Source organism: Hyperolius riggenbachi, chromosome 2 (genome assembly GCF_040937935.1).
Source record: "Hyperolius riggenbachi isolate aHypRig1 chromosome 2, aHypRig1.pri, whole genome shotgun sequence".
In the NCBI taxonomy this organism is placed as follows: Eukaryota; Metazoa; Chordata; class Amphibia; order Anura; family Hyperoliidae; genus Hyperolius; species Hyperolius riggenbachi.
Window position 1 is genome coordinate 328,237,715 of NC_090647.1, and position 68,355 is coordinate 328,306,069.

Below are 68,355 nucleotides of genomic sequence, written 5' to 3' on the forward strand. Positions count from 1 at the left end.
AGATTCACGTTATATGCAAAATAGAAACAAAACAAACATAGTGTGGTACTGTATGCACTATGGGATTTTCCAACACCTCTCCAATGTGTAGACCTCCGTCACCTAGCACACCACACCAACTGTGCCTGGACACCCCCCAATATGCCCGCACTCACCCTGTTGCCCTCCTAAATATCCGGAGGTGGGAATGATAGCTTTTGGGGGTAGAGATTGTCCACACTTTCCGGAGTTCAGCAATCCACTTGTTCCATACCCAACACTATGACTAAAAAACACTCTGATAGTGTTAAAACCTTTAAAAACTTTTAATCATTAAAAGTAATGCACTCACAAGCAGTAGGAGTATCAAGCGCATATAGGATACAAGGTGCAGTCCCCGGGCAGCTGCCTCAATCCAATAAATTACGTGAAATTTCCAAAAAAGAAACGCGCTGGATATTTGATATGGAAACCTTAAGTCCTAAAGGATTAAATGTGGATCTTGATATCAACTGCTTTATTAATAATTCATAATTTTGTAAGGTATCTACAGTGTATTCTATCGCTGGAATTCATATATATACAATAATTAACTAACTCAGAGTAGAAATTTGCTGCTATATTGTGTATAGGGATAAGGTTTATTAATAGATAATGTGCAATCAAGCAGTATTCTTAATTGTATAATCATGCAGCATTTTGAATTTAAGCTGACCATGTAAGCATGGATATATGGAAGATCGCGGAAGATCGTATGTGTATGGGAGGGAGACTGGGGGTGTGCGTACAGCATAGGTGGTTTCTTGTATTAGAGTAGGCTATTTCAACTGTTAAGCAACTGTCTCACTCCATAGTTGCTGAGGATCCTTTTTTAAAAGAATTGATCATTCACTTTTTATTATTCTCATTGTATCCTCCTAGACGCAGAGGGAGGGGCGGGTTCCTTTTTTAAACGCTGGTCTAGCGTGTGCCGACAGCCCCTGATGAGTCATCTAATGACGAAATGCATTGGGCGGAGCTTCGGCACACGTGACCAGCAGACAACGTATCCGGAAGTGCACGGAAATACGAGTGGAGGAGCGTGGATCTGATACAGCGCGGATTGAGGGCAGCTGCCCGGGGACTGCACCTTGTATCCTATATGCGCTTGATACTCCTACTGCTTGTGAGTGCATTACTTTTAATGATTAAAAGTTTTAAAGGTTTTACACTATCAGAGTGTTTTTTAGTCATAGTGTTGGGTATGGAACAAGTGGATTGCTGAACTCCGGAAAGTGTGGACAATCTCTACCCCCAAAAGCTATCATTCCCACCTCCGGATATTTAGGAGGGCAACAGGGTGAGTGCGGGCATATTGGGGGGTGTCCAGGCACAGTTGGTGTGGTGTGCTAGGTGACGGAGGTCTACACATTGGAGAGGTGTTGGAAAATCCCATAGTGCATACAGTACCACACTATGTTTGTTTTGTTTCTATTTTGCATATAACGTGAATCTTGGCTGACATTACTTTGGAGGATCCAGGGCACTGGCAGTGTGAACCCTGACCTGGATGGTCTGTGGATAACCTGAACAAGGACAGTGAGACTCCATTTGTATTATAAGTTTTGATTATGAGCGCGGACTTTTTAGAATAATTTGAATTTATTGTAACCACAGCAATATTGAGACGCGAACCACGTTTGCAATTTTATTATTGTTTTATCCTAAGCGCATAAGATTTGTTTTAATTGTTTAATTGTATTGTGTAAATTGTGCTGCTATGGATACCGCTAGTTTGGATATCTTTGATAATACCAGGAGAAGGGCAATTGATTTAGATGAGATCTTTAAGGAGACAGTCTCGGGTTCTGTAGATATTGAAGGTGATCTTAGATCTTTGCACACCACTCTAGGGAGAGAGCAACAAACCTGGTGGGATATTGCAGCATTAAGAAAATATCACAAGGAAGGCATTGTCCCCAAAAAATTAAGATGGGATATGACCCCGGATGATGGAGAGGATACTGAGGAGAATAGTCAGGAATGGGAGGAATATTTTAATAAGAGTGGGTTGGGTTTGATAGAATTATTAATAAAGAGAAAAACCGCACGATTAGAAAGATTAGGCGGTGAAATAGATGTGATGAAGTTGAGGTTAGAGCCACATAAAAATACTGAACACTATATGGTGAGGAGTAAGAAAATACAGGAGCAATTAGCCATCAGTGAGAAGAATATCATTGTGGATAAACAAAGGAAGTTTGCAAGAGATTGTGATGCTTATAAACGCAAACTTGCGTACAAATGGCAACCCATTGTAGAGAAAAGGATTAAAGATAAAAAAGAAAAAGTTAATGCCACCCAGACTAACCCATCGGGTGTGAACCAGGTACAAACACAACCAGTCCCCACACCTCCCGCAGCAATAGTTGTGCAACCCCAGCCAGGGGGAAATGGCCCCAGACCCTCCGGTTCAGCTGAGTATAAACGGGGTGGAGCCAATGGTAGGATGGGAAACAGGGGTCAACCATCTTGGAATGGAAATAGGAAAAATTATCATTTCATGTACCATCCCCCTGTTCAGACCCATAACAGATATCAACCTCTGGCTGATAGGGAATATGATCAGCCATCTTTTTTAGTCCAGCGCCCCAGATATTGGAAGGAAGACTGGAGGGGAGGAGAATATGGGGAAGATCAATACCCAAGCCCAAGAAAAAGAGGTGTAGAAGGGGGTGCAGAGCTGGTAGGAGGGAACAAGCGAAGAAAGCAGTGGTAGGAGCTGGGGTTTTTAATCTCAGTGGTGTTGAATTAAATAGAAAAGAAATGAAATTGTTAGATCATGGATTGAAGTTTGCCCCTCGGAGAAACGTGAATAAATTTGATGTCTTCATAGATGTCCACAAGTATACCAGGCAACTTAATGTGAAGAAATATTTTTTGCAAAAGGAGGGTCCAAATAACAGAGCAAATAATGGGGGGGTGTTTTCACGGTTCAAAAATGCATCCACATTTAATCCTTCAGACCTATCAAATAGGAACACAGTGGAAGTTTTCAAGGAAAGAGTGCTTGATGACTTGAGGAAGATCAGGCCTGGAAAATTTGAAAATGTCCATGATACAGTTGAGGGTTTACTTAAAGAGAAAGAATTGGTGGTACGGTCAGCAGATAAGGGGGGAGGGGTGGTCATAATGAAAAAAGAACAATATTTTAAAGAACTCAATAGATTAATATCAGATGAATTGACCTATGAGAGACTCCCTGGTGACCCCACGATTCTGTATAAAAGAGAATTGTCCCTCCTTTTGGATGAGGGTTTATTGGCAGGATTTTTGACCAAGAGGGAATGTGACTTTTTGGTACCCTCTGCACCAAAAATACCCATCATATACCAATTACCAAAAATTCACAAGAATTCCATAGACCCCCCAGGTCGACCCATTCTAAGCGGGATGGGTTCCATTACCCATCGTTTGGGACAATACGTAGACAGCTTTTTGCAACCCCTAGTAGGACACTTGCCCAGAATACTGTTGGACACTAAACATGTCCTACAGGTTTTGGATTCCTTATGTGTAGAAGGTGACATCATTTTAGCCACAGCAGACGTCGGTTCACTTTACACCAACATACCCCATGAGGAGGGAATAGAGGCGGCTAGAGAATTCCTTTCAAGTAGCAGTGAGGTCCCTACAGGCCAGATTAATTTCGTTATGGATCTTTTAGATTTTTCCTTGAAACGGAATTACTTTTGGCACAACAGTGATTACTACAGACAGATATACGGATGCGCCATGGGGGCGGCGTATGCGCCCTCATTGGCAAATCTGTATATGGCACTATGGGAGGAGGAGGCCATTGCTCTTGGAGGAGATGAGTTAGTGCTGTGGAAAAGGTATATTGATGACCTTCTCATCTTCTGGAGAGGAGATGAGGAGGGTTTTGTGCGCTTTATGGCGGCAATAAACGGTCTTAGGCCCAATATACAATTGACTTCGGAACATAGTAAGGTGAGTATAAATTTCCTTGACTTGGAGATTACAAGAGTGGGAACGGGTTTCAGCACCAAGTGTTATTTTAAACCTACTGACCGTAACGGTTATATAGAGACCTCTAGTTGCCACCACCCCAATTGGCTCAGAGGGGTCCCTAAGGGCCAATTTACACGAGTGAGGAGGAACTGCTCAAGTGTAGTTGATTACTATTCACAGTCTAATGTATTAAAAGAAAGGTTTGTGGAGAAAGGTTACAATATAAATTGGTTAGAGGGGGTACAGCAAGAAATCGCCAATATAGATAGGGACCTTTTGGTCCATTCACAAAAAAAGGCAAGCACGAATGATACCTGTCCCTTTACCTTTTTTTCAGGTTTTTCTGCACAATACAGACAAATAGAACATATTTTTCGGAGACATTGGGACGTTCTGCAGGGGGATCATGTTTTGAAAGATGTCCTACCCCCTAGACCCTCTTTTGTTTATAGGAAGGCTGTGAATTTAAAAGAACAAATAGCTCCTAGTTGTGTACTTCCTCCGAAACCATCCAGATTGGAGGGTTGGCAAACTAAGGGATTCGTTCCCTGTAGAGGGTGCAAGTGCTGTAGGGAGGCTAAAATGGTTAAAATGCAAAAAGTTGTCTCTGGTGCTAACGGCCGTTCCTTTGAAATAAAAAGTTTCATTACTTGTGCTACATCCCATGTTGTGTATGTTATCTGGTGTAAATGCGGCCTCCAATATGTTGGCCGCACCACCAGATCTCTAAAAGAACGGATTGGAGAGCACATCTCTAATATCCGTAAGGGGTTTGAGTTGCACAGCGTTTCATTGCATTTTAAAAAAGTACATCAGTGTGACCCCAGTCAGATGTTCTTCTGTGGGGTGGAGAAACTCCAGCCAGCCTGGAGAGGATCCAATAAATTACGTGAAATTTCCAAAAAAGAAACGCGCTGGATATTTGATATGGAAACCTTAAGTCCTAAAGGATTAAATGTGGATCTTGATATCAACTGCTTTATTAATAATTCATAATTTTGTAAGGTATCTACAGTGTATTCTATCGCTGGAATTCATATATATACAATAATTAACTAACTGAGAGTAGAAATTTGCTGCTATATTGTGTATAGGGATAAGGTTTATTAATAGATAATGTGCAATCAAGCAGTATTCTTAATTGTATAATCATGCAGCATTTTGAATTTAAGCTGACCATGTAAGCATGGATATATGGAAGATCGCGGAAGATCGTATGTGTATGGGAGGGAGACTGGGGTGTGCGTACAGCATAGGTGGTTTCTTGTATTAGAGTAGGCTATTTCAACTGTTAAGCAACTGTCTCACTCCATAGTTGCTGAGGATCCTTTTTTAAAAGAATTGATCATTCACTTTTTATTATTCTCATTGTATCCTCCTAGACGCAGAGGGAGGGGCGGGTTCCTTTTTAAACGCTGGTCTAGCGTGTGCCGACAGCCCCTGATGAGTCATCTAATGACGAAATGCATTGGGCGGAGCTTCGGCACACGTGACCAGCAGACAACGTATCCGGAAGTGCACGGAAATACGAGTGGAGGAGCGTGGATCTGATACAGCGCGGATTGAGGCAGCTGCCCGGGGACTGCACCTTGTATCCTATATGCGCTTGATACTCCTACTGCTTGTGAGTGCATTACTTTTAATGATTAAAAGTTTTAAAGGTTTTACACTATCAGAGTGTTTTTTAGTCATAGTGTTGGGTATGGAACAAGTGGATTGCTGAACTCCGGAAAGTGTGGACAATCTCTACCCCCAAAAGCTATCATTCCCACCTCCGGATATTTAGGAGGGCAACAGGGTGAGTGCGGGCATATTGGGGGGTGTCCAGGCACAGTTGGTGTGGTGTGCTAGGTGACGGAGGTCTACACATTAGAGAGGTGTTGGAAAATCCCATAGTGCATACAGTACCACACTATGTTTGTTTTGTTTCTATTTTGCATATAACGTGAATCTTGGCTGACATTACTTTGGAGGATCCAGGGCACTGGCAGTGTGAACCCTGACCTGGATGGTCTGTGGATAACCTGAACAAGGACAGTGAGACTCCATTTGTATTATAAGTTTTGATTATGAGCGCGGACTTTTTAGAATAATTTGAATTTATTGTAACCACAGCAATATTGAGACGCGAACCACGTTTGCAATTTTATTATTGTTTTATCCTAAGCGCATAAGATTTGTTTTAATATATAAACAAATGTTTATTTTACATACTTAAAGGAACACTATCGATTACCATGTTTTTTTCAATTGATATAGGAATTGTTTGGGAAGTGCTGCTAAGTACGTGTGTATTCATTTCACTTCCAACCTCTTTGTTTACTGTTACCAAAATTCTCTCACACTTTACTGATGCCAAACTGAATGAACCATGAGGGGAGGGGGAATTCCCCTCACACTTCATCTGTTAACCCTGTGTGTAACTCTGTGTGTGAGAGAAAGCTCTCCGCAGCTGCAGCTGCTGTGTCTCTGACTGAAGTGTGTGAAGAGAGCAGAGGAAATGTAACTTGTTATAAACATTTTGTAATTGTCTGTGACACCACAGCTTTTCATAATATTTTTGCTTTCAGAGAAAAATACTCTGTAGTCTGATATGCAACACTGGCTGAGCATTGAAGCAGACACCCCTTCTACAATTGATTTGTCACAATATAGATAAATTCTACACTCAATAAATTAAAGATTTGGCTTCTGATATTTAACATGAAAAGTAGGAAAATGTTTACACAGCTACTTAGACATTATTTGTACTTTGTCATTTTAGAACACTTGGGTATTGATAGTGTTCCTTTAATGCACATGCATGCATTAGTTAATACTTGCTTCAGGGGCATTGTATTGGACAAAATTAAAAATTAGAATTGTTTCCAACTAATCCAACTAAAAGTTAAACTTAAAGCGGACCTAAACACAGGACTTCCTCTGTGCTCTATAAAATAAGCAATGCCGTAATAATCTTTTAACTTTTCTTTGTTACAGTCCACATAACTCCTACTGAGATGCTGCAGAGTGGTTTCTTTCTGGTTTCACAGGAGCACAGAAACCATTAGCCTGTCTTAATGGCACAAACCTCAGCATAGATGAGAGAGATGACAGCTCAAATTACAGTGGCTCACTACTTCCACATAAGGGGGAATTAGACAGGCTGTTATCTCTAAATATAAACAAAGTGGGTTTTCTTGTGTTTTCCTTCTCGTCTGTGGAAGAGTTTAGGTCCTCTTTAACTGTCTACAAAGTACCGTATTTTTCGGACTATAAGATGCACCAGGTTTAAAGGACAAAAACCAGGGGGAAAAAATATACTGAACCTGGTGCATCCATGGTGAATAGACATCTTTTGGATTATGCCCCTTTTGTACCTCATGTCCCCTTGTACCTCTTGTGTCTCCCTGTGTCCTCCTCTGCTCCCCTTGTGTCCCCAACGTGTCCGCCTCTGTCCTCCTTGTGTCCTCTTCTATGCCCCTTTGTGTCCCCATGTCCTCCTCTGAATGGGAACAGTACAGGGAGTCCACGACAATGTAGCGGGTTGGAGGTCCGTATTGGCAGGCTTTCACAAGTCAGGAACTCCCTGCATTTGGACTGTAAGACGCAGCGATTTTTTTCCCTACTTCCCCACTTTATAACACCCCATTTCTTCATAAAAATACATCTACATTTTTGTGTGTATGATAAAAAAGCAATCAATACATGCAAACTGTAGGTCAGGTATGCATAAGTACTTCAGTTCTGCATTATGCAATCCTGAACAGCTGTCATGAATCATGCATTAATCCCCAGTGAGAAAATTTATGTAGAATTTCACACATGGTCAGTGATTTTTGCACATATTAACCACTTCACCACTGAGGGGTTTTACCCCCTGAGCACCAGAGCAATTTTCACCTTTCAGCGCTCCTTCCATTCATTCGTCTATAACTTTATTATTACTTATCGCAATGAAATGAACTATATCTTGTTTTTTTCGCCACCAATTAGGCTTTCTTTAGGTGGGACATTATGCCAAGAATTATTTTTTTCTAAATGTGTTTTAATGGGAAAATAGGAAAAATGTGGGGAAAAAAATAATTATTTTTCAGTTTTCGGCCATTATAGTTTTTAAATAATGCATGCTACTGTAATTAAAACCCATGAAACGTATTTGCCCTTTTGTCCCGGTTATAAAACCATTTAAATTATGTCCCTATCACAATGTTTGGCGCCAATATTTTATTTGGAAATAAAGGTGCATTTTTTTCAGTTTTGCGTCCATCCCTAATTACAAGCCCATAGTTTATAAAGTAACAGTGTTATACCCTCTTGACATAAATATTTAAAAAGTTCAGTCCCTAAGGTAACTATTTATGTATTTTTTTTAATTGTAAATTTTTTAATTTTTTTTTAATTACAAAAAAAAAAAATGGGGAGTGTGGGAGGTAATGAGTTAATTTTATGTGTAAAAGTCATTTATTTGTATGTGAAAAATGTGTAGGGTGTAGTTTACTATTTGGCCACAAGATGGCCACAGTAACTTTTTGTTTTAATGCGACCTCCAAGCTTCCTTCCGGAAGCTTGGAGGAAGAATAAGGAGGCTGGACACGTGAGTTTTTTCTCACAATGATCGCGCTGCCCATAGGAGAGCAGCTGATCATTGCGGGGCTTAGATCAACGAACGGGAATGAATTTTCCCGTTCATTGATCTCTGGGCGAGCGGGCGGCGGCGTGTTTACTAGCGGCGGGCGGCGTGTTTACGAGCGGGAGCGCGGGCAGCGTCGGGAACGCGGAAAGTACGTGTTTCTCCGTCCCTGGTTTTTAAAGGATGGAAAAAGGGGCGGAGAAATACGTACGCGCGGGGGTAAAGTGGTTAAAGAAACAGGACCTAGGTTGTTGTTTTCAATAACTTTAGTGTAAAACTCTTTGAAACTTCTACTAGAATGTGCAGGTGCCAGGGGCAGTAACTCGCCCAATTGCCCGTAAATCAGAACTCTTTTGAAACTCTTCCCTTCTAAAGGCAAAACCATTGTAGCAGGTTACACCTGAAGTGTTGCCACGGCTCTATAACAAAAATGGCCCAAGTGGATTTGCTTGATGAGGGGTGTTGAGGGTGGTTGTTTGTTCTATACAGGGGAGGAACAGGAAGTTGTGCAATAAGTTTTATTGCTTCACTTTGCATAAGCTGTACAGAAAAATGTATCAGGTCAGGACTTAGTGTTGCATTTACTGCAACATACTAAATGGTTACATTAAAATCACAAGTGGAAACAGACCCTATTTTTTCCATTAGATAAGTTTACATGTCCGTTACTGCGCTGCAGAAAACGTACCGAGCGGGTATGTTTTATTGTGGAAATGGGAACTGCGTCTTATTCAGTGTTATGTACTTGACCTAATGAATAGAGCAGTGGTCCTCAAACTCAGGCCCGCAGGCCGAATGCGGCCCCCTGAGGCTTTTTTACCGGCCCCCACACACAAAATGTATTACTTATAGATGCAGTCAGCTACATATTTAAATATTGGTGGTCCACAAATACAATAGCAGTGCTGGCACTACCCATCCACATGAAAGCCAGAAAGCAGTAATTTTGCTGGTTTCCAATCAAATTCCACATCAGGTGACACTGTTGTCCAATTGGACTTCAGTTTCACACCTGAGTATGCTTCACTGGCCTCAATTCACGGAGCATTATCAAACGTTTATCAAACACTTTATCAAACGTTTGATAATTTACCTCATGGGTAAAATCTCATTTTAAATTCACTAAGGTGTTATATACTTATGGAATGTTTTACTGATAAAACGTTCAATAAATCTATAACACCTTAGTGAATTCAAAATGAGATTTTACCCATGAGGTAAATTATCAAACGTTTGATAAAGTGTTTGATAAATGTTTGTTAATGCTCCGTGAATTGAGGCCACTGTCTGGCCCGCAAAGACATCATTTTATGTATACTCCGGCCTCCCAGCAGTCTGAAGTATGTTGACCCGGCCCTCGACCCAAAACGTTTGGGGACCCCTGGAATAGAGTGTGCCTCAATATTGCTGCACATCGGCCTAGCCTGTTGAAAAAAAGTTTGACTCAGAATAGCTGACAATGTACTGGGCCTATTGAGTAACAGGCTGTGCCTCAGGATTGCTTCAAATTGTTCATGGTGTGTTGAATATAGAGTGCCTCTATATACTCGCTGATGCACTTGGACAACTGACTATATCTGACTGTCTATACTGCTTATTAATATCACCACAGTGTTTCGTCTGATATGGAAAATCCATATGTCATATGCCTCCATGGCAGCATACATATGGGTTAAGCCCCACCCCTACCAATTAACAGGACCTTAGCTATAAAAGAAAGTGACCCCTAGCGAGCAGCATTCTCATTTTGTCCTCACCTCCGAACAGGTTCCTTAGTGTTTCATCGCTATTTATTTTTATTTTACTCTTACCTCGCCGACATTCCTGCGGCGTTCCGGCCAGGTTCAGCCTCTCCTGGTCGCAGCCCTGTTGTCATAACTAAATGTTAAATTATTCAGGGACCTTATATCTGGGGTGATGGTGGGAGCTTGACCTAAATGATCTTTTCCCCCCATTATGGCTGCTCTGCATGACTTAAATACGATTGCAGAGCACAGTGTGATCCTTCTCAACTTTTTTTCTTCCTGTCTGCAGTTGCACAGGTTAGTGGTGCATAGTTAAGCTTCTCCTGCTGGGTATTCAGTGCTGCTGAGTGTTCAGTGTGATCCCTCTCACCTGTTTCTCTTCCTCTGTCTGCTGACTACTCAGGCTCCATCATGTGAGGCATACTTCAGTCTCTCCAGGTCCTGCCGCGTCTCCCTGCTTCCCCTGTCTCACAGTGAAAGACTCTGAAGCACATGGCTTAGAGTGCATTCCAGCTTGGAACGCACAGCCATCAGACCAGGAAGTGTTTGTAGTGACTGCTCTGACAGCCTCCTCACAGCTGAGCTCTCCTCCCCTCACACAGGACTCCTGCTGGCTGCAACACTACCTCCTCTCTGCCTTAAAGGTAAAGGCACTGTTATTTGCTGTCCCTCTGATGTAATGCTTCTCAAGCTGCAGGAGGAGGTAAGTTATTCCAAGTATCTTGGTAGCACTATGTACTATATTTTATCATCTGCCATTCTCATTATAAACAGTTATATGAACAGTATTGTGTACTATGTGCAATATAAATGACATAGCATTCCGTGCTTGAAAGTATTATCTGATTTTTTATTTTTCTGCTACGTTTCATGTACCTCTTATCTTACTTATTTCATCGCTTGCGGTCCGTTGGACTGCATTCTGGATCACACTGTGCCAGAAACAGATAATTCTAAGGTCAATAGGTAAGAGTCATACAGGTAAGTGACCCCACTTTTCTACAAAAACAAGAGAGCACACCTTCCATAAATGGGCTGTACTTTTTTATATACAAGCCCAGGAAGAAGAGAACAAAGGAGGGCAAGTTCCCACCACAGTTCTAGGACATTAGTTCTTTATGTCATCATTTGAGATCCTGCTTTAGATCTTTATATCATCACTCAGGATACTGCTCAAGGAGCAGGTAAATAACCTGCCTGGGAACTGGAGGATCAGGTCCCAGTTAAAGGCACCATAGCCCCCCAGATTGATGGGCTTGTGGTGACAGAACCATGCCAGGGAAATCAGTAAAGTAGATCTGTTTCCACCAGATGGGAAAAGAGCCAGAGTTCCATCAGATGCACACATCCAAGATGATAGAGCAGGCTGTCCAGGAATCAATAGACTCATATGTAGGCTCTTTGGTCCCCAAGCATCCTCCCAGCAAGTCAATGAAGATACTGAATATCCTCAATCATCTATGGTTTAGCATGAATCCAATCAGAGTGAGCATGCAGATATCTGGTTTCTATTTCTCCTTTATCCAAACCATCTGTGAAGCCATTCACTGGGAAGAGGAAACCCTTCTCCAGGCTAAAAGAAAGTCTGAAATAATTATCATTCTCCTTTCCTGTCTTGAAAGAGATCAAACAAATAAAGATGAATAGGAAAAGGTAAGGAGAAAGTCCTTCCTGAAAAAGCAGACTTTCCAAACATCATCCTTTTTCTTAAAGAAAATTCTCCAGTCCTAGGGTTCGCTTCCATGGTGAACATGTCAGTCATGTGTCTTGCATGTCATGTAAGGTTAAAAGTCTTGATTACTTTTTAAGATGTCCTAGACCATAAACTTGATATAGATTTAAAGATGGTGTATACCACTACTGGAGGGGCATGTAAACCAGCCCTTCAGTTGCCACGGAAGTGGACAAGGATTCTGATTCTATCCTGGCAGCTTAGAGAACTTTCATATTGTCTCTAAGTTTATTAGGGAAGCGGCTATAGATTTTGTCCAGTCCACTTAACATGCCAGGCTTTTTGCCATGACCAGTGAATTGAGCCTGTTAAAAAAAAAAAAAAAATCTAGTCTGCTGATCCCAGCTTCCAACAAAATGCGTTTAAAATTCTGTTTGATGGAAGAAATCTTTTTAGTAACAAGTTGGATCTGGCAACCAACAGTCACCAGGGCAAGGCTGGTATTATACCAAAGGAGAGAAGACATTGTGGAAGGAAAGACCAGACCATAGGAATTGGCAAACTTCACATGCTAATCTCCATAAGCTCACAAAGCAGTCAGCGCAGAGTCCTATTGACAATTCTGAAGTCCAGATAGTAGATGCAAGACTTCAGCAGTTCCATATTATCTGGACAAATACAATAAAGGACGAGTGGGTCACAGATACAGAGTGGTTCGGGTTTTTTTGGATGTGCAAGTTCACTCCACTCAGTCACTTTGTCTTTACAGAGACCTGCTCTTTTACATTCATGACTCATTGCAGAAAACGGCTGTTATGTTTGTTCCGGAAGAGAAGCGCTTTCAGGAAGTCTACTCTCCTCTCTTCATTGTAAAGAAGTCAGGTGATCTGCATTCAGTACTGGATCTGATTTCTTTCTGAAAACATTCAAGATGGAGTTACAACAAATGAATGGACCAACCATTCCCTTACAGAACTGGATATATTCAATAGACTTGGCAGATACATTCATTATTTCAAACTTCTTTCCACCATGCAGTTAGTAGCATTCTTCTCCAGTAACCATCCTCCTTCTTGACATTATCACAGCCATGACAACCTTTTTTGGTACTAGTGTGTCTGGTGGCTCAGTTGAGAAAGCAAAGTTAGGACTTTATCACTATTTAGACAATCTTTTGTTGCTAGCCTCAGATCCCAAGGCTCTACTGTGTTAGCAACAGATTCTTCTTCAAACACTATCTGTCTTTGGCTGGTTAACAAACAAGGAGGAAAGCCACCTCACTCCTTCTGAGGACCTAATCTTTCCGGGAGCAAGATTCCAATCTATATCCAATGTAACCAGAGAAGAAAATTGCTGCCAAAAGTTCACGAGTGCTTATTATCATTCTATATTCGTTAATCAAGGTGTTATATACACTTCTTCATCTACAATCCAGATGGTCAAATGGGTTCACTGGTACATCTGCCCATTCCAACTAGGGTTTCTCCATCTGTGAAGCCACCAGAGATACTCTCTGTAACGATTGTGGAATTCTCTCCGTGATCAGCGCACAAAACGTGCGCTGACACTGCGGAAATCCTCCACAAGCGTATAATTTGAGGGAACCCAGCAAAAGGTGCAATGCCCCTGTAGAGGGAAATTCCTGTCGGCAGGTGGAGCTGTGGAGTGCAGAGGAACAGCTCCTCTGCCCTGCCACACACGCCAGACAGGAATTGCATGAAGGGAAGAAAAGCAGGGCAAGATAGCCCTGAAAGAGAAAGATCAAAGCGACATAGGGTATGTGTGTTCACCAAACTAGTCGCCACCCTGCGACGATGAACACACAACCAGGAAGATAAAGTGAGAAGGCAATCGCCGGAGATGGCGGTTGCTAACAGCGACACAAGACCGAATAAGCACAGATGAGAAATGTATGTATGTCCACCAATCTAGCCGCCAACCTGCGACGGCGGACACACAACAAAGGAAACTGAGTGAGAACGCAATCGCCTGAGAAGCGATTGCGAATGAGATTGAGCAAAGGGACAGATTGTATGTGTGTGCACCAAACTAGTTGCCAACCCGCGACGGTGCATACACAACAGCAGATATGAAGTAGGAACGCAATCGCGAGAGAGGCGATTGCCAGAGGTGACACAAGGCTACAGCAAGGCAGAGCACGAGAGTAGCAAAGGCACAGCAAATCATACAATGAGAAGATAAGGAAAATAACAAACGCTAACCAAACGCGAACACCGCACTCATTCGCAACAGTGCACGCGTTTATGCGCGGTCTCCGCGTGTTAAGCACAACAGAGACAAGCACGCCTAGCTAACCACCGACAGACATACATGAAACAGAGGACGCGAGCGCTTGCTTAACGGTTACCTCACCGAGCCTCCAGCAAGCGTTCGTAGCAGACAAGACAGATACACGAAAACAGGAATAAGTGAGAGATAGGATCCACAGCACTAGCGCAAGAGGCTAGTGCGATCCAGGAAGACAGATCAGAAGGATCCGCAGCACTAGCGCAAGGCGAGTGCGATCCAGGCAAGACAGATCAGAAGAGATAGCTGGTAGCAACCGCTGCTCCAGCTATACTCCAAGAACAAAGATCAGAACGACTTCCTGTCGACCACCGCTGGGACAGGACAATCGCAACAGCAAACAAAACAGATATGCAATCCTAACTGCACTAGGGAACCTGCCTAGTGCAGTCCCAGGAATTACTCTAAGCTAATCTTCAAACAATGAGCAAGGCTGACACTCCAGGAGTATTTCACAGGACTAACCCTTATGACCAGCACAGGTCTGTGATATCACATGGTATTTATAGTACAAGTCTACAAAGGATGTGGCTAAGCAATCTGCATGACAAATGTATGCAAATTCCTCAGCAGCAAGCTGCAAAACTGACAAAAGGTCTCTCTTCCAGAGACCTGCAGAATGCAGACCTGAACAGTGGTCAAAAAGCTGCCTGCCTGCGCAGGTAGCCGAGCGGATCCTCACACTCTCAAACCATCCTTCTCACTCCCACATTGGGCTCTATTCTCAAAGACTTCCCGCATGCAGTAAAGTGCATGCGGGAAGTTACCGACCAAAACACCGCCACATTGAAATTCTCAAAATGTTCAGCATGTTTTTTCCGCATGCGGAAAAAGTGTGGTAAAAGTGCGGGATTCATGCGGAAAAATTTCCGCAAAAGTCGGTATTTTCCGCAATAAAATATCAATTCTCAAAAATGTTCAGGCACATCATTTCGTCGTTAATTAATGATTTTTTATCACCTACAAATAGTAAGTGATATATTCCGCATCCCATTGACTTTAATGAAGTCTGGAGGCTTAAGGGCTGTGCTTGCTGGACTTTAACTTTTTTTTTTTTAAACACTTTTTCATGGGACCTTTTTACCGCATAATTCCCGCATGAATAATGGCTGTTTCCGCATCTTTTTCCCCGCATGTGGCAAACATGCGGAAAATGTTAGAGAATGCTGAAAAAATGCGGAGTTTACCGCTGGCGGAAATATAGCGGTAAAATTTTGCAGAAAAGTTTGGTCTTTGAGAATAGAGCCCAATGAGAGACTGTCTGCGGCGGTGGCTAAACACAAGCTCAACAACTATTAACCAATCGTTCACCCATAACTCGTAAAGATGCAAGCATGGTTTGACATGTCTACAGGTCGTATTAGCCTAGGAAAATAGTCACAACAAAGCTGATCGATCCCTGCAAATATACTCAAACACAGGGTGGCTTATATGGTGCTTCAGACCTTTAGCCATCACTGGGATGAGACATCAGTCTTTGATATCAAGTAGCAGAGGGACACAAGGAGTTTGTTCCTCATGTTAGATGTCAGCAATATTATCTCCAGTGCAGAGAGCAGCATCATGGCAGTTTATCTCATAGGGCCTCAGAACTCTGCGGCAGGTTTTCTCATTCAAGGGGACTGAGGCAATAGCTTGTGGCCACTCAATAAAAGATATCCAGAGTGATCTGTGACCATTGGGTAGGTGGACCCGATGGCAACCTATATCAACTAAGTGCTAGCTCAAGGAGATTCGCCCCCACATTCAAGAGCTCAGGGTGCTCTGGCAACACCTGAAATTTCTGAATGGTCTTTGTTTTTTTTTCCTCCAACTCCACTTATCTTCAAAATTCTGAGGAGGCTCCTCCTAGAACAAGTGGTACTCCTGGAAGTGGGTCCATTTTGGCCATGCCAGCCATGAGTCCCTCTAATTTGGAGCCTGAAGTTGGAACCTCCTATTCCTTTTCCAGTCAGACCAAACCCCCTGTGCCAGGACTCAATTTATCATCTGTCTCCTCAATCCCTTAATTTAATGGATTGTGGGAGGAAGCTTAGACACCTGGTAAACTCAGAATCATTGATAAACACACTGCTAAAAGCAGGGAAAACTACCACAAAAATGGAAAATATTTTTTCTCAATTGCTCTGGTAAATAATTTTGATCCAATGGCTCCACCAGCACAACATATTCTTAGCTTCCTCCAGATTGGCCTACAAAAACAATTGGCTTGCACTCTCAAAGTGCAGGTTTCTGCTATCTCTGCTTTGACGGTTCACTGCTGGGTCTCTCACCCTCTAATAGTTACCTTACCTGGGGCTTCCTCCAGCCCGTGGCAGGCAGTATGTGTCCTCGACGCCACTCCGGAGGCTCCCGGTCTTCTCCAGTGGCTCACCCAACCTGGCCAGGGCGGCTTCCAGGTCGGGCTCTTGTGCGCTCCAACGTGCGTCTCACACGTAATTGGACATCCTCCAGGTTGTACTGCGCAGGCGCAGTAGTTCTGCACCTGCGCAGTACTGTCCGTAGGACGTCCGATGACATCAGCACGACCGCATGAGACGCACGTTGGAGCGCAAGGAGAAGCCCGACCAGGAAGCTGGCCTGGCCAGGTCAGGTGAGCCACCGAAGAAGACCGGGAGCCTCTGGAGCGGCGTTGAGGGCACGTCCTGCCTACCACGGGCTGAAGAAAGCCCCAGGTAAGTGGATTAGTATTTTTATTTTTTTAACCAACTCCGTGGACCCTCCCTTTAAGAAGAAAATGGTGAGCTCCTGAGAGCAACTGATGGTGAGGTTAGTATGTAATGTTCATTTGAAGCTACATCATCTGTTTATCTTAAATTATTTTGCTCACTTCAGGTTCCCTTTAAAGCATGTGGAAAGTTATGGAGGTGCTGATTACAGAGTGTTCAGTAAGCTTACCCAGAATTCTAGCACTGCAAGGAGAGTACTAACCACTATGTCACCGAGCTGCTGCTCCACAGCATGGAGTCATAGTACGCCATTTTCCTTCTGCTTATGATCTATGAGAAGGCTATACTGAAATATGTAATGTATGGAGTACAGTAATCTATCTAAGATTAGCAATACTGTAATGCCACTGAGAGACTAATGGCAGAGCTACATTATCTGTTAGCTATTTATCTCTTAGTGACAGTTGTTATTAGGCTGTATACAAAGTTCACAAATACTCTAGTAACCTGTACCCCAGATGATTGACATTATCTTTCACATATCAGCAGATAAAGCGAACTGTCATGTCATTGGTCACAAGATAAATATTGTTCGCCAAAATAACTTTTTACTGATTTATTTCATACACTGGAGCCTAGGATTTTCAGTTTACCTGTAAAAATAATGAGAGCCGGCTGACATACCGTAGACAGCAGAACACCCAGGCAGCCATTAGTAAGATACTAAATTAGATGAGAAGAATACAATTAAAGGACACCCGAAGTGACATGTGACATGATGAGATAGACATGGGTATGTACAGTGCCTAGTACACAAAAAACTATGCTGTGTTCCGTTTTTTCTTTCTCTGCCTGAAAGAGTTAAATATCAGGTATGTAAGTGGCTGACTCAGTCCTGACTCAGGCAGGAAGTGACTACAGTGTGACCCTCACTGATAAGAAATTCCCCCTTTTACCTCTTTCTTGCTCTCAGAAGGCATTTTTTGCTAGGAAAGTGTTTTATAGTTGGAATTTCTTATCAGTGAGGGTCACACTGTAGTCACTTCCTGCCTTAGTCAGGACTGAGTCATCCACTTACATACCTGATATTTAACTCTTTCAGGCAGAGAAAGAGAACAAAAGGCATCCAGCATAGTTATTTGTGTGCTAGGCACTGTACATACACATGATCTATCTCATCATGTCACATGTCACTTCGGGTATCCTTTAAGAATGAGTATAGCAATGACAATCAAAAACGGACGGTGGCATTATTTATACCACTAGTGCCACTCTGCCCAATACCATTCATTTGTTTACCATAACCTCTGTCTGCCCCACCAGCTCTGCTCAGCTGCGCTAAATGTGTGCCATTATCTTTGTCTGCCCCACCCACTCTGCTTGGCAATACTTGTGTGCCATTAACACTATCTGCCCCACCTACTCTGCTCGCTCTACTTGCGTGCCATTATCTCTGTCTGCCCCTCCCACTCTGCTCGCTCTACTTGCGTGCCATTATCTATGTCTGCCCCTCCCACTCTGCTCGGCAATACTTGTGTGTCATTAACACTGTCTGCCCCACCTACTCTGCTTGGCACTACTTGTGTGCCATTATCTCTGTCTGCCCCTCCCACTCTGCTCTGCACTACTTTTGTGTCATTATCTCTGTCTACCTCACCCACTCTGCTCCCTCTACTTGCGTGCCATTATCTTTGTCTGCCCCTCCCACTCTGCTCGGCACTACTTGTGTGTCATTATCTCTGTCTGCCCCACCCACTCTGCTCGGCACTACTTGTGTGCCATTATCTGTCTGCCCCTCCCACTCTGCTCGCTCTACTTGTGTGCCATTATCTCTGTCTGCCCCACCCACTCTGCTCGGCACTACTTGTGTGCCATTATCTCTGTCTGCCCCTCCCACTCTGCTCGGCACTACTTGTGTGTCATTATCTCTGTCTGCCCCACCCACTCTGCTCTGCACTACTTGCGTGCCATTATCTCTGTCTGCCCCACCCACTCTGCTCTGCACTACTTGCGTGCCATTATCTCTGTCTGCCCCACCCACTCTGCTCGCTCTACTTGCGTGCCATTATCTCTGTCTGCCCCTCCCACTCTGCTCGCACTACTTGTGTGTCATTATCTCTGTCTGCCCCACCCACTCTGCTCGGCACTACTTGTGTGCCATTATCTCTGTCTGCCCCTCCCACTGTGCTCGCACTACTTGCGTGCCATTATCTCTGTCTGCCCCACCCACTCTGCTCGGCACTACTTGTGTGCCATTATCTCTGTCTGCCCCTCCCACTCTGCTCGGCACTACTTGTGTGTCATTATCTCTGTTTACCTCACCCACTCTGCTCGGCACTACTTGCGTGCCATTTTCCATATGCCTCCATGGCAGCATACAAATGGGTTAAGCCCCACCCCTACCAATTAACAGGACCTTAGCTATAAAAGAAAGTGACCCCTAGCGAGCAGCATTCTCATTTTTGTCCTCACCTCCGAACAGGTTCCTTAGTGTTTCATCGCTATTTATTTTTATTTTACTCTTACCTCGCCGACATTCCTGCGGCGTTCCGGCCAGGTTCAGCCTCTCCTGGTCGCAGCCCTGTTGTCATGACTAAATGTCAAATTATTCAGGGACCTTATATCTGGGGTGATGGTGGGAGCTTGATCTAAATGATCTTTTCCCCCCTTTATGGCTGCTCTGCATGACTTAAATACGATTGCAGAGCACAGTGTGATCCTTCTCACCTTTTTTTCTTCCTGTCTGCTGTCTGCAGTTGCACAGGTTAGTGGTGCATAGTTCAGCTTCTCCTGCTGGGTGTTTGGTGCTGCGGAGTGTTCAGTGTGATCCCTCTCACCTGTATCTCTTGCTCTGTCTGCTGACTGCTCAGGCTCCATTATGTGAGGCATAGTTCAGCCTCTCCTGCTGGGTATTCAGTGCTGCTGAGTGTTCAGTGTGATTCCACTCACCTGTCTCACAGTGAAAGGCTCTGAAGCACATGGTTTAGAGTGCATTCCAGCTTGGAACGCACAGCCATCAGACCAGGAAGTGTTTGCAGTAACTGCTCTCCAATCCCTGCTCTGGACACAGCAGAGATCTCCTCACAGCTGAGCTCTCCTCCCCTCCTCTCACAAGGCTGGATATGCACAGGACTGTGCTGGCTGCAACACTACCTCCCTCTATGTCTGGCTTAAAGGTAAAGGCACTATTATTTGCTGTCCCTCTGATGTAATGCTTCTCAAGCTGCAGTAGGAGGTAAGTTATTCCAAGTATCTTGGTAGCACTATGTACTATATTTTATCATCTGCCATGCTCATTATAAACAGTTATATGAACAGTATTGTGTACTATGTGCAATATAAATGACATAGCATTCCTTGCATGAAAGTATTATCTGATTTCTTATTTTCTGCAACGTTTCATGTACCTCTTATCTTACTCATTTCATCTCTTGCGGTCCGTTGGACTGCATTCTGGATCACACTGTGCCAGAAACAGATAATTCTAAGGTCAATAGGTAAGAGTCATACAGGTAAGTGACCCCGCTTTTCTACAAAAAAAGAGAGCACACCTTCCATAAATGGGCTGTACTTTTTTATATACAAGCCCAGGAAGAAGAGAACAATGGAGGGCAAGTTCCCACCACAGTTCTAGGACATTAGTTCTTTGTCATCATTTAAGATCCTGCTTTAGATCTTTATATCATCACTCAGGATCCTGCTCAAGGAGCAGGTAAATAACCTGCCTGGGAACTGGAGGATCAGGTCCCAGTTAAAGGCACCATAGCCCCCCAGATTGCTGGGTTTGTGGTGACAGAACCATGCCAGGGAAATCAGTAAAGTAGATCTGTTTCCACCAGATGGGAAAAGAGCCAGAGTTCCACCAGATGCACACATCCAAGATGATAAAGCAGGCTGTCCAGGAATCAGTGGACTACTATGAAGGCTCTTTGGTCCCCAAGCATCCTCCCAGCAAATCAATGAAGATACTGAATATCCTCAATTATCTATGGTTTAGCATGAATCCAATGAGAGTGAGCATACAGATATCTGGTTTCTATTTCTCCTTTATCCAAGCCATCTCTGAAGCCATTCACTGGGAAGAGGAAACCCTTCTCCAGGATAAGAAACGTCTGAAATAATTATCATTCTCCTTTCCTGTCTTGAAAGAGATCAAATAAAGATGAATGGGAAAAGGTAAGGAGAAAGTCCTTCCTGAAAAAGCAGACTTTCCAAACATCATCCTTTCTTCAAGAAAATTCTCCAGTCCTAGTGTTCACTTCCATGGTGGACATGTCAGTCATGTGTCTTGCATGCCATGTAAGGTTAAAAGTCTTGATTACTTTTTAAGATGTCCTAGACCATAAACGTGATATAGATTTAACAATGGTGTATACGACGACTGGAGGGGCATGTAAACCAGCCCTGGCTCTATCTTCAGTTGCCACGGAAGTGGACAAGGATTCTGATTCTATCCTGGCAGCTTAGAGAACGTTCATATTGTCTCTAAGTTTATTAGGGAAGCGGCTATAGATTTTGTCCAGTCCACTTAATATGCCAGGCTTTTTGCCATGACAGTGAATTGGTCTGTTAAAAAAAAAAAAAAAATAGTCTGCTGATCCCAGCTTCCAACAAAATGTGTTTAAAATTCTGTTTGATGGAAGAAATCTTTTTAGTAACAAGTTGGATCTGGCAACCAACAGTCACGAAGGCTGGTATTATACCAAAGGAGAGAAGACATTGAGGAAGGAAAGACCAGACCATAGGAATTGGCAAACTTCACATGCTAATCTCCATAAGCTCACAAAGCAGTCAGCGCAGAGTCCTATTGACAATTCTGAAGTCCAGATAGTAGCTCCAAGACTTCAGCAGTTCCATATTATCTGGACAAAAAACAATAAAGGACGAGTGGGCCACAGATACAGAGTGGTTCGGTTTTTCTTGGATGTGCAAGTTCACTCCACCACCCAGTCACTTTGTCTTTAGAGACCTGCTCTTTTACATTCATGACTCATTGCAGAAAACGGCTGTTATGTTGGTTCCAGAAGAGGAGCGCTTTCAGGAAGTCTACTCTCCTCTCTTCATTGTAAAGAAGTCAGGTGATCTGCGTTCAGTACTGGATCTGAAATTCCTAAATCTTCATCTTTCTGAAAACATTCAAGATGGAGTTACAACAAATGACTTGGCAGATACATTCATTATTTCAAACTTCTTTCCACCATGCAGTTGGTAACATTCTTCTCCAGTAACCATCCTCCTTCTTGACATTATCACAGCCATGACAACCTTTTTTGGTACTAGTGTGTCTGGTGGCTCAGTTAAGAAAGCAAAGTTAGGACTTTATCACTATTTAGACAATCTTTTGTTGCTAGCCTCAGATCCCAAGGCTCTACTGTGTTAGCAACAGATTCTTCTTCAAACACTGTCTGTCTTTGGCTGGTTAACAAACAAGGAGGAAAGCCACCTCACTCCTTCTGAGGACCTAATCTTTCCGTGAGCAAGATTCCAATCTATATCCAATGCAGTAACCAGATGAGAAAATTGCTGCCAAAAGTTTGCGAGTGCTGATTATCATACTATATTCATTAATCAAGGTGTTGTATACACCTCCTGGGCACTTCGTCCTCTACAATCCAGATGGTCAAATGGGTTCACTGGCACATCTGCCCATTCCAACTAGGGTTTCTCCATCAATGAAACCACCAGAGTTGCTCTCAGACCATCCTTCTCACTCTCACGATGAGACTGTCTGCGGTGGTGGCTAAACACAAGCTCAACAACTATTAACCAATCATTCACCCATAACTCGTAAACATGCAAGCATGGTTTGACATGTTTACAGGTCGTATTAGCTTAGGTAAAATAGTCACAACAAAGTTGATCGATCCCTGCAAATATACTCAAACACAGGGTGGATTATATGGTGCTTCAGACCTTCAGCCATCACTGGGATGAGACGTCAGTCTTTGATATCAGGTAGCAGAGGGACACAAGGAGTCTGTTCCTCATGTTAGAGGTCAGCAATATTATCTCCAGTGCAGAGAGCAATCTCTGCAGCATCATGGCAGTCTATCTCATAGGGCCTCAGAACTCTGCGGCAGATTTTCTCAATCAAGGGGACTGAGGCAATAGCTTGTGGCCACTCAATAAAATATATCCAGAGTGATCTGTGACCATTGGGTAGGTGGACCTGATGGCAACCTACATCAACTAAATGCCAGCTCGAGGAGATTCGCCCCAACATTCAAGGGCTCAGGGTGCTCTGGCAACACCTGAAATTTCTGAATGGTCTCTGTTCTTTTCCTCCAACTCCACTTATCTTCAAAATTCTGAGACTCCTCCTAGAACAAGTGGTACTCCTGGAGGTGGGTCCATTTTGGCCATGCCAGCCATGAGTCCCTCTAATTTGGAGCCTGAAGTTGGAACCTCCTATTCCTCTTCCAGTCAGACCAAACCCCCTGTCCCAGGAATTTATCATCTGTCTCCCCAATCCCTTGATTTAATGGCTTAAGGATTGTGGGAGGAAGCTTAGAGACCTGGTAAACTCAGAATCATTGATAAACACACTGCTAAAAGCAGGGAAAACTACCACAAACTGGAAAATATTTTTTCTCAATTGCTCTGGTAAATATAGAAAAAATGGTACAGCGCTCAACAGCCTAAAAATCCACATATAACATTGCAACACTCCTCTATATATATATTTTAGTCTGACTCTGCAGCACAGTCTCTAATAATTTTCCCAAACTGGTGCAATATACAGTGCCGGAAAATAGTTCAAGGGATAGTTCCTTCTGTAAACTCCACACGAAATATCTTCATAAAGGTTGCATTAAAACTATGTACGCTCACCAGATCCAATGGCCAACCAATCACGATCGGCAAACACGTTTTGTAACACTCATTCAGTGGATCCCATAGATTCAGCCTCTCTGTGTCTTCAATACTCGATCCATGCAAATGAATGAAATAATCATAGTGTAACTCTGCCTTGATATATTTACTTCTCACACCAAATAAACGATCCTATCACCAGTGAGGTTTATGGTCATTAGCAACACACCCAGTGTGCCTTCACCCGCTTTTCAAACAAGCCTCTCACCTGATGTACATGCTGACCAAGTTATAGACCAGCTTCAGCGCTTTTACCATTGAAATGGTGGTGTGTCATATCAGATGTTATTCTTCCTAGAACTAAATGGGACTGGACATAGTGTAATTCCGTCTTATTTATTGGTAAAAGATTAAAATAGTGCACTCACAGATTTCCAACAACAAATGCGCATATAAAACTCCACTCCCGGATGGTGATAGGATCGTTTATTTGGTGTGAGAAGTAAATATATCAAGGCAGAGTTACACTATGATTATTTCATTCATTTGCATGGATCGAGTATTGAAGACACAGAGAGGCTGAATCTATGGGATCCACTGAATGAGTGTTACAAAACGTGTTTGCCGATCGTGATTGGTTGGCCATTGGATCTGGTGAGCGTACATAGTTTTAATGCAACCTTTATGAAGATATTTCGTGTGGAGTTTACAGAAGGAACTATCCCTTGAACTATTTTCCGGCACTGTATATTGCACCAGTTTGGGAAAATTATTAGAGACTGTGCTGCAGAGTCAGACTAAAATATATATATAGAGGAGTGTTGCAATGTTATATGTGGATTTTTAGGCTGTTGAGCGCTGTACCATTTTTTCTATATTTGTACTGACAGAGATACACACTGTGGTGGGTAGTTAGCGATCCAGCGAAGTACTGTTTGATAACTTTTTGATAATTTTGATATATTTTATAGATTTTGATATTGTGATATTTTAATTTATTCATTTAACTGTTAATATTTTAGTTTTGGGTCACTCTAAGAGGAGCGCATGGTAACCATTTTTCAATTGCTCTGGTAAATAATTTAGACCCAATGGGTCCACCAGCACAACATATTCTTAGCTTCCTTCAGATTGGCCTATAAAAACAATTGGCTTGCACTCTCAAAGTGCAGATTTCTGCCATCTCTGCTTTGACGGATCACTGCTGGGTCTCTCACCCTCTAATAGTTCAATTTATGAAGGCTGCCACCAAGAACAAGCATCCTAATTGCAACCTTTTTCCAAAGTGGGAACTGCGCAGGTTCTCAGTTACCTAGCAAAACCTCTTTTTGACCCAGTGGCAGACTGCAGGAGATGAGACTTAACAACCTTAAGAACTATGCCTCTAGTCGCTATCTCTTAGGACAGAAGAGTTTCCGAGCTCCAGGATCTAGGGGCTCATTCTTGACATCCCACTCAGTAGTTTTGAGACCACTACAGCACTTCACTTCTGGGCTTCCCTTTAATCAGGATCGGGCAGTGCCATCTTTTATGGATACAAATTCCTTTGATCTGCATGTTCTAGATGTTGCAAGAACACTTAGAGCCTATGTGAATGTAACAATGGAGCTTCAGGAAATCAGAACAGCTCTTCATAATTCCATCAGGTCTGAGAAAGAGCCAGCTAACATCAAACTCAAAAGATCTCTTCATGGCTCAAATGAATCAACAAAGCCTTTTATTAAGGCTAGCCTATTATCAGGGTTTGTGACCTTGTCCCTCTGGGTGGCATCACAGTGCACTCTTCTCAGCTGTCCCCTGTGCCACCTTCGCTATCCGGGCAAAGATTCACCAGGCTGCCAACTGGTCCTCTGTCCATACTTTCATTGCCCATTTCAGAGTCAATCCAGCAGCCTCCGCTTCAGTTTAATTTAGAAAGAAAGTTATTTCTGAATCTGTTAAAGCCTTAATTTAAATTATTTTTGGTCAGCAAGTCTTGTCCCACCCTTACTTTTTTTCTGCTAGTTAAATCCCATTTGTATGCTGCCATGGAGGCATATGGAAAACGGAAAATTGTATACTCACCTAACGGTAATTTTCCTTTCCATGTGCATCCATGGCAGCATAGGGATTTCCCTCCCTTTCCTTTTGTTGACTTTTTGCTGTTCTCCGGTTCGGCTAGTCAATGAGAATGCTGCTCGCTAGGGGTCACTTTCTTTTATAGCTAAGGTCCTGTTAATTGGTAGGGGTGGGGCTTAACCCATTTGTATGCTGCCATGGATGCACATGGAAAGGAAAATTACCGTTAGGTGAGTATACAATTTTCCGTTATCTCTGTCTGCCCCTCCCACTCTGCTCGCACTACTTGTGTGTCATTATCTCTGTCTGCCCCACCCACTCTGCTCGGCACTACTTGTGTGCCATTATCTCTGTCCTCCCCTCCCACTCTGCTCGCACTACTTGTGTGTCATTATCTCTGTCTGCCCCACCCACTCTGCTCGGCACTACTTGTGTGCCATTATCTCTGTCTGCCCCTCCCACTCTGCTCGCTCTACTTGTGTGCCATTATCTCTGTCTGCCCCACCCACTCTGCTCGGCACTACTTGTGTGCCATTATCTCTGTCTGCCCCTCCCACTCTGCTCGGCACTACTTGTGTGTCATTATCTCTGTCTGCCCCACCCACTCTGCTCGGCACTACTTGTGTGCCATTATCTCTGTCCTCCCCTCCCACTCTGCTCGCACTACTTGTGTGTCATTATCTCTGTCTGCCCCACCCACTCTGCTCGGCACTACTTGTGTGCCATTATCTCTGTCTGCCCCTCCCACTCTGCTCGCTCTACTTGTGTGCCATTATCTCTGTCTGCCCCACCCACTCTGCTCGGCACTACTTGTGTGCCATTATCTCTGTCTGCCCCTCCCACTCTGCTCGGCACTACTTGTGTGTCATTATCTCTGTTTACCTCACCCACTCTGCTCGGCACTACTTGCGTGCCATTATCTCTGTCTGCCCCTCCCACTCTGCTCGCACTACTTGTGTGTCATTATCTCTGTCTGCCCCACCCACTCTGCTCGGCACTACTTGTGTGCCATTATCTCTGTCTGCCCCTCCCACTCTGCTCGCTCTACTTGTGTGCCATTATCTCTGTCTGCCCCACCCACTCTGCTCGGCACTACTTGTGTGCCATTATCTCTGTCTGCCCCTCCCACTCTGCTCGGCACTACTTGTGTGTCATTATCTCTGTTTACCTCACCCACTCTGCTCGGCACTACTTGCGTGCCATTATCTCTGTCTGCCCCTCCCACTCTGCTCGCTCTACTTGTGTGCCATTATCTCTGTGTGCCCCACCCACTCTGCTCGGCACTACTTGTGTGCCATTATCTCTGTCTGCCCCTCCCACTCTGCTCGGCACTACTTGTGTGTCATTATCTCTGTTTACCTCACCCACTCTGCTCGGCACTACTTGCGTGCCATTATCTCTGTCTGCCCCACCCACTCTGCTCGCACTACTTGAGTGCCATTTTCTGCCTGCCTCAACCACTGCTCCCAGAACACTTGTGTGCCATTGTCTCTGTCTGCCCCACCCACTGTTTCCCACTATAATGCCTGGTATGATGAGATTTTCTGGCAGATTTTCTGCCAGATCAATTATTTCCAACATGTCCAATCTAATTTCAGATCAATTTTCCATAGTGAACAGAAAATCAGATTGTACCTGTTGAAAACATCGATCTGGCACTAAATCTGCCAGAAAATCTCATTGTGTGTACCAGGCATTACTTGTGTGCCATCACATCTATCTGCCACACCCGATGTCCCCAGTACTACCTGTGCGCATCATTATCTCTCTCTGTACCTCCCCTGCCCCAGTACTACTTATGTGCCATCAACTTTGTCTGCCCTACCCACTGCTCCCTGTACTACTTGTGAGCCATCATAGCCAATTGCCTGTCATCTGTGACATTCTTGTGCATGGCTGCAATGCTGCAGTAACATCCAGGCTGCACAGAAATGTAGACAGAGGAGCACACTATCAGTACTTGACCTTCATTAACTGGTTGCGAGATTATAGCATGCAAATGCTTGCATATTGAGCACTGTGCATTTTAATCTAGTTTAGACAGTGGGCTTGATTCACTAAAGCGTGTAAAGTGTTAGCATGCCAGTGAAAAGCCACGTTGCAAGTGCTAACATGCTTTGCACCTGCTAACATGCTTTGCACGTGCTAACATGCGCGTAAGAGTTTGTGCGCGTAAAGTTTTGCGTGCAAACGCTTTGAATGCAAAGTACTGTGAACTGCACTGACTTCACGGGATAATGATAGTTAGCACGCAAAGTCAGTTCAGATCATGCGAGCACAATGTAAAACATTGATTATGTGCTTAAGGGCTGGTTCAGACGGACGTTTGGTTTTTTTCTTCCCCTAGGGGGACATTAGCCGTCGCGGTTAACCTCCCCTGGAAGCTACATGTAGCTTCCAGGGGCTCCTTGAACGCCAGGGAAAATCGGGACCCAAACGCCGCATTTGTGTAAACGCGCTTGAAAGCTTGGTACAAACTCTCCCATTCACTTGAATGGGAGCGTTTAACACCAAGCCCTGAACGCTGGCTGTAAACGCTCTGCAAGCGTCCGTCTGAACCAGCCCTAAAGTGAACCTAAAGCCAAACAAAAAAAATGAGATGAACTCACCGGAGCTGCGAGGGCACCGATCAGCTGCAGGGGGCTGAGGGAAGCCCCAGGTGAGTTCATCTCATTTTTTTTGTTTGGCTTTAGGTTCACTTTAAGCATGATATAGTAAACTACTTTTCCTGGTCCATTTGAGTTTACTATAAAGGGATTATACTGTAGTACCCCTTAAAACTACAGAAATCTTATAGCTCTCTAGAAATTTGTGACAGGTTTTCAAACTATAAAAGCATTCTTTTTATTTATTCCTAAATGAGTTCCTAATAGATTTTTGCTTGGACAGAACACTGTGCACCCAGCAAGCAACGGTGCACTTCACTGTAGGGTCCCTCCCATGGCATTACTATACAGAAGAGACTGCATATACACACACTGAAGTTGCAGAGCACAGAAGCCTGCACAGAAGACATCGTTAGAGAATTGCCTGCTTGTCTTGGTGCAGGGAGGGGCTGCGCGCTGTGTCACACTAGCCAGAGCAGCACCATGTGATCACACAGCACTATATATACAGCCAGACACCAGAGCCAGACACTGCTATTCTGCAGCTGCACACGCACTCTATTCACCATGGTGGACAAATTTGTGGGGACCTGGAAGATGGTGGACAGCAAGAATTTTGATGAGTACATGAAAGCCCTTGGTAAGCATGAAAGAACCAAAAGCATTTGTCATTGCTTGAATACTGTCTGCGTAAGGAGATTAAATATAGATAGCAGATAAGGCGATTTAAAATGAATGAAAAATGAGTCAGATGTAATACGTGAGGATTTCTGAAAATGTGACGTGTTAAAATAACATGAAATCATAGCAGGGTGACACCATTTCTCGGCACGATTTTCTGGAAACAGGAGGACATCTCTCTGAAATGAACATAAAGAATGAATGGGGGACGAATAGTTGCCTTGAATGCAGCAGTGCTGGGTGATTGAATGGATGATATATGCATTATGCTGGCTCTGTAGGTCTTCAGGCAGAGGTGCTGTGTGTGCAGACTTGACAGAAATCAGATACAAGGAGGGGATGGGGTGACAGGGCGAGGCAGGCAGCAAGGTATAGCAGCCAGGGAAATGGATGGCAAAGAGCATGCAATAAATAGGTTGCAAAGGTTAGGCAGTAAAGGCATTAGACAAAGAGGCAATAATTGAATAAGGTATTAAAACTATACAATATGTGGAAGATCAATATGAAAAGAAAGCAGTTATCTGATTTAATAGATTATTGCTTTGCATTTTGAGAAACGTCAGGCAGTAAGGAGAAAACACAGCAGAAAAGGATATTTACATACATATATTCATAGATCATATTTTGGTGTGTGGAGCAAGCACCCATGCACTCTCAGAAGTACAATTTCTGCTTGGGATTTGTATGTTCTCTTGTTTTCATATTTTTGTGTTTTGTTTTATCATCTCCCACATTCATAAAACTTAGGTGTGGATGTGATCTCCCTCTGGGGACAGTTATCTATATAAATACATAATTCTATAATAATAATAATACACAGATAGAAAACACATGTCACATTGAACTCAGTACAGAGAAAGTACTGTGACCGCTCTGTCCCTCCATACAAGGAGCAGAGAAAAAAACAGAGCTCTCTTTCATTGCATTGTACCCAGTGATGCATCGTGGGGGACATCATATGCTCACTCCAATCTGAATAATCACAAATATCTTCTGTTTTAAGAAGGCAAACTTTTGTTTTGCATAACATTTTAGTAAGAGGGTTTTTTGGTCCATTGTAGCCCCTTACACACTCCTAGGAGTTGTGGTTCACCATGAGAGCTTGCTGGGTAGTCCACTACACAGAAGAAGAATATCGCACAATAACTGATTGCAGGTCTGTCATTATATTAAGATGAATATTATGAATATAATTTTGTTAATATACTTTACTTCTTCTGCATCACTTTTACAGAGCAGTCGCTGCAGTAACTGTAGCGCAGAAGAGCTTACAATCTAATCCCTGACATAGTGACAGTGTACAGCCCCTGATATTAATTCTGTAAATGAATGAGTGATGATATAAATAAATACCTGGGGACTGAGTTGACTGTAGCCAGAAGTTTACTATATCAGAGTTTACTATAATGAGATTCTAAAATATATGTATTTGGGTTTTGATATAGTATACAGTATAATACATGTATTACTATAGTGGCTGCGCCCATCGATCCGTACAGTATAATAAGCAATTACTTCAGTTCTTCATGCTTCACTGAGCTGCCACTAAATTGCTGTGACCTTCCACTTACTACTGAGGGCATGTAAAACAGACTCTGCACGTGTGTCTGTGCATACACTGCAGAGGCAGCACGGAATTTAGGAAATGGTACACAGTTCCTTCACGTGTTTGAAAATCTTCAAGACTTTGTATGTTGCTTGATATATATATATTTTTTACATTTGTTTTATTCCTCCACCCCTCTCTCTACCCTGCATTACCTTGTGCCAGTCTATGGACCAATGAAAACCAGGAGTATCAAATTTCCAAGCCCATTTGACAATACAAACAGTGTTATTTATAGCTGCAGGAGAATTCCATGGAGGACCATGTGCACTAAGAGCTCATCAGTAGTTTCTGGCATTGAGCAAAGTTACATTTTATTCTGTAGAAAGCCCACCATAAAGCATACTAAGGGCCTTTTTCCACTAGCCTGCGATTTGCGATTTGCTTCTGATCGCAAATCGCAAGGTACATTAAACTAATGGAAACTGCAGCAGCATTTTCCATTAGTGCGATCCGATTGCGATGCGATTTTGGTCAAAGCACAATCGTCGTCCTGCCGCGTTTTGTATGCGATTGAGCTAGACTATAATGAGTATAGTAGCTCAATCGCAATCGCATGGTGGAAATTGAAACGCGATTGCGATCGGAATCGCGATCGCATTTCATAGTGGAAAAGAGCCCTAACACCCAGAAAAGAAATGTGTGATAAAGCATGCTGAAGACCTATTGTTAAGCAGTGCTGATCTGGGCATACATCCAATTTATTCTAACATAACACTGCTGCGTAATGTAAACTTCAGCTTCTGAAGTTATCACAACGTAAAAGGTGTTCCGCGATATCTTATGCTAACATGCAGATAAGTACAAAAGCAACAAACTCCATCATGCACAAAAGCATGTGCTTGGTATATCTTCTAACTGCTGGACGTCATGACTACCAATCATAGTGTGATAAGCAGCTTTCATACTCATAATCAGATTTATGGCCTTTAAATATGATTTCAAAAGGGCAGACATACAGCCAATGTAGTACAATACTATTCATCTGTTGCTGACCCTATTAAGATTTTCCATTGCACACTATTGTTGTTTCAATAGATCAAAAGTTAATATTAATAACTTTCAGGCGCTGTTCATAGTGGTCAGTTGTGTTGCAGAATAATTCTGCATGTCTACTCACTGCCCATACAATTCTATGGGCCTGTTCACAGTAAGGCCTCATTCACACTTAATGTTCTTCTGTCTGCGTTTTATTAGCACATCAATGTTACAGATGAAAAGCAGACTGAAGCGCATTAGTGTGAATGAGGCCTAAGGATCGCGTTATTCTAACTCGATGCATGCAGGCTTTGTATTAAAGTCTATGTCCAGTCTCTGTTGCAGTTCACAGTCATTATAACCTGTGAGTTACTGACCATTGTGAACCTAGCCTCAAGGAAAATAATAGATTTCAGGTAAATGCAATCAAAACACTGAAATCTGCCCAAAACTAACCTGTTCTACATTGTAGTCTAGCTAAAAGCAAGTGAATTGTTGAAAGCTCAAGCAGAAGAAGACAACTAAATACAGATCTTCTAGCCCTCGGTAGCAAAAAAAAAAAAGACCTAAAAGATTGTAATGAAGTGACACTGAAGCGAAAACAAAAGTATGATATATTGAATTGTATGTCTAGTACAGATAATTAATAGAACATTAATAGCAAAGAAAAGAGTCTCATGTTTTTATTTTTAGGTATATAGCTTTTTTATAGCATTGCATAATTTTATCATATTTGCAATTTACAAACCACACTGTATTTTAAACAATGAAACAGAGCAGAGCTAATGACCCTTTAAACTTTCCAGCAGTAAAAATCTTATCTGAAGCTGCCTGTCACTGTTTCTTTGAAGTGTAAGTGCCTCAGAAAACAACACTGTAGTCACCCCAAGTAAGGTCGGAGAGCTCAGAGAAGCTCTTTTGCATAGATAACAACTGAAGTGTCTTCATTCTTCCTGTACTGGAAACAATATGAGTCTGTTTTCTGTGCTACTAATGTTCTATTTCTTAGCTGTACTATACATAAAATGCATTATTTCATAAGTTTTTTTTTTTTTACTACAGATTCCCTTTAAAGGACCTCTATTGCGAACATCATAAAATTTAAAATTCATGTAAACAAATACAAATAAGAAGTATGTTTCTTCCAGAGTAAAATGAGCCATAAAGTACTATTCTCCTACGTTGCTGTCACTTTCAGTAGGTAGTTAAAATCTGTCAGAACCAACAGGTTTTGGACAAGCCCATCTCCTCAAAGCTTTTATTCTTCATAAGGACACTAATTGAAAGGGATTTATACAATGATGTTGGCCAGTCTCCCTGCTTGCTGCTCACATTTTTTTGGCAGTTGGACAGAGCAACTGCCATTCACTAAGTGCTTTTGAAACTAAACAAAATCCCTGAAAATCCCCCATGAGCAGATGGGCTAGTCCAAAACCTGTCGGTTCTCTCAGATTTCTACTAACTAGTGAAAGTGACAGCAACATAGGAGAAACGTTTTAATCTGGAAGCAGGGCAGAGGCGAGAGAGGTTCCAGTCTCAGGGCGCAGTGTAGGAGGGGGCGCACGATTCAATCAGCTATTATTCCCCTACTGTGTTTGAAGCAGAGAGAAATAAGACAAGGGGATACATGCCAGTGACTGCAAGCCAGATAACTAGAGATTAAGGTGTTGGGGGCCGTGGGGTGCCTCTTAGTCTAATAGCAGTCAGTATGTGATGGCTGGGGTGGGAGGGATAGGGGGGCACACTTTGGCGTCTCAGCCTTGGGTGCTGGAGGACCTTTTACCAGCTCTGTCTGGACGAAACATACTTCTTATTTGTATATCTTTACATGTATTTTACATTGTACAATATTTCACGATAGTGGTCCTTTAAAGCATCTTTCATGCTATTAAGAATCAGTTGAGGTGCAATTAATCTTCAATCATCCGCTGAACGGATCGCTCAGAAACAGCCTTATCAGTCTGGAGACAGACTGTACACATGCCCTACTATCTCTGGAACGCCCGCCAGGCGGGAGGGTCCGACGGACCCGTCGTTCCTGCAAATAGAGCGTGTGTACGCACCTATAATTACACAGTTGGCATTTCCAGAGAACACCTGGAATAGATCATTGTTAATTGATACATTGTATTTTCTTCAATCCTGACCAGTTTTCCTGTGTATATTGGTGAAAGACATCTCCACAGTGTGATGCTGCCACCACCATGCTTCATAGTGGGAATGGTGTTCTCCTGGTGATGAGAACTTTTGGATTTGCACCAAGCATGCAATTTCCCATTATTATTATTGGTATTTAGTTTTCATATAGCACCAGCATTATAGGCTAAAAGTTCAGTTTTAGTTTCAGGGGACCAGAGGACCTTCATTATTTCTGGGCAGTTTGCAATATGTTGCATAAACTTCTAAAGTGTTCTCTTATTTACAGTATATCTGTTCCTACTTACACAGAAAACATATCCGTTTGGTACTTTTCTTGCAGTGCAGCAATACGCAATAAACGGATTCAATGCAAAAAATAGGGTCTACTTCCACTTGCACTTTAAAATTCCTGAGTTTCGGCACTTTTACCCGAGAGCCGATGCCTTTCCTATAGAAACCTATGGTGGAAACTGGAAACACATCGTCTCCGGATTCAAGGGGGAGGAGAAAATGGAGTGGACTATGAACTGTTCTCTTCCGATCCAAAAAGGCTGCTCCGATCTAAATAGAAACCAAGCCTAAGCCAAGGATTTCAAACTCCAGTCCTCAAGGGCTGAGGTCCTTGAACATTTTTTACACAGCTCAAATTAATTGATGGGACTGAATCAGAAAAGGTGTGGTTCATGAAGTAGAACACATTTCTCAATTTCTCTGTCCACCCTAAACACTCTCATGGATATGGTCCTCAAGGACAGGAATTCAACATTTGTGCTCTAAGTAGTGGCCATTTCCTGGCCACTCTGCCATAAAGCCCCAATCTGTGATGTGTACACCTTAATGTTGTCCAATGGACAGATACTCTCATCTCTGGGGTGGATCTTTGCAGCTCCTTCAGTGTTAGCCTTGCTATCTTGATTGATGCCCTCCTTGCCTGTTCTGTTAAGTTTGCTGGGTGGCCTTCTCTAATTAAGTTTGTAGTAGTTTATTTCCATATACAGTATGAATATTATTCATTTGAATTATGATGGGTCTAATGGAGCTCTGTGGCATACTTTGTACCCTGCTCTCTTGTACCCTGAGTTTAATTGGTTGGACCAGATTTAGCGGTTTCATTGCAAAGAGAATAAATAGATACCTCGTTGACATATTCAGTTTTTATTCCTTTAAACTTTTTTGCCATGTTGTGGGTATCTCTTCAATAAATAATACATTAATTGAAGTGTGTTTATAAATAAACACACTACACCCCCAAACCTTATACCCTAACAATAGACCAACATTCAGAGAGTATCCCTTGTAAAATGTTACCACGTGCAGCAGTTACAATTCCATGTCCTAATCAGTCACTGGTTAGACCCACTCAAAGTTACAACACAAGGGCTGACGTATAGGAAAGTCAGAGGTAATACCTCCAGAGGTTTGGGGTTTTTTTTAGCTATTGTGTGACTTGTGATAAGTCACAGCAAAACCAAATAATTGAAATTTGTTACATCACTGTTGTCAATTAAAGTCGATGGACATTTAAAGTTCTCAGCATTAGCAACAAATAGATTCACAGCTACATTTTTTTTTCGGGAATACTATTTGCAACTGTGACATGTCCCAAGCCTAGCAATTTACACAGCTGCATGTGTGCCATAGCATAAGGTAAAATTATTGGTGGAGACAGAAACAAAGCACGCTGAAATACTGGCCTTGTAGTCTGAACACATGCAACTATTGTTGTTACTGTGGATTAGGTAAAGAAAGTGTAAAGGTGCCCATACACTCGTCAGATTGGCAGCAGACAGATAAGAAATGCATCTGATGATCTATCTGATGCGTTTTTAGAACATTTTTTACCAGGATAGAATTCCAATAGATTTCAGTTTGAAATCTGTTGAAATTCGATCTGATGGCATTTTTTTGCCATCAGATTTCCATTAAGGCCAATGCAAACTGATAAGCAATCTCATCAGATCGACCTAAATTTTCCACCCTGCTAGTTCGATGGAAATCCATCGAAATCGATCGAAATCGGCCGTCGATCGGTCGATTGGCCAACCGATTTGCGAGCGATCGATCGATCGATCGCGATCGATCGGTCGGCCAGAAAATCGGCTGAGTGTATGGGCTGCTTTAAGGAGTAGCCTGGCTGGCCTGGCTCATTCAGTGTCAAGGGACAATTGTTACATTGTGTGTCCAGCCAGGCACTATCTAGGAGTTGGGGGATGGGTGAGTATGTGATGTAGCGAGCAAGCTGTCTAGGCATCAAATTCAGTGTGTTGTAGCACAAAATAGCGAATGACCAACTAATGAATTGCTTGATTTCTGGCATAGCACAGCTTGAGTTGCTTGGTACCAGTTTATACAGATCTGCACTATTCCTTATCTCATAGGAAGTGTAAGGGCTGGTTCACACGGGCGTCTGCTGAGCTTTTGCTTAGCATTGCGTTTAAACGCCAGCGTTTAAAAGCTAGCTTTTAAAGGCTTTTGAAAAGCGTTCAAGGCTAGCAGTTCTGGTCTCTGCAATTGTTTCCTCGCGTTTACTGCCTCTGAAAGCATGTTGCTTTTGAGACTAGACGCAACGCTGGGATCTACTGCCAGGCTTTCATGAAAGCCTGCAAAAGCCAGCTCTAAACGCTCCCATTCACTTGCATGGGATGGCAGTAGATCCCAAAAAACGCTGCGTCTGAAACGCTGCGTTAAACGCCACAAAAACGCCCGTCTGAACCAGCCCTTAAGAAGCCCTGATAAATGCTGCTTGTGCTCAGAGAAGATGGCAGTGGCCCAAACAGATACACCACAGAGCCTTGTCTATAATAATCCCAGCTACTTGCTTTACTAGCAGCAAGAGCTAACACATTACTGACAGTATCTTTGAATCAGGTTACACTCCTAATTTCTCATTGTGCTTGCGACTCACAGTAATCTGCTGTGGTGCTGGGGCAGTAATATAAGGGATAAACCACAAAGTGGAAACATCCAATCACTAAGTCACCTCAGCTTAGTTCTAAACACAAATAATCAGAGGGTGTTTCTGATAAGCAGCTGGCAGGGAAATAAATGGAAGAGGAGGAATATATTCTATATAAAAATAACTCCCAGCATTCAACTCTTTAGCACTGTTTGGCACTAGGGCCAGTGCTCCTAAAGTATGTGATAACTACAAACCATAACAGCAGAAAAAGCTTTGCAAGTTTTGAATGCAGGATTGGCATCTTTATCACTTAATACACTCAGACCAGTTGCTGTTAAAATTTGATTTTTATGGTGACAATACCGCTTTAAACAACCTTGGAAGTGAACTGTAACTGGTTATCAGATAGCTGTGCATTGAAACAGTTCAACAATGTGAAAAGATAGTGGCCAACAATGGACAAAGGAATGATCTATCCTGATGGATGTGTTTGGGCGATTATTTAAGATTGTAGGTACTAATATCATTAGATCACCAACAGTACATGTACAGTATGTTCAGCATAAACTTCGAATGAACATCCCCAGTCTCAGCAGTCCGTACATTGTTGTGTGAAATATTCGGTCATTGCAGTACTGTATACACATAGTCCCTATGCATCACATATTTTGCAAGTGCCATGTGTTCAGCTCCCCCCCCCCCCCCCCCCCAGACACACACACACTCCTTAGCCACTCCCAAAACTTGCTCCAAGCAGAGCATATTTACTTTTACAATTTATTTATTTCCCCACTGCTGCTCCTTACAGATACTCTGTGGTTTTGCACTGTTCCAATGAAATGAATGGAAACATCATTCACTGTCTACAGCAGTGGTCCTCAAACTAAGGCCCCCCGAGGCTTTTTTCACTGACCCCCTCCAAATCAAAATGTATATGTATAACTTATAGAGGTGACCCACTGCACCCTTAGGCTTCTTGCACACCAAGACGTTGCGTTAGGTGCCACGTTAAGGTCGCATAACGTGCACCTAACACAACGTATGGTGCTGCAAGAGCCGACGGTAGAGTGAGCCGCGTTAGGCGGCTCGATTCCTATAATGTCTCCCAGAGTGGCGCTGATTGGCCAGCGGGACCACGTGATGCGGAGCGAGACACTCCGCATCACGTGGTCCCGCCGGCCAATCAGCTGCCGCCAGTGCAGTGAATATTAAGTAGCCATGTGCGCGGCTATTGTAGCTGGCTCTCCCCGCCTCCTCTCCGCCCCCCACTGCGCATGAGCAAACAGTCTAACACGGCTATAGCCGATCCAACGCTGTAGCATGCTGCACTTTGCGGAGAACGTGCAGCATTACATGTAACGCAACGTGGGCTGTGTGAACAGCCCACTTGTGTTACATTGCTGTGCGTTGGGGGAGCGTTACAGGCGCACTAACGTGCGCCTGTAACGTCTTGATGTGTAAGCAGCCTTAAAGATCAGCGGCCCACATATAGAATAGCAGTGCTGACACCACTCATCCACATGCTGTAGAAGCCAGTGAGCAGTTATTCGCTGGCTTCCAATCCAATTCTGCATCAGGTGACACTGCTGTCTAACTGGAGGGCAGGTTGTCACCTGGGTGTGCTTCACTGTCTGGTGCACAAAGACATTCTTCAGACGCCGCATGACTAAATGGTTGCTCCTGGGAGTTCTCCTCCAGGCATGATTGGGGGGAATCAATACCTAGATTTAGGCTAAGTTCACAGTGGGACGTTAAAGTCGCGCGTTAAAACAGCATTTAACGCAAAATAACTCACTGCAATGAAAAATCAATGCCCTGTTCACAGTGCACACGTTGCGTTGGTGTCTAACGCTGCACGTTAAGTAAAAGTACTGCATGCAGTGCGTAATACATGTTATAAGCTGTGTTGGACTGTTTGCACATGCTCAGTAATGACTTGGAAGCATACTTTTCATTGCCTGTATTTTTTACTGTATCTGCTGTATGCGACGGTAACGCTGTGTTGCCACTTTTTGGGCGCGTTGCGTTGTAAGCTTGCGGTGCGACTTTAACGTGGCATCAAAACGCAACGTCCCACTGTGAATCTAGCCTCAATGTAATGTTCTTCAACATAATTTTTTGTGTGTTCCGGCCCCCCAGCAGTCTGAAGTATATTGACCCGGCCCATGACCGAAAAAGTTTGTGGACCCTTGGCATACAGCATAGCGCCATCTTATGGCTGAAGGATAAGGTAAAAAAAGTCAAGCCAAATTATATGAGGCTAGTCCAATGCGCGCAGACAAATGATAACTGGTGCGGGGAGCCACTAGGTGGGAGACTAGTAGGTGGCTGAATTAGGATACACGTTTTTAGATTTTGTCTCTACACGCTAATGAAGCTCATGTGAACAGGAAGCTCAATGCAGCAGAGGTGCAGCCGTCAAACTGTCATACTGACCAGAAAGGCTATCACACAAATTGCCAATTCTGTTGGAGAGCTGGAATGCCCTGTGAGAAAGAGCAGATCCCAAAGCTAATTTTAATCCATAATGTTGAAAGTTTATACAGACAGGTCAGGGCATACCCAGCCTCGGGCAGTATCTTTACAGAACTTTGCCTTGAACTGTGGCCCAAGGGATCGAGTCCCCATCAAAAGGCCACACTAGTTGGAAGTGTGAACTTATTGTTACTTTACTGTTGGGAATAGGTGGGGAGTTGCAGAATATCAGAAATCAGATTTCAGGCACTCCATTGCTCCAGTCATGTAACATAGTTTAGCTACAGGTTTTGAAGTTTACATATAGATTAGAATGTTAAAACACACCTGAACTAAGAGGCATATGGAGGTTGACATTTATTTCCTTTTAAACATTGCTAATTGTCTGGATGTCCTGCTGATCATCTGCCTCTAAGGGCCCGTTTCCACTATCGCGAATCCGCATGCGTTGCCCGCATGCGGATTCGCACAGTCAGTACAAGTGGATAGGACTGTTTCCACTTGTGCGTTTCCCCGCACGTTTTTCTGTGCAGAAAAAATTTGCAGGGTAGGGCCCTCAGAATTCGCCTGCGTGTGGAATGCAGACGAATCGCACGCAATGTATTTAATAGGGAAATCGCATGCGTTTTCACCATGCGTTTTTTGCCGCGATTTCGCATAGGTATTAATGTTAATTTACACAGGCAGTGACATGGTTAAATTCGCATACAGCCTTACCTATGCGAAATCGCATGCGAAATCGCATGCGAAATCGCGGCAAAAAACGCATGCGGAATCGCACCCGCATGCGATTTGCCTGCGGTGATTCGCCGGCGATTCCGCAACGCTATAGTGGAAACGGGCCCTAATACTTTTAACCATACAGCCTGAACAAGCATGCAGCAGATCAGGTGTTTCTGACCGAAGTCTGACTGGATTAGCAACATGATTGTTTCAGGTGTGTGATATAAACACTGCAGCCAAAGAGATCAGCAATAGGCAACTGGTATTGTTTAAAAGAAAATACCATATTTTTCCCGCATCAAAAAACGCCCTTTTTTATGCATTTTTGCGTTGCGATCGCATACAACGCATACGTACATTTTTGGCAGTCGATCCAAAAATTGCAGGGACTTTTTCCCCCACTTCAATTTTTTCTTCTAGAAAGAAGCTTAAAGCTCACCTAAACTGAAAGGGATATGGAGGCCGCCATATTTATTCCCCCTTAAAGAGACTCTGTAACATCAAAAACATCCCCTGGGGGGTACTCACCTCGGGTGGGGGAAGCCTCCGGATCCTAATGAGGCTTCCCACGCCGTCCTCTGTCCCACGGGGGTCTTGCTGCAGCCCTCCGAACAGCCGGCGACAGACCCGACTGTCAGTTCAATATTTACCTTTGCTGGCTCCAGCGGGGGCGCTGTGGCTGCTTTCGGCTCCGAAACAACACGGAAATACCTGATCTCAGTCGGGTCCGCTCTACTGCGCAGGCGCCGGAAACTTGCGCCTGCGCAGTAGAGCAGACCCGACGGCGATCGGGTATTTCCGCCTACTTCGGAGCGACAGCCGTCAGAGCGCCTGCGCAGGAGCCGGGAAGGTAAATATTGACGTCATCTTTCACGGAGGGCTGCAGCGAGACCCCTGAGGGACGGAGGATGGCGTGGGAAGCCTCATTAGGATCCGGAGGCTTCCCCCACCCGAGGTGAGTACCCCCCAGGGGATCTTTTGACGTTACAGATCCTCTTTAAAGAGACTCCGTAACAAAAATTGCATCCTGTTTTTTATCATCCTACAAGTTCAAAAAGCTATTCTAATGTGCTCTGGCTTACTGCAGCACGTTCTACTATCACAGTCTCTGTAATAAATCAACTTATCTCTCTCTTGTCAGACTTGTCAGTATGTGTCTGGAAGGCTGCCAAGTTCTTCAGTGTTGTGGTTCTGCTATGAACTCCCCCTTCCAGGCCTCTCTATGCACACTGCCTGTGTGTTATTTAGATTGGTGCAGCTTCTCTCTGCTCCATTATCTTTTACAAGCTGGATAAATCCTCCTCTGAGCTGGCTGGGCTTTCACATACTGAGGAATTACATACAGGCAGAGCTGTCTGCACTCTGCAGGAAGAAACAGCCTGACACTTCAGTGGAAGATAGCTGCAGGGGGAAAGAAACACACAAATGATCTCTTGAGATTCAAAAGGAAGGCTGTATACAGCCTGCTTCTGTATGGATGTATTTTCTATGTCTGGACATACTGTACATCAATCTACTTCCTGTTTTGGTGGCCATTTTGTTTGTTTATAAACAAACTTTTTAAAACTGTTTTAACCACTTCTAATGCTGCGAGGAGCGGCGAAATTGTGACAGAGGGTAATAGGAGATGTCCCCTAACGCACTGGTAGGTTTACTTTTGTGCAATTTTAACAGTACAGATTCTCTTTAAGAAATGCCAGTTGCCTAGCTGTCCTGCCTCTAAAAGTTTTAGCCATAGACTCTGAAGAAGCATTCAGATCAGAGGCTTCTGACTGAAGTCTGACTAGATAAGCTGCATGCTTGTTTCAGGTGGGTGATGCAGGCACTACTGCAACCAAAGAGATCAGCAGGACTGCCAGGCAACTGTTTAAAGGTATAACTGCCAGGTATTGTTTAAAAGGAAATAACTATGACAGCCACCATATCCCTTTCAGTTCAGGTGTATTTAAAGATTGGCAGCAGAGTGAGCCCTTTCTCTCTCAGTCCGAGTGCTGCACTGCAGGGGGTTATAGACCCCAGGGTTATTAGATACACTGTACAGTTGGCTTTAATGGCCCATACTCACGGGCTACAATTGTCACCGCAACACGCGGGGCACGCGTGTTGCGGTGACAGGTCGCCCGTGAGTATGGGCTGTTGCACGGGCGCGCACCCCGAACCGTCGCTGCTGTCGCCGGGGCGATTGGCGCGGTCAATCGCTTGGCGACAGTTGCCGCCGCAACTCCGCCGCAACTGTCGCTAGTCCGCGTGAGTATGCGGACTAGCGATAGCAACCTCTTACTACAATATGGCGCTTCCGGCAGTGGGGGAGGAACGTCGGCGTCAGCTTCCGTCGCAGAGCTGGTCCCTCTTCCACGTGTGTACGCCGAGGGACCTGGCGACGAGCTGTCGCCGGCCTGTCGCGCACACGCTCACGTGTGCTGGCGACAGGCCACTTTTGCAGCCCGTGAGTACGGGCCATAAGTCTGTCTTTTACATCCCAAGGTCATTACCTTACAAGGGTATATTAGAGCATGTACCGTGCTGACAGAATGTGTAATTAATTGCTGGATTGCCTCTCTGATTTTCCAAAGTATGGCACAGACTACATGCAGCTACATTCAGTACTTGTGCACCTTCATTTGACCTATCTCCATGCCAGGAGCATAGAAGGTGGTCTTGCCAAAGGAATCACATGGCCTGTCTAAATGATCCACATTATTTCTCTCTCTGTTTCTGACCTTCTTGTCAAGGTTGTGGCAGAAAGGCCTAAGGGAAAGCAGATATCGGTATATTGCTGTTTATGCCTTCTTTTTCATACAACCTTGTAAGTTAAAGTTTAAAAACAGGCCTATTCAGCTCCATTATAGTAGGAATTGTAAAGGAAGCGTACTCTATGTTGACACCATAACAAAGTTGAAATAGCTGTCATAGTTACCTCCAGGCTAGAATGTTATTGTATTATGTGCAGTGTATGATAATCTTCATAGCGGACATAGAAATGTTTGAGTACTACTTGAAGTGCTGTCAGCATAAATGACTGATTTACTCTGAAAACACAGTGCTACTGTGGTACCTGTGATATTGCAGTAAGATTGTAAAAATGCTCACACATGGAGAGATTTGGTCTGCCATGATTTTATCACTCTCTTTTTATTTAATCAACAGACTAGGATTGATCGTTTCTCTTGCTGCATCTGTCATTTTCTTATTATGTACAGATAGAAACTTTTTCCTGGAAGAAATTTTGTCTTCATCAAATCATAGTTACATTTTTTTTTAGATGTCAGTGTAGAGATGCAGCAAGCTTGTTCATAAAATCACTGTGCCATGACTGAATTATTGACATTAAAATGATCAGTCTGCAGCTTAAAATTCTAATTGATCACTTAACTATGGTAATCACTTGCCATGTGTGACCTGAACAGCTTTAGGTATCATTAGGCTTGGTTCACACATAAATATGTGCATTTCTGGTCCAGTCCTGTACTGTCAGTTTTGCATCCATTTTCTATTAGTTTTACCTGACTAGACTGGAAATGTACACCTTTTATGTATAAATTAGCCATAGAAACACATGTACAGATGTATGTGTGAACACTGTCATAGAAACACATACAAAACTCGTGTCAACTGTGAAAAACTGGCCGGACAGGACTGGACACCTTTTTACATTTGAAGACATTGTTATAGAAGTACAGTACCAGTATTAATATTACTACTATCAGCAGCAGTATTGCATGGCATAGCTGGATACAGTAGAATCTCGTTATAGTAAACTCTGATCTAGTAAACCTGTGGATTAAGTCAACTCAGTCCGCAGGTCCCAATGCATATGTATAAATATACAATATTATTATTATTATTATTATTATTATTAATTGTATTTATAAAGTGCCAACATATTACGCAGCGCTGATATATATATATATATATATATATATATATATAAAACCAATTCTGATATAGTATACTTCTGATATACTACTACTTTTCCTGGTCCCTTGGAGTTTACTGTATACTGTGACCATGAAGTCAGCTTTACTAAACTAGTCCACATTTCCCAACATTACTGTAGAAAACATGGCTGATAGTGGTAGCAAACGTCACTAATAAAATCAACAAGCAGGGTGCAGATAGTTTTCACATTTGTTTCTACAGCTGCACAGTTCAGCAGCCATCTCATCCTTATTTAGCCATATGGTCAGGAGATGGTCAGTGTTTGTGTCAGTCTGTACTGGTAGTTCACAAGAAGTAGGTAAGGAGACCCCACTTTCCGAACAGGAAACGAGTGTACAAGTCTGACATCGGCAATGATGGTTTGAGGATCGAGATGTACGGTTTTAGGCAAGCATAGCAGCTATAAAACAGATTTTTAAAACATACCTGAACTGAGAGAGATATGGAGGCTGATTATTTATTTTCTATTAAACAATGCAAATTTCCTGGCATCCAGCTGCTCCTCTGCCTATAATGCATTTAACCATAGACCTTGACCAAGCATGCAAATCAGATGCTTATGACTGAAGTGACTGGGTTAGCTGCCTGCATGTTTCAGGTGTGTGATTCAGGGTCTACTGCAGCCACAGACTGCCAGGCACATGGTATTGTTTAAAAGGAAATAACTTTGCTGGCCTCCATATCCCTATCACTTCAGGCTGTAGTAGTGGCAAAAGGATTACATCAAACAACATGTGGTCTTTTAGAATCTATCAACTTAAATTGCGGTTTAGTTCAGCTTAAAAGTGGATCCGAGATAAACTTTTACTCATTGCATAATTGTGTTCCTTTTATATAGTTTATAGGGCATTCCTCAAGCAGAATACTTTTTTGTTTTGTTTTAATACTCTAATTCCCTATAAACTAAACAAGCCTCGCCCACAGCTTGGCACTGTAGCAAAGGCTTATGGGAGCTCAGTCTGGGCAGGAGGAGGGGGAGGTTACTAGCTATTGATTTCAGAGGCAGAGGGGAGGAGGGAGGAGGAGAGGGGACTGAATTTACACAGAGGCAAGCTGATAGCATCTCCATCCCTCAGCATGTGACAATGTGACAAACAGAACATGGCTGCCCTCATTGTATTACAGGAATAAATAATCATAAACTTTTGAAGCCGTTTGCAGCTAGATATGCTGTGTAAACTATCTAAAGTTTAGATAAGATATATAGACAAGCTACTTGTTATAGTTAGTTTTTTATCTCGGATCTGCTTTAATGATGTCCTGAGCAGTTGCTGTAGCTTTTATAGGGCATTGGGCTAGGAGAAGAACTGAAAGAAAATGGAATATGACCTTATGGTAATATGACATCACACTTCCCAACAAGCAAATATCTGTTTCTGCTCTCTTCTTGGATGATATGTGCCTTGTCTTTCACAGAGTAATATATTTGCCATAGCAGAACATGCAGCTCTCATGAGACCTTGCAGCACAGAGAACCCAGCACCATCTTCCTTTACAGGCTGCAGCAGCGTTTGCCTGTAGTCTATTCATTTAGATTCATAAGCTTATTAGCACCTGCACTGGAGTGAGTTTGAACAGAAAAAAGAAGAAAGAAGCAGTCCCAGGAGCTCACCTGTTATAATATAATTGAGCCAGGGAGTCAACCAGTCTCCCTCAAGGTGCAAAAAGTCCACAGCAATAGAAGAAAAAGACTGGGTCTCTACCTGGATAAACCCAATGTTTTGGCCAACAGGCCTTTATCAAGTGCAGAAGCTAAAATGGGTATTTCCACGCTGCCAAAGCTGGTCTGAACAGTGTTGTTCGTTTTATGACCTGCCACTTTTATAGCATGACCATATGAGAACTTGCTGTATGACATAGCAGTAAAAACAGTAGTAAACTTGCATTAATCAACCTTTGGAACAGAAACATTTTATTGTACAGAAACTCGCACCAGATTTATGCCTAAGAAATGTTTCTTTTTCTCCACCAGGTGTGGGCTTTGCCACTCGCCAGATTGGAAATGTCACCAAGCCTACCACCGTCATTTCCTTAGAGGGGGACACTATTGTGCTGCAGACACAGAGCGCATTCAAGAACACTGAAGTCAAGTTTAAGCTAAATGAAGAGTTTGATGAAACTACAGCAGATGACAGAAAAGTTAAGGTGAGATGCATTCTCTCTCAACACTGATTGTCTGCATCAGCGGGTTGTGGGAAACGGTGTCAAATGTTTCGGCAAAGTCCAAGTATACTACATCTGTTGCTTTCCCAGTATCTAGGTTTGCATTAACCACTTCATAAAAGCTGGGCAATGTAGGTCAAACAACATGACATGACAAACAAGACATATTTTTACTATTGATTAAAGAGAAGCTGAAGTGTGCTCAAAGTTCAGTGTTACAGTACCATCTTTAAAACCCATGCACACGTGGGATAAAGAAAATGCCGTTTACTCACCCGCTGGCCTTACATAACTATATTCACCTAAAATCCCCAGCCCCAATTCTCAGAAAGTGCCTCACCACTCTTCTAAAAGCTGGGACATCTCTTTCGTAGCCCCGTCTCCATCTCTTTGCTGCTGCATCACTGACTGAGATTTCTCGTTGAGGAGAGGGAATCTCACGCGATTATACAGCGACCAAAATTCTGGGATGTGGCCACAGAGATGGAGGCTGGAGTGTGATGGAGATTTCCCACCTTTCAGGAAAACTGTGAGGCACTGTTTCAGAATTGGGGCCAGGGTTTTAAGGTGATTATTGGCATGTAAAGCCAGGTGAGTAAATCAAATGTTGTTATCTGATTTGTTCATAGGTCCTAAAGATGGTGCTGTAATCCTGAACATTGAGCACAGTTCAACTACTCTTTAACTAAAAAAAGATTATTTTGTGCTATATAATTTTGTATATCATCCCATAGTTGTTAACATACAACTAATGTAAAGTATACAAGTCTATAGTTTCTTGGTTCTTATTTGTTTCCATATGGAACTGAGCTGCTAGAAAGAAAGTCGCAGCTGACCAAACAGAGCTTAGGAGGTTATCCCGCCCTGCCATTTGAACAAAGGAATGAGGGCTTGCATTAGACAGTAGGCATTTCTTTGTGCATACAAAAAACACGTCTACCAGAGTGCTTTTACATAAGACTTGAAGATAGTAGTGTCAGAGTAGTGTCAGACTCCTGCTTTGTGCAGATGGTTGCCCCACAGGAAGATGGGCGCTTTTGAACATGCTCATGGTAACAGTACTCCAGTATGAAGAGTACTGTTACCATGTACTTAATGTACATGGCTTTCTCTCTATTTTGGAAATTCTTATCCTACTGAAAATTGAACTGGAAAGATAATGTTTTTACACTTTTAAATTGCAAAAAGTCTCTTACAATATCATTTTTTATTTATGGTAGTTTTATGATGAAGATAGAATTTCTCTTTAAAGCTTCCCCAAACTGAAAAATAAATAAAAACTAGATACCATACTTACCTCAGTAGAGGACTATCCAGAGGCTTCCCTGATCTTCTTATGCTCCTCCATTCCTGTGCTGAGACCCTTTGACCTTTACTGTTTTTTCACAGCTTCCTCTAGTGTAATGGGATGTGTACTCCACCCCTCCCCAGTGAAAAGCATTTGCTGGTAACTAGGAGTGTGTGACAGATTAACTAACACTAAGTGATACACACTAGTCTATGGGAACTAGGTCCACTGTGCCTAGACAGCATCAATGAGGTCCTGGGTCCAGACGAATTAAGGCCTGGTGGCGATTTTGGAAATCGGTAGTGCTTTGCGATCCACCATAAAGCACCGGAGATTTCTGAAATCAGAGAAGGCTGTAATTTTTCCACAAGTACCTGAGCGTTCGTGATTTGGCCCTGCATCCCTTCAATGCAAGTGCTCCAGAATCGCTCCAAAAATGCTTATATGGTGTAGGTTTATTTTGGTCATCTTTTCCTTATTATTTATTATAACAGAATTCTTGTTTAGTTATTCACCTTGTAGGCCACTTTTGCCCTCTGTGTAATGTGTAAACTGGAATTTCAGGGAATATGTCGTTAAGATGACTATCTGTTAACGTATATGAGTTTGTTTATGTGTAAACTAGATTCTCAGATAATGTATTTTTGATGCATATCTGCTAAAGTTGATGAGTTTTTGTGAATGCATATGGAAACGTAGTCAGGCTAAAGGCCCATACAAATGTCGGACTTTTGCGAACGACGGGTCGTTTGAACGTCCCGTCGTTCAGTCGTCCGCACGCCAAATCGGGCGTGTGTACAGACTGTCGTTCAGGTGATAAGACTGGTCAGTCTTATCACCCGAACAACAGTCTGTACACACGCCCGATTGCAATACATAAAATCTGAACATTAAGACATAACAATTATGTTTTGTTTGATCTTCGTTCTCCTGGCACCAGAGGAGTCATACTGAGGCTGTGGGAGAGACACCTGGGGTGAGAGGATATTGAGAAAACCTTAAATTGACTTTTATATGGTTGCACTGCCATAGGGCTTTGCCAATCGCTGCTTGTGGGGCCCAGGCCTCACAGGCATTGGGGAGGAGGTCACACACCTACAAGACTATGTACAGAGTATTTGGAAGTAGTGAGACTAGCAGGGCCGTGCTGATCTAGTCAGTGCCATCCCTATTGTAGGGCTTAATTTGGGGGATTATATAAGCTTTAAACATGTTTCATTAGTTTTACAGCTTATTTTGAGAAATTTCCCTTTCCTTTTTACTCCTTGTCCCAGTGACAAGTGTCAGTAAGAAGGCTTATCTCTCCAGTGGACACACAGGCAGGGGTGACAACCTAAACTGAGATGTAACTCCTCCTCATTCTATTAAAAACGCACAGTAATGTTTTGGCTGGAGTTAGCCTTAAGCACAGCTGAACAGTAGGCTTTGCCAAGCCGTATATCTGTCACATGACCTCAGCAGCCCTGGAAAGAAGTAGACGTAGAAGTGGCTGTGGGTTTGGAATGGAAAGTATTTTGCAGGCGGCTGTTACGAGCTGGCTGGAAAGAATTACTTGCTGGCTTGGCCTGTGGTGTGCATGGAAGTCAAGTGAGGAAGGAAGGAATATTTAATAGACCTACCTTAGCATTTATTTTAAGATATTTAGTGGTGACCCGAATTCCCCTTTTAGCAATATACTGTATATAATGCCTGGCACACACCATGCAATTTCCCATCAGATTGATGGGTTTAATCAATACTTTCTGACAGGTCCAAACAGGTCTCTGTAACCTGAAGGATATGGTAACATTTATATAAGGCATAACCACTTTGAATTTTCTAGTACAGCCTAATTCCAGACACAGATTTAAATATACCATCAAAATGCTTAGTAACATGCCAAAATGTTTAGAATATGTCAATTGTCTTCATAAAACAGGAATCACCAACCATAGCATGATACGATAGACCATTTCATATGTACTCTGTATACCCCTCCACTCATAAACTTGTAGGGGGCTTGTGTACAATGGGTGCTTGTATTTTGCTTCTCAAATGCATTTCTGGAGGACACTGAAAGTATTGTTTGAACTTTGAATTGAGTCTTATGTTTTAAATGTAAATGTGTTTTTATTGTTGCTTTTGACATGCATTTGTTGTGTTTATGTCTAAGCAGCAGGTCCTATTATACTGCATTTTAGCTGTTTGTATTTCTATTGCTATCAGTAGGAATCCATTCTATGTTGCTTTGTTATTGATGCATTGAGAATGCTTTCCAAAGCCATTGTGAATGGTTTGTACACCTTTCCTAACTTCTTGCTGTTCCGTGGATGCATTATTCTGTTCTACATATGTATTTTCCAAAGAAGTGGGGACTAGTTCATACACACATATGTTTACATGTGATGTGTGTGACATACAACTGGGAATACTGTACGTACAAACTGTATAGAACACCAACACACTGTCCCATCAGGGATGCCAAGAGATGCACCAAACTGCTGCTAAAACTACTGCTCAATCTGTGAAACTGCTGACTACCGATCTTTAGATTCCCATTGCCTCTGTTTCTTGATTAATTTATCCCGTGAAAGCAGTCAGATATCACCAGCCGTTGGATTCAGAAGATTACAGGAAAATTCTATTGGAATGATCAAATCTCCCTAATGGTGCCCATACATGGTACAATTTTTTTCATTTTTTTTTCAATTAGATCATTTCGTTTGATTATTCTATTATATATAGATCAAATACAAAGATTTTTCCAACACGTCGAATCGGATTTTTATTCAGTAAACTGAATAATTGTTTGTTTTTCTTGATCCAGGAAAAAAAAAAGATTCTTCATACGATTTGATCGTTTTGGTTTATTAAACAGGAAAAGCAAACGTTTTTATTGTACCATGTATGGGCAGCATAACACTGATAGGGCCAGATTTGTGTTTGCGTACACCTTTCAATCCAAAACTGAAGAAGTTAAATTATACTGTAAAAGCACATATGTACCTTAGTGCAAATTATAGAATTAAAGAGACTCAGAGCAGTGCCTGTGGGTATGCCTTTAAGCATACCCACAACTAATTAATTATATCCTCACACCTACCAGCATGATGTTTGTAATTATATCCCCCTGGGTTACTTGTATTTCATTGCATTGCACTGAATGGAGCTGCCGACACTGGGGAAAGTGTCGTCCTGCATAATACAATGCTGAATAAGGAATCCAAGATGGCGGCCACAATTTCGATCGCGAAAATAGCGAAAATTAATAGGGTGACGGTCTATATATCAGTGGAAAGAGGAGAAAGAGAGCTTCGAAATGGTATGCATCTTTCCATAGTTACTGTACTGCTCGGAGTCCCTTTAACCACTTGCCGACCGCACGCTTATACCGTGCGTCGGCAAAGTGGCAGCTGCAGGACCAGCGACGCAGTACTGCGTCGCCAGCTGCAGGCTGATTAATCAGGGAGCAGCCGCTCGTGCGAGCGGCTGCTTCCTGTCAAATCACAGCGGGGGGCTCCGTGAATAGCCTGCGGGCCGCCGATGGCGGCTCGCAGGCTAAATGTAAACACAAGCGGAAATAATCCGCTTTGTTTACATTTGTACGGCGCTGCTGCGCAGCAGCGCCGTAAGGCAGATCGGCGATCCCCGGCCAATCAGCGGCCGGGGATCGCCGCCATGTGACAGGGGACGTCCTGTCACTGGCTGCACAGGACGGATAGCGTCCTGTGCAGCCTCGATCACCGGGGGGGGGGGGGGGGGGGGAACAGGTAGGAGAGGGAGGGGGGAATTTCGCCACGGAGGGGGGCTTTGAGGTGCCCCCCCCCGCCAGCCACACGCAGGCAGCAGAGATCAGACCCCCCCTGCACATCATCCCCATAGGGGGGAAAAAAGGGGGGCAATCTGATCTCTCTGCCTGCACCCTGATCTGTGCTGGGGGCTGTAGAGCCCACCCAGCACAGATCACTAAAAACCACGCTGGTCCTTAAGGGGGGGTAAAGGGTGGGTCATCAAGTGGTTAATGATTATTACTTTTGGCTATTTGTATTTTTAATGGTAAAAATCTGTTTTATAGCTGTGCTTTTGCGCAGCTGTACTCCTATGGAAACAGATGCAAGACCTCCATACTGGCTGGCTTCCTGGTATGAAAGTGGGGTCTTGAAATTACATTTCCTGTGGACTGCAAGTCTACAGCAGGCTATGCCAGCATAGTGACTGACTCCAAATACGGAGCGCAGCTGGTAAGAGTTCAGACAGTGCTATATACTTCCTCCTGCTATTATGCAAACACTGCATAGGGATTGCCAGTATCTTCTCCTCAAAATGTGAGGCAAAGGCACGCATCCATTGTGTAGTGCTGATGCCCATGTGACATGGGGAGATCTAGAGAAATCTAGTGTGAGGGCCCTTTTCCACTAGCAATCGCTAGCGTTCACGCTGAACGCTAGTGATTGCTGATTCGCAATTACCGGCGATTCCCCGACGTTCGCGGCCGCGATTTTGCTATGCTATGCACTGCATAGCAAAATCGCGGCAAATATCGCTCCGCTTCGCAAAAACGAATTGCGGTAGTGGAAATGACCTACCGCGATTCCTATGTTAAAAAGCAAACCGTAGCAATTGTAAAATCGCTAGAGGTTTGCGTTTTTGCGATTCAAACGCAAACGCGCTGGTGGAAAAGGGCCCTGAGAGCATTTATCCCCCAGCGCCACTAGAAAAGTCATTCGTGATTTGACATAATGGATCACTAATGACTGACCTCTGTTATTCTATTGTAGTCCCCATAGCAGTGATCCTCTTGCTTGTTCCACCTTCCTTCCCTACACCTTAAGGGCCCGTTCACACTGCACGCGTTTCCAGCCGCGTTTTGGAAACGCGTGCAGGTGGCCAAAACGCACGACATCAGACATTGCATAGAGTGCAATGTCTGATGTTCACACTGCATGCGTTCCGGACCTGTGCGGTCCGGGAACGCATGCTGCACGCAGATTTTGCAAAAACGCGTGGCTGTCCCATTCACTTTTCAGTGATTCGTACGCGTTGCGGTCCGCACGCGTTCCGCACGCATGGCCATCCGCATTTCTGATCTGAACGGGCCCTCATAGAGCAGGAAGATCTTTATGCATGACAATTAGTCATAAGGCCCCATAAGCCGCTGCCCCATTGCACTGCATGGCTAATTTAATCTATTGCTTGAGTGTAGTTGTTACTATTGTTTTTTTGTTATTTATAGTTACAGTTTTAGGCCTCTTGCACACTGCACGCGATTCCGATTCAGATTCCGCTTTTTAATCAGTTTTTACATCCGATTCAGATTCCGATTTGCAGTGTGCAGGGAGCAAACTGAAAATCGGAATCTGAATCGGATGTAAAAACTGATTAAAAAGCGGAATCTGAATCTGAATTGCTTGCAGTGTGCAAGAGGCCTTATGCCAGTAACATTAACACTGTGCTTACTTAGTGCTAATAATAATATGATTTTTTTTCATTTTTTAGTCTTTGGTAACTCTAGAAGATGGGAAACTAAAGCATGTGCAGAAGTGGGAAGGGAAGGAGACCACATTGGTCCGAGAAGTAAATGACGACAAACTTGTATTGGTAAGTCCATGATCTAAACACTTCCATGAGTCGGTGCAGCCAGAAAATGCTACGTGGATGTTACACAGTGTTTGCCTGGATACATCAAACACATTCTGTGTGCTGTGACCTCTACACTTGACTTTGACTAAGGACTACTTCAACTTTCCATTTACGTTAAACAATGCCTCACGTGTGTTTGCAAAGCTATCTTGTACAATCCACTCCGCATTGCTTAACCTCTGTACAGACATACAGCAGCGATCAACTGTGTCTTATGGGGAGTTTACTGCCCTCTGTTGTCATGCATGAAATACACACGTTGACAAAGTCATAATTCAATAGAGAAATCTAAGGGAACATGATAAAAGGCACTGCCAATCATGCAAACCTAAAACATAGGGACTGATTATTCAAGCTACTCTGCTTAGCAGCGCAGCTTTATGTGAAGGAGCGCCCGCTTTACCTGCCTTACATGGCTCGCTGCCATGTAGGAGCGTAACTTCCCTTTGTTACGCGCATTGCTTACATAGCAACGTACGTAACTTTAACTGCGGATGGGCCTGTGAGGTATTGTTACCGCGATACTTCACTCGCGGCATCTACTATGTTCATTTACATAGTTACAACGTTTAACTAAGGGAAGGCACGCTCCTTACATGGCAGCGAGCGCTCCTTCACATTAAGAATCAGGCCCATATTCTGCAAAGGAGCAATTTTCAAAATTCCACATTACCTTAAATTGACACCGTTCAATGACAGAGCGAAGCCGCTCAAATGACATTACCCGGCAAGAAGAAATGACATGTAATTTAAATGACATTGTTCATACACACCAATATGCCAAACGATTATGTGGTTTGCATACTGTGCATGCTCTGAAACAACGTCCTTTGAACGACATTGTACACATCTCGCCGACTGCACAAAATCTGCCGAATAGTTGTCTGAATTGATCTGTCAGTTGGGCCAGGCAGAATACCCGATGTCAGTCAATTGTCGTTTAACATTGTTTGGCTGTATTTGTTTTAACGATTGTCATCACATAAGGCGATATCTGTTGTTCGTTGATGTTTTAAATGACATTTATCTGATGTGTGTACAGCTTAATGCTAGAAACTTAATGCCACTAACTGCAGATTGACTAAACTAGTCAACTTTCATTTGCTACACAGCCTCCTGAGTCGAAGGAGATGTGCATGTTAGGGGCATTATCTACTTATTTCTAAACAGGAGCATAGGATTGCCAACATACACTGACAAACCATCAAAGTTTGACTGTTATTTAGAAATAGGCATAAGGGGCCCATTGGTTTTCATTGTTTGACTGCTGACTAACGCTTTCTAGACTGGTGATCTGCAGGAAAAGTGCTTAACAGTGTATTTGAAAAAATACTGTTTTTGACCATCGTTCCCTGTGACGTTCACTATTATCACTATTATCAGCATGGGCTCTATATAATGTGGTGTGATCAGTCTGTCCGTTACTTTACACATACAGTAGTTGACACTAAAATACCATTAAATTACTCTATATTTTGTGGCAAAAGTGGCAATTGGGCTGGAAAGAGGCAGATGTATCAGTGTTTGGCACTAATAAAAGGAATAACAGCACTTTTCTGGGGATAGTTTGCCACTGTGTAAGTGAGTCACAACATATAAACGTTACATTTTCATAGCTAAAGGTGAACGGATGCAAATACTCAACAGAAAGAATGACTATTAACGTACATCAAAAACAATATACCATTAGCTTTACATAACCAAGATACTGAACAGTGTTGTATTTTTTTCCCCCACAGACTCTAACGCTGGGAGATGTAATCAGCTCACGTCACTATGAAAAAGCCTGAGGACAATCTACGTCAGCGTATCTTTTTTTTTTTTTATTATATACAAGGTTAAAGTGAAACTCTAACTGGGATGAAGTGAGGATGGGACTGATTCGCTGTCAGATTTTTTCATTCTCTCTGTGGTGCCAGCTGGAGCATTTTCTCTCACCATCAGCCTTATGACAACCAGGATCAGTTGCGGGATGACATCTCTGCTTCCTCCCTGGTAATATCGTAATGGAGACTGTAGGAGAGAGCAGGTCATAGCAGAATTGTGGTGTCACCACTCTCAGCAATATCCAGGGAATTTAAAGCAACTCCCAAAAGTGAGCAGTAGAGCTCAGAGTGGATTCCTGACTGACTCGCTTATGAGAGCTGCTGGTGAGGAAAAATCTCCCCTCCCACCATCACTTATAGAGATCAAGACCCTCCTCACTTCATCCAAGCAAAAAGAAAACAAATGGCAGAGTTCCACTTTAATGTCTGCTTTGTTTCTTTCCCTTATTTTCTCCACTAAATGTTTTCTCTAAAGCTAACTGGGCTATAACAGCAGTATTATGAAACCTTGAGTGTTTGATGTAGCTCTGACTGAAGATTTGCCACAAATGTTATTTGTACCTCTGTGCCAAAGATGCCTGTTTTACAATTTTGTATACTTATTAGCGGACAGAACTCACTTTGCATATTGAAGCAATTACGCTTCCCTCAGTAGTAAAACAAAGCTTGGTATATAGTGACTGTTATTTAGCATCACACAATAACGTTGATTTATCAAGACAGGTGCAAAGAAAACTGGAACAACCTGTCAGTATCTTTTTGTTCAAAAGGTAAACCTGATTTCTTTGCACCTGTCTTGCTAAATCGTCCCCAGTATGTTAACTTTTACACCATATCTCGCTTTCTCTGGGGATGTGCTTTGAATTATACCCATCACATAGGTTTTTTAAGTGAAAAAAAGGAGCAAAGTGCAGCGACCCCCAGAAACCTTTCAAAGAAGATCATACAGTGGGTTGCAGCATTTCCCAGAGCACTGTTGCTCTTTTTCTGCCTTTTGTATTACATCAGCATTGCAGAATTTTCGCAGAAACTTAAAACACTGAACTAAGTCCCCATATTTCACAATGATGTGGTTGGCTATGCTAGTGAGTAACCCCACATTCACTCTGACAACTAGCTTTGTGAAATAACAGTTGTCTGAAGTAAAGAAAATATCCCGTTACACAGATGTCAAGAACTTACACTGCAAATCCTTACTGCCTGGGTTCTATGAATGCTGAAATAGGCCATGACAGTGCACTTGCTAAGGTGTTCTGAGTAGGAGGTTCTGCTTTCTGTATTTACATGGTTAGACCAGAGTTAAGGTGGCAACATACGATACAATAAAATGATGCCATTTTATGGCATTTCTATAAAAAAGAGCAAGAAATCTGATCAGATTACCCATTTTTATTCGATAAAAATCTATCTGGAATGGTGGCTTTTTCTGATCAATTTTTTATAAAATTTGAATGGTGTGTGGTAGATAGTCAATTTATTAATGTATAAACCCAAGCAATTTTCTCAGAGTTTCCAATCATTTTTTCGTAATTGAGTTAAAAAATAACATATGTGTGTGGTACATTGATCAGATTTTTGAAATGTTACAATCAGTCAGAAAATTGATTGCTATTCTTGAATTAAACAGATATTTAAAAAATTGTATGGTGTGCGGCCACCTTTATAAACAGGAAACTCAATCTCTGTGTGACTTAAGATAATTTAGCAGAGCTGCAATGCTCAGTAAAGATATTGCTCCAGATGTCTGAAGTCTGGCTTGCTCTGAATCCCATTTTGGATGCAGCAGTGAGCCAATGGCTCTAGCAGAAGCTGGTGAAAAATTCTGGGAAATCCCTCCTTCACACTGAACAAAACATCTTCAAAATCTATGGCATGTATAGAAAACCATCACTGGATGCTTATTTTTTGAAAATACAATGACATTATGAACTAGGCTGTGAAGCACATTCATAGAACACTTTTGAGAAAATAGAAAAGTATACAATTTATTTATGTAGCAGAAAATAAATCTTCAGACTGTTTCAAATAATCTAACAGTATTTACATGGTATTAATTTGACAAAATTAACTTGGGATTGTCTCAGGGGCAATGAAAACTAAATGGTGAAGAAAATGTGAACTTTAGTAATACCGGTCTGAGTATTATATGAGTGTAACAAGTCAGAATGTACATACTTTTGCTTTTCTATTCCGAAGTGCTCATTTACACCACTTGTTATTGCTTTATTGGGTTAACAATTCCTGTAAACAGACTTGAAAAGTGTTCTCATGATGGTTACTTTTTGGCCAAAGATGCTGTTGATAGCCAGTTCCATCCAGACATCCATAAGTTCCACATACTGTTATAATATGGATTAAACTGGTCCTGGCTAATGACCATTCCTATATATAGTCAGCTGAAAAGTCAGAGGTAGCAAACACTGAACATTTCTTGTGGGTTCTTTGAAAGCCATTTTCTATTAAGAGTTCTGACAGCACTCCTGTAACCCAGTTACATCCTGATTTGTCAAAGGAGTTGTATTATTCCTAAATGTGTTTTGTAGACTAATAATTCACTGTTAAATAAACTTCTGTTTAATAAACAGTGGCTGTTGCTTGTTTTTTTTTTCCCAACAGGAAGTATGTTCCCTGCATAATGGCTAAATAGACAGAAACTGCTATTTTCAGTCCTGTAGGAGGACGTGTATATTTTCAGGATGAAATTACGGTACTTTGTGCCTTTAGCACAACTCTCTGGAACTCCAGATATGCTAAAATAAAAAATGACCCCCACCCACCCCCACATAAAGCAACAGTGTGATGTTCAAAAATATGAATACTTAAAGGGAACCTGAAGTTAGAGAAGGGTGGATGCTGCCATCTTTATTCTCTAATAAGATTTTTGTGCAGATGCTTTGCCTCTAATACTATAAGTCACTGGCCCAGGATGAGCATGCAGATCAGATGCTTTGACTCTGGTCTGATTGCTTGTTGGGAGTGTGTTACTCAAAAACAACTAAAGCCAAAAGCTCAGCAGGACAGTCAGGCAACTGGCATTGTTTATAAGGGAAAACCAAGATCAGATAGATGACTTTTATGGCTCCGAGATTGGTAGGTTTACATTCTCGGATCATGCCCCAGTGTTCATCAATTTAAAGGAATGTCTGCACAGATGATGGGCAACGTGATGTGAGGGCGTGAGGACGTGAGAGGAAGAAGGAGGAGCGGGCGAGAAACTGGGATCAGTGAAACTATGCTAGTGTTTCTAGACTAGCTAGCATGTTTAGCGTCTGGCTGGCGTTTGTAAGCTAATCTGCAGCTGGCTCCGAAAACGGCAAGCGGTGAAGGCTAGTAGCACAGTGAAGGCTAGTAGTACGTGCCGGCAATAGCGGGTGCGGCTGGAGCTGCATCTGTAGGGCCTGCTAATAGTGGGGGTTGGTAGCAGGTATCGGGAGAGTTTGCCATGGGTCTGCTATGGTTGCGGTGAGTAGTTTAGTGAGGGCGGTGTGGAGTGAGTTGTGTAGGGGGTGATTGTAGTGAAACGTACCTGTGAGCTTGTGAGCCTGAGAGCCGATCTGTGAGCTGATCTGTGCTTTGATCCTGTGAGCTGGGGGCCGAACAGAGATAGCAGGAGCAGTGGGATCAGCAGGCGGGCGGTTGTGGCTACAGCTGTGCTTTGATCCTGTGAGCTGGGAGTCGAACAGAGATAGCGGGAGCAGTAGGATCAGCAGGGGGGCGGTTGGGGCTGCATCAAGGCGGGCAATGGATGTTCAGTGAACTGAGTCTGCTGTGTAGTGAACTATACGAATCATATGAGCTGAACACTGAGTAGGTGCGGGAGGCAGAGAGAGAACTGCAAAAAGAATCTAGTTTGAATTGTATTAGGCTGTGGTGAATCGAACAGGAACAGGAACAAGCCGAGTGAATCATATGAAAAGACCTGAAGACCTGAAGAATTTTTGAGCCGTAATGTATATTGGGGTTTATTGCTGTGACGGATGTGATAAATAAACAGAGGGGCTTAGGGCTCTTTTCCACTATGAAATGCGATCGCGAGTGCGATCGCGATTCCGATCGCGATCGCAATCGCGTTTCAATTTCCACCATGCGATTGCGATTGCGATTGATTTACTATATTCATTATAGTCCAGCTCAATCGCATACAAAACGCGGCAGGACGACGATTGCGCTTTGACCAAAATCGCATCGCAATCGGATCGCACTAATGGAAATTGCTGCTGCAGTTTCCATTAGTTTAATGTACCTTGCGATTTGCGATCAGAAGCAAATCGCAAATCGCAGGCTAGTGGAAAAAGGCCCTTACTACTGTGACAGATAGATAAGTCTGTGCGACTGCCAGTGAGTGGGTGGTCTGTAAAAAGGTCTGTAGTTTCAGACTAATAGGTTCAGGCTGATAAGTTCCAGTAATAAGGCTGAGGTGTCGGGAGTTTGCGAGTTGGTGTTGTCAGCAGTAATTTATGATTCAAACATTTTTCCTATGCAGAGTTGGGGAAACTTGTGATAACTGTAAGCTGTATATAGCTGTTAATGCTGAAATAGTGAAACTGTATTGGTGTGCATTTTTCACCTGCAACACTCTTTGTAATACTATTTGAAAACATCATCATAAGTTAATCATAAGTTAATGTTCTTATAAGCCAATCCTCTTTATAGGTCTCATATTAATTATTATGTTTGATTGACAAGGATTAGTAAGGAATATATGCGTGCCTTGCTATAGGTTTATTTCCTGTTGATACCCCTACTTTTGCTAAATACAATAAGTTTTTATTATTTATGGCTAATGCTACCAGACAAAAGGCTAAATTTAATATTAAAGAGAAAAAACTGACCAGTTTTGGATTCTCTGCTCCCGCCAGTATTGGTCAATCTTTTGCTGATTCTCCCTTGGAACTGGCGTCTCCAAGGGAAAACGCCAATACTTTAGGAAACAGTTCACCTGCCAGCCTACTCACCCCATCAGACGTCTCTAATCATTATAGGCGTATTGCGGACCTCTGCAACTCCCCTAAATTTAGGACGTTAAGAGAAAACCAAACTAGCAGTTGCTGTGCTGATATGGCGAAATCCAGTCAGAGCCCGAAACCTGGATTGAAGGAACATGGTGTAACAGTACCCGCTGCAGAAGTTAAATTGTCGGATAGAAATATTGAAACTTCACTTACTGAAGGCCACTTTAAACAACTGTTTTCAGATTTTACTGAGAATTTTAAAACCTCCATGCTATCTATTATTCAGGAAACGATTAAGAATGAGATTAAACCTATCAAAGAAGCAATTATTGATCTTAATGATCGGGTCTTGGCAGTTGAGAATGATCTGGGCAAATTGTCTGTGACTGTTAAGTTAAATTCAGATGGGACAGAACGCAACATTAAACAACTTTCAGATCTTACCAGCAAAATAGATGATCTGGAAAACCGCAGCAGACGCAATAATATAAAAATTTGTGGGCTTTTGGCCAATTCTCCACAGCAAGACTTATTGGAATTAACTGGAAACCTTTTTAAACAGGTTCTGGGAGAAGATGCTCCTGAGGTGATAGAAATAGATCGAGCTCATAGAATTGGTAGGGTAAGACATACGAATAATGGGCTGTGTCAGGATGTGTTATGCAGATTGCAATCATTTTCACTGAAGGAGCGTATACTTCTAAAAGCCAGGCAACAAAAATCTATTTATTTTGACAAACTTAAAATTGAATTTTATCAGGATATATCTCCACGCACACTAGCCAGAAGAAGGTTACTCAAACCACTATTAGATATACTCAGAGAAAAGAATATAAACTATAAATGGGGATACCCTCTGGCTTTAATTGTCCAGCATGGGGGCCATACCATTAGTTTAAAAGATTATGAACCAATTGCTCCTTTTATGTTAAAACTGAATCTTACACCAATTCATCTGGCTGGCTGGGAATGTACCCACCACCCTTCCACAAATGCGACAGATCTCGAGGTGGTGAAGTGGCAGCAGCGGTGAGGTGATGCTGAGAAGTTCGAAGCGAATATGAATGGTTCTCGCTCTTGTGGATTCTATTGGTTTTTTTTTTTTTTCCTCGCCCGTGATTCTTTTTCCTTTCTTCTTTCTGGTGAATTTAATCCCTTGGGTGTTCTTTTTTTCCATCTAAGGGAATGGGGTGTCGTGGGACACTGTCTGGTTGCCTAAAACGGGCCTTTTATGGCAAGACAACCAGCTCTTTCTTAGATATTTTTTCCTCTCCTCACATTTTTGTCCTTTTTTGTTTTGTTTTTTTGGTTGTTGTTATTGTTAGTTTAGTATTTGTTTGGATTTTAATGTCGCAGATTTCAATGAATAATAAACATAATAGTATAGTGACTGTTGGCAATGTGGATGATTCTGTATATCTTCCTCACAGGTTTCTTAATGGGTTTTTTCTACTTCTAAGGTTCAACTCTTTCCGAATTTATTAAATGTCTAATTTCATTAAAGTAACAACTTATAATATTAAGGGAGCTAACTCGGGACAGAAAAGAACTCGAGTACTCTATGAACTAAAAAAAAATAAAGTTGATGTCGCTTTTTTACAGGAAACCCATTTTAGGGAAAATAAAATCCCCTTCCTAGGAAATAAAGAGTATAGATGGGTGCTGAATTCAAGCATAGAAAGGAAATCGGCAGGAGTAGCTATCTTAAAAAACTCTAGATTAGATCTCGAGGTGATGAATTCATACTCTGATAAAAAGGCTCGGCTATTAATTATGGTGGTGAAAATTGACGGCCGTGATTTAACTTTGGCCAATCTTTATGCACCAAATTCCGGTCAAGTTGATTTTATTTGTAATAGCCTTCGTAAGATTAAAGAACTGGGGAAGGGCCAAATAATCATAGGCGGAGATTTTAATGTGGTAATGGATCCAAGTATTGACAGCTCTAAGGGGGGCTCTGCTATCTCCTCTAGAAACCGGAACAGGCTTTTAACCACTTCCCTACCACGCTATTTTGTGCTGATCGGTGCTGCGTGGGCTCTCCAGCCCGCAGCACCGATCAGCTAGCAGCCAGGCCGATCAGACTTCCCCCCTTTTTTCCCCATTAGGGGGATGTCCTGCTGGGGGGGTCTGATCGCCGCCGGCTGCTTGCGCTTGCAGGGGGGGGGGGGCTCTTCAAAGCCCCCCTCCGCAGCGCTTCCTGGCCTCCTTCCCCTTCCCTCCCTCTCCCTCCCCCTGTGAGCGGCGCAGGACGGATTTCCGTCCTGCGCCTGATGGGATAGGCTTTAGCCTTATCAGATGCCGGTGATCCCCGGCCAATCAGAGGCCGGGGATCACCGATCTCCTCTACGGCGCTGCTGCGCAGCAGCGCCGTATACATGTAAACACCGGGGAAGGTCTTCCCCGTGTGTTTACATTTACCCTGCGAGCCGCCGATCGGCTCGCAGGGTGTTCACGGAGACACCCTCCGGGAACTGACATGGAACGGCCGCTCGTACGAGCGGCCGTTTTCCATGGAATACACTTCAGGATTCAGGGGCGTGTATATACGCTCCGAGAATCCGGAAGTGGTTAAAGATGTTACACTCAAATAAACTTATTGATATTTGGAGAGTGTTAAATGGTAACAATAAAGATTATTCTTTTTATTCTAGGGTTCATGATACTTATACCAGATTAGATATGTTTCTTGTAAACCAAGATCAGATAGATGACTTTTATGGCTCCGAGATTGGTAGGTTTACATTCTCGGATCATGCCCCAGTGTTCATCAATTTAAAATTAAATGCTGTACCGACTAGAATATATAACTGGAAACTTAATAATGAATTGCTTAATGATATGGAAGTTTTAAAGGAAATTGAAAACACAATAAGTAACTTCTACAAGGAGAATAGATCTCCTGGAATGAGTGAAGCCACTCTTTGGGATACATTAAAATGTGTCCTAAGAGGGGTTTTCATAAAACATAGCTGTAGAAAGAATAGGGAAAGGAACAGTAAAATACAAAAACTTCTGGGCTCTATAAAAATTCTGGAAGCTGAGCATAAAAGCCATGGTTCTGGGAAAACTTATGATGAACTGATTAGGTTAAGGGAAGAATTAAACGGGCTTCTTAATAAAAAATGTGCTAATATATATAAAAAGTCTCAAAAATTGTATGCAATTGGGCTTAATAGACCAGGGAAATTCATGGCAGAACATCTTCGCCGGGATAAAGCAGAGAAATTTATAGAAAAAATTCTAAAATCGAACGGCAGTTGGGCAAATAGCACTCAAGATATAGCTGATACTTTTTTCAGCTATTACAGTAAGCTGTATGCAAAAGACCCCCCTTTTGCCGAGAATCTAGTCACCGATCTGTTTAAATCTGTGAGTCTTACACAAGTCAGGGAAGAGGACATGGTAAATTTAGACTCTCCTATAAATAGTCAGGAATTTCTGGATATAGTGTCGAGTTTGGAGAACAATAAAAGCCCTGGTCCTGACGGATTTTCGGCAGAATTTTATAAAAGATTCTCCAAAGATTTAGCTGAACCATTCTGTATTATGACGAATGTTAATTATACACCAGTTACCTTTTCTCAATCTACAAACACTGCAGCTATCTCTTTATTACATAAGGAGGGAAAACCGAGGACAGCCTGTGAAGGTTATCGCCCGATATCGATTATTAATATCGATGTTAAAATATACTCCAAAATTCTTGCAGTCAGATTAGAGGCAGTAATGGAAACAATTTTGGGGGGGCAGCAGTCTGGCTTTCGGAAAGGCAAACACTCTCGTGATAATATCTATTCCATCTGTAGCTTTATTTATAGTTGCCAGAACTCTCATACAGAAGCTGTCCTGGCAAGTTTGGACGCCGAAAAGGCTTTTGATATGGTTTCCAGGGATTTTTTATTTATGGTTTTGAGAGAATATGGTCTGGGGGTAAACTTGATAGAACGCATACAAAAACTGTATATGAACCAGCACGCATTTGTGAAAACGAATGGTTTTCCCTCCAACGAATTTCCGGTTTCTAGGGGAGTTCGTCAGGGCTGTCCTCTATCCCCATACCTTTTCAATTTAGTTATTGAGGTACTGATTCAACTAATTCAGACAGATGACACCATTCACGGATTGGTCCAGAACCATATGAAAGTTAAAGTTCTGGCATACGCCGACGACTTAATGTTGTTACTTACTGATCCGAGTAATTCTTTTCCTAGTGCCATGGAGCATGTTCTGAATTTTGGCAAGATATCAGGATTTAAGATCAATTCTGAAAAAACCTTAGTTTTGGACTTAAATTGTACCCTTGCAACAAAGGAACTTTTATAAGTTGTAGATATAGTGTGGGCTGGAATAATAAGTTCATGAAATATCTTGGTATAAAGATTGATAAAAATCTGAATAATCTTTTTTATCTCAATTACGGGAGTATGATTACTGAGTGCAGAAACCTTTTAAACAACTGGGATCGACCCTGTTTTAACAGTATAGGTAGGGTTGCTATCATCCAGATGATGATCACACCCAGAGTGATGTTCCTATTCCAGAATTTGCCGATTTCTGTTCCAAAACTGTGGTTTAAAGACTGCCACAGATTATTTCAGGAATTTATATGGCATAGAAAAAAAGCTAGAATTTGTTACAGAACTTTAACTAAGGATAAACATCATGGAGGATTAGGTGCTCCTGATCTATACAATTATTACCTAGCTGTCCATCTGAGTAGGGTCTTGTCTTGGCGACTGGATGATCCGACCAATATATGGTCCAAATTGGAGCTAGGATGGATTGAAAATAACATTGTATCCTCTTGGAATCCTAAAATATTATTTACATTTTCTAAACGTATTTCTCATCCCTTAATAAAACCAACTATACTTGCGCTCTATAACTATATTAGACCCAAAAAGGGTGTCAGGAGGATGTCCCCAATTATATCCCTGCAAAGCTTAGGAATACCGCAATTCAGGGATAAGGTCTGGTTGTCCAGACTAGGTCTGTCAGAGTGGTCCACTCTTGGTGAGCTGACTCAATTGTTTGATTCAAATACGGCAGAGGGGGTGTCTATTCAAGTTTATAGAGATCCTTTAGAGTCCTTTTATATGGCCCAAGCACGAAGTATATTGGGCAGTTTAAAAAAAGAATTTGGTGAGATAAGATCCTCATCTAATGAATTAGAAGCCTTGTTTATGAAAAGGATAGTGCCCCCTAAAGTGGTTTCTAAGATCTATGATATTCTTCAAAAGGGGGATGAAGCTGTGCGTCCACCTATTTTTAATAGGTGGGAGCGCGACCTTAAGACATCAATAAGTGATCAAGAATGGAAACATATCTTAGATAGAATCTGGCTTTCAAAATTATCCGCCTATCAATTAATCCAATATAAACTTGTGATGCAGTGGTATCAGACTCCAAGTAGATTTATAAAAGGAGGGCAAAGCTCTGAAAATCTTTGTTGGAGATGTAGTGATCCTGCACCTAATTATTTACATATGTGGTACTACTGTCCAAGAATTCAACAGTTTTGGAATTGCATTTTTCATTACATTGATGAACATTTTGATCTTAATCTCGACGCCAATATATTCACGGCATTATTTGGTTGTGGTAAAGGTGTAGGCAATGGTATAGAAGATGACTCAATATGGAAACTTGTGAATATTGCACTGCTGGTTGCGCGAAAAATGATTGCAGAACAATGGAAAACTATATCTATGCCTGGTTTGAATGAATGGAGGGATAAGATTTCTTTTTATTTAAGAATGGAGGAAAATAATGATGCAGATATATTGGACGACCAATCGGACTCCCCCGTAAATTTCTACTTATTATGGTTTTCCATCCTAGAGAAATAGCCTATGAGGGATAATTATTTTTTGCTATTAGTGAGATATCCAGAGCTTATTACGTGTACACAGAATATTACTCCATTGTTTAATCTGTGGCTGTTTTTGTCCTTTTTTTTTTTTTGTCTGAGTTTGTCTGTTTGTTTCTTGTTGTTGTTTTTGTTTGTTTTTATTTGTAAAAGCGCATGTACTAAATGGTCCAAAATATGCATATTTATAATTAAACATTTAAGCAGACTATGATGCAAAATTGGCCCAAGCAAAAGAGCACGCTGATGAAGCTGATTTTATATAGCTCGGGCCCCGTTATGAAACGGAAAATGCTGATTGTCTGAAAAAGAGAAAAAAAAAAAAAATAAGGGAATGAAGATGGTAGTCTCTGCATTCCTCTCACTTCAGGTTCCCTTGAACTTCTGGAATCACATGACCCTAAGCTTCTCTTCTATTGAGTCCTTCTCTGTCAGGTAAGGTCTGCAGTCCTGGGATAAGAAAGCAGCAAATAACAGGAGAGAGTGTGTGAGAACTGCATCAAATGAGACATACCACCTTTCTAGTGGTAAAAGGGTGCTGGGAGCAAGAGCAGCCTACTGGTCATGTGACTATAATTCCTAATAAAGAATGTAGGTATTTGCAAATATTATGAATGAAACTTGTCTTAAAGGAAATCTTAACTTGCTGACTCCCTTACGATCAGTCCTCACGCCTCTCATCTGTTGACTCATGCTGTCCGGTCTCTGAACTCAGGAAAGAAGACCACATAGAAAGAGGAGGTAAGGAGTGATCACAATGGAGTCAGTTTATGTCTAGATAGCACAAAAGAAAAAAATCTGGGTAAGCTAAAGCATCTGTGCTTCTGTATTAGAATAGAACAGTGGATTCATATATACATGGAATCACTACAGTGTCACTTTACATACTTCTCAGCATATTGCAGTTTTCCTTCAGTCTGATTGCATACTGTAGCAGTGTGATGCTGGATGATCGCACTGCAACGGTCTTGGAAAGTTGCACCGTGCATTATAGTTGCGGTGCATACGTTGAAAAGAAACATTTTTTAAAATTAACATGGGACTTTCAGTTTACTTCTGGAAATTGCAGGATAACGTACTGAAGCTTCTGCCTTACCCTGCCGCGCCCGCACTGTGGGTACTGTGGTCACTGCGGTGGTGAAGAGTACTGCAATGTGACACTATATGTGTGATAGGGGCTTTAAAGGATACCTTAGTCTTAAATAGAATCAGAAATGGACACCCTGTATGTGTGTTGAGGTGCGCATAGACTTACCGTACCTCCCGTGGCCTGTTATCTCCTGTTCATCCGTAACCGACCCCGTTCTAAAGCCTAGGTTGGTGCAGTAAGTCTGTAGCTGGCATAGTGGATAAACTTTGCATGCGCACGCAGTACGTCCAGGTCAGGTGACTGAGTGTGCTGGCTACATCCTCCCGCAGGAGTGCACGCGGGCTTACTACGCCTGAGTGGACCAAGAGAATTGGGCCTGTTACAGATGAACGGAAGGAGACGTCGGGCCACGGGTGGTGCAGTAAGTCTATGTGCACCTCCCCACACACACCGGGTGTCCATTTCTGATTCTATTTAGGACTAAGGCATCCTTTAATGGTAGTGCAATGTTAAAATATAGCTAATAAGCTTCTCCCATTATTGTTGACATGGTAGTCGCACATTGAAGGATTTATGAACATTTGATAAAGTATAGCTTTTAGTTTATCACCCCATGGTCTAGACTAGAGCATAAGTTCTTAAACCCCAAAGCATTCTTTTGTTGGGATCAGGTGATGTTTGAATTTGTTTCAGCCAATTTGTTATGGTACATATTGAACCATACCTGTGGGAAAGAAAAATGCAAAAGATAGATACCTACTGTATGTAGTGGGAAGCCTGTGGATAGTCCAGAGGCTTCCCCCATCCTTTACCTCACTGAGACAAGAGCTTATTGAATCTGTTCGCCCAGCTGTGCTTCCCTCCATATACAAGCACAGCTGCTCTGCACAGGCACAAGGTACGCCTGCACTGTAGCATGGAGCCGCTCGTGCACAACTTTTTCCTTCATGCACGAAAACCACAGATTGATTTTGTACACTCTTGTGATAACAAAAGTACATTGAAAAGAAACCAAATATTTTCTGGAATATAATTAAATCCTCAATACCATTTTTTTACTGTATGAGGAAGGGGGCAGTGGTCCTACAGTTTTTTCACAATGCCTAAAAATCCAACTAAGGATTTATTTAATGGCTTTAAATGCTTTCTTTGTCAAAATATTCAATCCTCAGCCCTCAGGGGGTAGTCAGTATTAACATGTGGCAATTGACCTGGTCATAACCTGATTGTCACCAGAACAGGAAGTGGGAGGAAACCTCTTCAAGAGGGAACAGACTAAAAGAAACAATCCATTTATTGTACCAAAAACTGAAAGGAAAAGACTGCTAAAATGAACTGTTGGTCAAATTCATCAAGAAATGCATTTAAAACTGAAGAAAAGGTAGAACAATTACCCAGAGTAGCTAGCTAGTTTTTTTTGTTTGTACAGCAGTGTCATTTATACTGAACTCAGGTATACAGCCGTCTCAAGCAACCGGCATTGCTTTCTAATGTTGCAGAGAGGTGGGCAGAGGAAACAACTTACAAATCCTCTGGGCCCCGGTCTTCTTCACTCCTGCAGGTACCAGCTGCTGTGTTACTTCCATGTACAGCTCCCAGCGTGTCACCTGACTCGATGCGGGTCACATGCACA

General features: G+C 42.6%; 1 protein-coding gene across 1 annotated transcript; it reads left to right on the plus strand.

Annotated features, from left to right (window-relative positions):
* The first annotated feature begins 28,956 nt into the window (after nt 1–28,956).
* Nucleotides 28,957–57,392, plus strand: FABP3 (fatty acid binding protein 3). The gene is made up of 4 exons (XM_068269292.1): nt 28,957–29,112; nt 45,885–46,057; nt 52,839–52,940; nt 54,722–57,392. Exons 1-4 carry the CDS (start codon nt 29,040–29,042, stop codon nt 54,770–54,772), a joined length of 399 nt encoding a protein of 132 aa, XP_068125393.1. The 5' UTR covers nt 28,957–29,039; the 3' UTR covers nt 54,773–57,392.
* Nucleotides 57,393–68,355: the final 10,963 nt, after the last annotated feature.

Excerpts from the sequence above, each read along its gene's own strand:
- FABP3 (XM_068269292.1), top strand. The coding sequence starts at position 29,040 with ATGGTGGACAAATTTGTGGGGACCTGGAAGATGGTGGACAGCAAGAAT. Across the intron at positions 29,113-45,884 it reads TGAGTACATGAAAGCCCTTG|GTGTGGGCTTTGCCACTCGC; the intron begins GTAAGCATGAAA and ends TTTCTCCACCAG. Across the intron at positions 46,058-52,838 it reads CAGATGACAGAAAAGTTAAG|TCTTTGGTAACTCTAGAAGA; the intron begins GTGAGATGCATT and ends TTCATTTTTTAG.